The sequence below is a fragment of the Triticum aestivum genome, chromosome 4A (assembly GCF_018294505.1).
Source record: "Triticum aestivum cultivar Chinese Spring chromosome 4A, IWGSC CS RefSeq v2.1, whole genome shotgun sequence".
In the NCBI taxonomy this organism is placed as follows: Eukaryota; Viridiplantae; Streptophyta; class Magnoliopsida; order Poales; family Poaceae; genus Triticum; species Triticum aestivum.
In genome coordinates, this window is record NC_057803.1 from 29,152,173 (window position 1) to 29,224,261 (window position 72,089).

Genomic DNA, 72,089 nt, shown 5'->3' on the forward strand with positions numbered 1-72,089 from the left:
GAGGGGGGGCAGCTGACGCTAGCTTGGGGCGTAAATCCGAAACCAGAACGCGAGAGATTGCTCGAACGAGACTAAACACCCCCTCCCCGAATGCACGCAAGCTTCGAACTCAAATCCAACTTAAATCCAAACCAAAGAAACTTGCTGACAAGGAAGAAGCAAAAAAGCAAAAAGGCAGAAGAAAAACAAAAAAGCCGCGTCCGGCGCCTAGTCTAGTCTTCGACGTCTTCTCACCAGCGCGGAGCTAAGTGCTGCCACTGGGCGTGGGCGGGAGCCCCAGGGCCTGAGGCCGGCGCTCCTGAGACTCCGGGGCGTGTACAACCCCACTCATTATTACGTGAGAGTGTCACGGGGCGGCGAGCTTCACAGGCACTGGGCCTTCTTCACAGGTACTGGCCTTGCTTCATATCGCCAGACGAGGGCCCCGCCTTGCGCCTCACTCTGCCGCCATTGACGGCGACCGGAAACCAAGGACGACGCCAATGGGGTAGAGCGGTCGCCAGCGGTTCCCCCGACGACCACGGGTCCTCCGCCGGGGGCAGGCCATGGGGCACCTCCCCGGCAGAGGGCCTACCTCCGGAGAACATCTTGACCCGACCGCCGCGAGGGGGAGCCCGGATCTCGGCCCCTTTCCTGCAGCCCCCTGCACCCTCCTCCCGAGGGATAAGAGGCTGCAGCGTTGGGGCAGCCATCCGCTGCGGCGACCTGTACCTCCTGCGACCCATGGTTAGCGTAAGCTTGCTCCTGAGGGATGAGTGGTACCCGATAGTTGCTGCTGTCGGCGCGATTGTCGATGCTCTCTTGGGGTTCCTGAAAGAGCTCGGCTTCCGGCGCCTCCTCGTCCCAGCCGGGCCCGAGGAACGAGCCGTGACCTTCTTCCAGCTCGCGCCCTTGATCCACCATGCGGGGTACGTAGGCCTCCGGGGCGACCACCTCGTGGACCTCGCTGTAGCGCCCCGCATGCCACGCAGTCTGGCTTGGGGCGTCGCCTTGTATGTGATGACGCGGTGGTCCACCGAGGCCAAAGGCCGTGCGCGCATCCCTTCATTGGCCTGGGGAAGGGCCGACGCGATCTGCCGCCCGGTGCCGGCGGAGGTGTTGGCGCTGGACCGGCCCTGGGGCCCGCCTGAAATCGCGTCGGGCGCGCATAATGCCGTCGTGCGACCTGTCCTGGATCTAGGGCAGCAGCTGGATGCAGAACGGGGGCACTCCCGAGACGGCGGTGTCCAGGAGCTCGGCCACTCGCTCCAACAACACGTCGCGGCCGCCTTCCAGCAAGCGGCACCGTAGTAGCTCTCGGGCCACCGTGAGCGCGGCCCTGGAGTTCGCCTGCTCCCGTCGGGTGTATGGCGCCATGGCAGCGGCGTGGTTCGAGGCCCTTGCTGCGGCCCGCACCTGCCGTGGCGTGAGGGCAGGCGGCGTCTGGCCGCGTCGCCCGCGCCCCACAGCGCCCTGCAGAGCACGAGCTGCCTGAGGCGCAAGGTTGAGGTCCCCCTGATACGGCGACACGGCATGGGCGGGCCACGCTGCCCAGCGGTTGGCAGCCGGGTTGCTTGACATCTGGGTGGAGAAGCGGCGGAACGCGACGCGGAGGAAGGAGGACTCCGGCGCACCCCTACCTGGCGCGCCAAATGTCGGGTTTCGGGTTCCGGCAGACCCTTGAGGTTCGAACACTGGGGTGCGCGCGGAGATCTCTCCCCTACCGATCTACGTCCGATCCTCTCGTGCGAACTAAGATGAAAATGATGAACAACACAAGAGACACGATGTTTATACTGGTTCGGGCCACCGTTGTGGTGTAATACCCTACTCCAGTGTGTGGTGTGGTGGATTGCCTCTGGGGCTGATGATGGACAGTACAAGGGAAGAACAGCCTCGCGAGAGGTGTTCTTGAGCTGGTGCGATGAACTGCTAGGGTGAGTTCAGTCGCCTCTCTCTCTCTCTCTGCTGGGGTTCTACCAGATCTCTCCGGGGGTCTCCCCTACTCTGTGGTGGCTAGCTCTATTTATAGAGGCCCTGGGCCTCTCCCCAAATAATGAGCGGGAAGGGCGCCAACAATTGGCCATTTCAAAGGGGAACATCTAGTACAAGTTATCCTGACCAAAGGTGGTCTTCGGCTGCCAAAAGCACTGGCGATGACGCCGTCTTGGGCTCCACGGTGACCTCCGTCCTGCCGTCCGGCTGGTCTTGGTCTCGTTGCACCGGAATGGTAACCTTTGCCTGATGCCTTGGCCTGTGCTTGCCCCCTTTGCACCAAAGGGGAAACAAGGACACTGCGCAGGCCGGCGCCCGCCTGGCCCCGCCTGGTCTCGATCGTCATGGCTTGCGTCACGGGTTCCTCGCGAGGTACCCCTGCCTTGATCTCTCCGCCTCCTCGCGAGCCTGCCTGATGAGGCTGCCTCTGAGGAAGCTTCCTGTCGTCCGCCCCACGAGGCTTGGCCCCTCGCGAGGGTCTTTGAGCTTGAGCTGATGAAGATGGGCCGCGCTGGGCCCCCGCTTGAGCCACGCCGCAGGCCGCAGGCAGGCAAGTCTGGGGACCCCCGTTCCCAGAACGCCGACAGCGGCAGGACCGGAAGGGGGACGTGGGCAGGAGTTCTTCGTCCCCACTTCTCCCCTGGCGGCATCTGCTTCACCCCGAGTGGCGTGTCCGGTGGTGACATCGCCTCACTCAGCCTATGGGACCAGGCCGGGAGGGGGCGTGGGCAGGCGGCCTTCACCCCTTCCTCTCCCTTGGCGCCAGCGGTTGGTGTGGTTCCGATGGCGTCTCTGGGGTCCGGCCACCGATCGATACCCGCGGGAGGCTTCCACGGCTCTAGGAGGTTGTTCGGCTGTTCCAGTTCAATCGAGCTCTATTGGGGGTTGGGCAGGAGGCCCCACCTCAAACGGGCCCACGCGGGAGGAGATCATTGCGTTTGGAGGGATCTCGGATCCTGTTTCTGAAGGACGATGGATGAGCAGTCGTCTTCAGGAGCAGCCGGATGTTGATGACATGCAGCTGAGGTCCGCTATGCGGGCGGCCAAGCTTCGTGACGTTGAGGTCACTACTGGTATGTCAGTCAATATGTCTAATTCGATTTTACATTTTTCCAATGATGAGATTGTTCACAATGAAAATCAATTAGGGGTCTCACTAGGTAGTAATGGTAATGAAATCACTAGATCAGTTAATGATATCCTCGATCTAGAAGCGGAGCGCGCTTTGGAAATGATTCGTAATCTAGCTGCTGTTAAACCCATGAATGATTCTGACATAGATGTGTTGGGAGTCAGGGTTCTTGATAGTTTTTTGTGCGGATCTTGCTCCTACACTTCCTGAGACAGAGGAAGATGAGGATTTTAGTTCCCCTAGGGACTCGATCCATGTTGATGTTCTAGAGGTTAGGTCCACGGAGGCCGGTTGTGAGGATCGGCTGACATACCAAAATAAGCCTAAGCGGAAGTGGAAACAGAAGGTTTATCCAGTTTCGGCTGTACGTAGAAGTTCTAGGATCCGTACCTCTAAAAAATTTCATGATGAAATATGAGAGGATTTTTTTTTGAAATAATAGAGGTCTTAAAGACTTGGCTAAAAGGAGGTTTCTAGCCGATGCGTCTACTGAACACAAGCTGAACTTTATCGCCCTTTCCAAAACTGGAAGGGACAACTTCACCCCCCATTCCTTAGCACTCTTTCTGGGGGTGTCGACTTCGACTGGCATTGTCTACCTCCAAGAGGAAGGTCCGATGGGATCTTATTTGGAGTTAAGTGTGATTCGTTGGAAGTTCGGAGTGTGGTCATGGGGGACTTTGCGGTAAAATTTCGGGTGAGATCAAAGGCCGATGGGTTTAATTGGGCATTGGTGGCGGTGTATGGTGTCGCGCAGCCAGAACTCAAACCTGATTTCTTGGTTGATCTCGTCCGTATTTGTGGTAGTGAGCAGCTCCCAATTCTCGTTGGGGGCGATTTTAACATTATTCGAAGAAGGGAGGAAAATAATAATGAGAATTTTGACGGCAGATGGTTGTTTATGTTCAATACCATAGTCGAAAGCTTGGATCTTAGAGAGATTGAGCTTTCTAATAGGAAATTCACTTGGGCTAATTCGTTACCAAACCCGACTTTTGAGAAGTTGGACCGTGTCCTCGCCAGTGTCGAATGGGAGCAGAAGTTTCCCCTGGTAACAGTCCAAGCGTTATCGTGCGCAGTCTCGGATCACACTCCGTTGCTAATTGATTCTGGTGAGGCCACCCATGTGGGAATAAAAATTACTTTTCTTTCGAATTATCGTGGTTTGAAAGAGAAGGGTTCCTAGATCTGATAGCAAGGGAATGGGCTAAAGATTTAGGAGGGACGTCGCCTGTTGAAAGATGACAGAATAAGATTAGGCATCTACGAAGATTCCTTCGTGGATGGGCAAAGCATACGCATGGAATATAAAGGCTGAGAAGGAAAGGCTCCTTCTACTTATTCAATCCCTCGATATAAAAGCTGAATCCACTATTTTAGATACCAGAGAGCTAGAAACTAAAATGGAGGCGAAGGTGAGACTGAAAGAACTCCTTCGAGAGGAGGAATTGAAGTGGGCATTGCGAGCTAAAGTTCGCAAAATCACCCAAGGGGATGACAGCACTCAATTCTTTCATATGATTGCAAATGGCAAGCACCGAAAGAAGAGGATATTTCAGCTTGAGCAAGACGAGGGGACGATTCTAGGACAAGAGAACCTTAAAATTTATATAACTAATTACTATAAGCAGTTGTTTGGACCTCCGGAGGATAATTTTGTATCCTTAGATGACTCTAGGGTTGAGGATGTCCCTCAACTTGCGGCGGATGAGAATGATATTTTGACCGCCCCATTTACGGAGAAAGAGGTGTTTGAGGCCATTGCACAAATAAAAACAATAAGGCTCCAGGGCCGGTGAAGGAAATATGCCCTAGAGGCAATAATAAAGTTATTATTTATTTCCTTATTTCATGATAAATGTTTATTATTCATGCTAGAATTGTATTAACCGGAAACATAATACATGTGTGAATACATAGACAAACAGAGTGTCACTAGTATGCCTCTACTTGACTAGCTCGTTAATCAAAGATGGTTATGTTTCCTAACCATGAACAATGAGTTGTTATTTGATTAACAAGGTCACATCATTAGTAGAATGATCTGATTGACATGACCCATTCCATTAGCTTAGCACCCGATTGTTTAGTATGTTGCTATTGCTTTCTTCATAACTTATACATGTTCCTATGACTATGAGATTATGCAACTCCCGTTTACCGGAGGAACACTTTGGGTACTACCAAACGTCACAACGTAACTGGGTGATTGTAAAGGAGTACTACAGGTGTCTCCAATGGTCGATGTTGGGTTGGCGTATTTCGAGATTAGGATTTGTCACTCCGATTGTCGGAGAGGTATCTCTGGGCCCTCTCGGTAATACACATCACATAAGCCTTGCAAGCATCACAACTAATATGTTAGTTGTGAGATGATGTATTACGGAACGAGTAAAGAGACTTGCCGGTAACGAGATTGAACTAGGTATTGGATACCGACGATCGAATCTCGGGCAAGTAACATACCGATGACAAAGGGAACAACGTATGTTGTTATGCGGTCTGACCGATAAAGATCTTTGTAGAATATGTAGGAGTCAATATGGGCATCCAGGTCCCGCTATTGGTTATTGACCGCAGACGTGTCTCGGTCATGTCTACATTGTTCTCGAACCCGTAGGGTCCGCACGCTTAAGGTTTCGATGACAGTTATATTATGAGTTTATGAGTTTTGATGGACCGAAGGAGTTCGGAGTCCCGGATGAGATCGAGGACATGACGAGGAGTCTCGAAATGGTCGAGACGTAAAGATTGATATATTGGACGACTATATTCGGAGTTCGGAAAGGTTCCGAGTCATTCGGGTATTTATCGGAGTACCGGAGAGTTACGGGAATTCGCCGGGGAGAAGTATTGGGCCTTATTGGGCCCTGCGGGAAAGAGAGAGGGGCTGCCTAGGGCAGGCCGCGCGCCCCCCCCCCCAAGGCCTAGTCCGAATTGGACTAGGGGGAGGGGCCGCACCCCCTCCTTCCTTCCCTTCTCTCTTCCCCTTCCTAGTCTCCTACTCCTACTACATGGAAGGATCCCTAGTTAGACTAGGAAAGGGGGAATCCTACTCCCGGTGGGAGTAGGACTCCCCTATGGCGCGCCTCCTCCCTAGGCCGGCCTCCTCCTCCCTCCCTCCTTTATATACGGGGGCGGGGGGGCACCTCTAGACACAAGTTGATCCACGTGATCTGTTCCTTAGCCGTGTGCGGTGCCCCCTGCCACCATATTCCTCGATAATATTGTAGTTCATCAAGATCGTCACCACGCCGTCGTGCTGACGGAACTCTTCCCCGACACTTTGCTGGATCGGAGTCCGGGGATCGTCATCGAGCTGAACGTGTGCTCGAACTCGGAGGTGCCGTAGTTTCGGTGCTTGATCGGTTGAATCATGAAGACGTACGACTACTTCCTCTACGTCGTGTTATCGCTTCCGCAGTCGGTCTGCGTTGGGTACGTAGACAATACTCTTCCCCTCGTTGCTATGCATCACATGATCTTGCGTGTGCGTAGGAAATTTTTTGAAATTACTACGAAACCCAACAGTGGCATCCGAGCCTAGGTTATTTATGTTGATGTTATATGCACGAGTAGAACACAAGTGAGTTGTGGACGATACAAGTCATACTGCCTACCAGCATGTCATACTTTGGTTCGGCGGTATTGTTGGACGAGACGACCCGGACCAACCTTACGCGTACGCTTACGCGAGACCGGTTCCCTCGACGTGCTTTGCACAGAGATGGCTTGCGGGCAACTGCCTCTCCAACTTTAGTTGAACCAAGTATGGCTACGCCCGGTCCTTGCGAAGGTTAAAACGGAGTCTATTTGACAAACTATCATTGTGGTTTTGATGCGTAGGTGAGATTGGTTCTTACTTAAGCCCGTAGCAGCCACGTAAAACATGCAACAACAAAGTAGAGGACGTCTAACTTGTTTTTGCAGGGCATGTTGTGATGTGATATGGTCAAGGCATGATGCTGAATTTTATTGTATGAGATGATCATGTTTTGTAACCGAGTTATCAGCAACTGGCAGGAGCCATATGGTTGTCGCTTTATTGTATGCAATGCAATCGCGATGTAATGCTTTACTTTATTACTAAACGGTAGTGATAGTCGTGGAAGCATAAGATTGGCGAGACGACAACGATGCTACGATGGAGATCAAGGTGTCGCGCCGGTGACGATGGTGATCATGACGGTGCTTCGGAGATGGAGATCACAGGCACAAGATGATGATGGCCATATCATATCACTTATATTGATTGCATGTGATGTTTATCTTTTTATGCATCTTATCTTGCTTTGATTGACGGTAGCATTATAAGATGATCTCTCACTAAATTATCAAGAAGTGTTCTCCCTGAGTATGCACCGTTGCCAAAGTTCGTCGTGCCCAGACACCACGTGATGATCGGGTGTGATAAGCTCTACGTCCATCTACAACGGGTGCAAGCCAGTTTTTGCACACGCAGAATACTCAGGTTAAACTTGACGAGCCTAGCATATGCAGATATGGCCTCGGAACACGGAGACCGAAAGGTCGAGCGTGAATCATATAGTAGATATGATCAACATAACGATGTTCACCACTGAAAACTACTCCATCTCACGTGATGATCGGTCATGGTTTAGTTGATTTGGATCACGTGATCACTTAGAGGATTAGAGGGATGTCTATCTAAGTGGGAGTTCTTAAGTAATATGATTAATTGAACTTTAATTTATCATGAACTTAGTCCTGGTAGTATTAGCATATCTATGTTGTAGATCAATAGCTCGCGTTGTTGCTTTCATATGCTTATTTTGATATGTTCCTAGAGAAAATTGTGTTGAAAGATGTTAGTAGCAATGATGCGGATTGGATCCGTGATCTGAGGTTTATCCTCATTGCTGCACAGAAGAATTATGTCCTTGATGCACCGCTAGGTGACGGACCTATTGCAGGAGCAGATGCAGACGTTATAAACGTTTGGCTAGCTCAATATGATGACTACTTGATAGTTTAAGTGCACCATGCTTAACGGCTTAGAATCGGGACTTCAAAGACGTTTTTGAACGTCATGGAGCATATGAGATGTTCCAGGAGTTGAAGTTAATATTTCAAGCAAATACCCGAGTTGAGAGATATGAAGTCTCCAACAAGTTTTATAGCTAAAAGATGGAGGAGAATCGCTCAACTAGTGAGCATGTGCCCAGATTGTCTGAGTACTACAATCGCTTGAATCAAGTGGGAGTTAATCTTCCAGATAAGATAGTGATTGACAGAATTCTCTAGTCACCATCACCAAGTTAGTAGAACTTCGTGATGAACTATAATATGCAAAGGGATAATGAAAACAACTCCCAAGCTCTTCGTGATGCTGAAATCAACGAAGGTAGAAATCAAGAAAAACATCAAGTGTTGATGGTTGACAAGATCACTAGTTTCAAGAAAAGGGCAGAGGGAAGAAGGGGAACTTCAAGAAGAACAGCAAGCAAGTTGCTGCTCAAGTGAAGAAGCCCAAGTCTGGTCCTAAGCCTGAGACTAAGTGCTTCTACTGCAAAGGGACTGGTCACTGGAAGCGGATCTACCCCAAGTGATTGGCGGAAAAGAAGGATGGCAAAGTGAACATAAGTATATTTGATATACATGTTATTGATGTGTACTTTACTAGTGTTTATAGCAACCCCTCAGTATTTGATACTAGTTCAGTTGCTAAGATTAGTAACTCGAAACGGGAGTTGCAGAATAAACAGAGACTAGTTAAGGGTGAAGTGATGATGTATGTTGGAAGTGGTTCCAAGATTGATATGATCATCGTCGCACACTCCCTATACTTTCGGGATTAGTGTTGAACCTGAATAAGTGTTATTTGGTGTTGGCGTTGAGCATGGATATGATTTGATCATGTTTATTGTAATACGGTTATTCATTTAAGTAAGAGAATAAATTGTTGTTCTGTTTACATGAATGAAACCTTATATGGTTACACACCCAATGAAAATAGTTCGTTGGATCTCGATCATAGTGATACACATAATCATAATATTGAAACCAAAAGATGCAAAGTTAATAATGATAAGTGCAACTTGTTTGTAGCACTGCCGTTTAGGTCATATTGGTGTAAAGCGCATGAAGAAACTCCATACTGATGGGTTTTTGGAATCACTTGATTATGAATCAATTGATGCTTGCGAACCATGCCTCATGGGCAAGATGACTAAAACTCTGTTCTTCGGAACAATGAAGCGAGCAATAGATTTGTTGAAAATCATACATACTGATGTATGTGGTCCGATGAATATTGAGGCTCGCGACAGGTATCATTATTTTCTGATCTTCACAGATGATTTGAGCAGATATGAGTATATCTACTTGATGAAACATAAGTCTGAAACATTTGAAAAGTTCAAAGAATTTCAGAGTGAAGTGAAAAATCATCGTAACAAGAAAATAAAGTTTCTACGATCTGATCGTAGAGAAGAATATTTGAGTTACGAGTTTCGCCTTCAGTTAAAAACAATGTGAAATAGTTTCACTACTCATGCCACCTAGAACACCACAATGTAATGGTGTGTCCGAACGTCATAACCGTACTTTATTAGATATGGTGCGATCTATGATGTGTCTTACCGATCTACCACTATCGTTTTGGGGTTATGCATTAGAGACAGCTGCATTCACGTTAAATAGGGCACCATCTAAATCCGTTGAGACGACACCGTGTGAACTATGGTTTGGCAAGAAACCTAAGCTGTCGTTTCTTAAATTTGGGGTTGTGATGCTTATATGAAAAAGTTTCATCCTGATAAGCTCAAACTCAAATCGGAGAAGTGCGTCTTCATAGGATATCCAAAGAAAACTATTGGATACACCTTCTATCACAGATCCGAAGGCAAGACTTTTGTTGCTAAATTCGGAAACTTTCTGGAGAAGGAGTTTCTCTCGAAAGAAGTGAGTGGGAGGAAAGTAGAACTTGACGAGGTAACTGTACCTGCTCCCTTATTGGAAAGTAGTACATCACAGAAAATTGTTTCTGTGACACCTACACCAGTTAGTGAGGAAGCTAATGATGATGATCATGAAACTTCAGAACAAGATACTACTGAACCTCGTAGGTCAACCAGAGTAAGATCCGCGCCAGAGTGGTACGATAATCCTTTTCTGGAAGTCATGCTACTAGATCATGATGAACCTACGAACTATGAAGAAGCGATGGTGAGCCCAGATTCCGCAAAGTGGCTTGAAGCCATGAAATCTGAGATGGGATCCATGTATGAGAACAAAGTTTGGACTTTGGTTGACTTGCCCGATGATCGGCAAGCAATTGAGAATAAATGGATCTTCAAGAGGAAGACGGACGCTGATAGTGGTGTTACTATCTACAAAGCTAGAATTGTCGCAAAAGGTTTTTCGACAAGTTCAAGGTGTTGACTACGATGAGAGCTTCTCACTCGTATCTATGCTTGAGTCTGTCTAAATCATGTTAGTAATTGCCGCATTTTATGAAATCTGGCAAATGGATAAACAAAACTGCATTCCTTAATGGATTTATTAAAGAAAGAGTTGTATATGATGCAACAGAAGGTTTTGTCAATCCGAAAGGTACTAACAAAATGTGCAAACTCCAGCGATCCATCTATGGACTGGTGCAAGAATCTCGGAGTTGGAATATACGCTTTGATGAGTTGATCAAAGCATATAGTTTTATACAGACTTGCGGTGAAGCCTGTATTTACAAGAAAGTGAGTGGGAGCACTACAGCATTTCTGATAAGTATATGTGAATGACATATTGTTGATCGGAAATAATGTAGAATTATTCTGTAAAGCATAAAGGAGCGTTTGAAAGGAGTTTTTCAAAGAAATACTTCGGTAAAGCTGCTTACATATTGAGCTTCAAGATCTATAGAGATAGATCAAGACGCTTGATAAGTTTTTTCCAATGAGTACATACCTTGACAAGATTTTGAAGTAGTTCAAAATGGAGCAATCAAAGAAAGAGTTCTTGCCTGTATTACAAGGTGTGAAGTTGAGTAAGACTCAAAGCCCGACCACGGCAGAAGATAGAAAAAGAATGAAAGTCATTCCCTATGCCTTGGCCATAGGTTCTATAAAGTATGTCATGCTGTATACCAGATCTATTGTATACCCTGCACTGATTTGGCAAGGGAGTACAATAGTGATCTAGGAGTAGATCACTGGACAGCGGTCAGAATTATCCTTAGTGAAATAAGGATATGTTTCTCGATTATGGACGTGACAAAAAGGTTCGTCATAAAAGGTTACGTCGATGCAAGTTTTGACACTGATCTGGATGACTCTAAGTCTCAATCTAGATACATATTGAAAGTGGGAGCAATTAGCTAGAGTAGCTCCGTGCAGAGCATTGTAGACATAGAAAATTGCAAAATACATAACGGATCTGAATATGACAGACCCGTTGACTAAGATTCTCTCACAAGCAAAACATGATCACACCTTAGTACTCCTTGGGTGTTAATCACATAGCGATGTGAACTAGATTACTGAATCTAGTAAACCCTTTGGGTGTTGGTCACATGGCGATGTGAACTATGGGTGTTAATCACATGATAATGTGAACTATCGATGTTAATCACATGGTGATGTGATCTAGATTATTGACTCTAGTGCAAGTGGGAGACTGAAGGAAATATGCCCTAGAGGCAATAATAAAGTTATTATTTATTTCCTTATTTCATGATAAATGTTTATTATTCATGCTAGAATTGTATTAACCGGAAACATAATACATGTGTGAATACATAGACAAACAGAGTGTCACTAGTATGCCTCTACTTGACTAGCTCGTTAATCAAAGATGGTTATGTTTCCAAACCATGAACAATGAGTTGTTATTTGATTAACAAGGTCACATCATTAGTAGAATGATCTGATTGACATGACCCATTCCATTAGCTTAGCACCCGATCGTTTAGTATGTTACTATTGCTTTCTTCATAACTTATACATGTTCCTATGACTATGAGATTATGCAACTCCCGTTTACCGGAGGAACACTTTGGGTACTACCAAACGTCACAACGTAACTGGGTGATTATAAAGGAGTACTACAGGTGTCTCCAATGGTCGATGTTGGGTTGGCGTATTTCGAGATTAGGATTTGTCACTCCGATTGTCGGAGAGGTATCTCTGGGCCCTCTCGGTAATACACATCACATAAGCCTTGCAAGCATCACAACTAATATGTTAGTTGTGAGATGATGTATTACGGAACGAGTAAAGAGACTTGCCGGTAACGAGATTGAACTAGGTATTGGATACCGACGATCGAATCTCGGGCAAGTAACATACCGATGACAAAGGGAACAACGTATGTTGTTATGCGGTCTGACCGATAAAGATCTTCGTAGAATATGTAGGAGTCAATATGGGCATCTAGGTCCCGCTATTGGTTATTGACCGCAGACGTGCTCGGTCATGTCTACATTGTTCTCGAACCCGTAGGGTCCGCACGCTTAAGGTTTCGATGACAGTTATATTATGAGTTTATGAGTTTTGACGGACCGAAGGAGTTCGGAGTCCGGGATGAGATGGGGGACATGACGAGGAGTCTCGAAATGGTCGAGAGGTAAAGATCGATATATTGGACAACTATATTCGGAGTTCGGAAAGGTTCCGAGTCATTCGGGTATTTATCGGAGTACCGGAGAGTTACGGGAATTCGCCGGGGAGAAGTATTGGGCCTTATTGAGCCCTGCGGGAAAGAGAGAGGGGCTGCCTAGGGCAGGCCGCGCGCCCCCCCAAGGCCTAGTCCGAATTGGACTAGGGGGAGGGGCCGCACCCCCTCCTTCCTTCCCTTCTCTCTTCCCCTTCCTAGTCTCCTACTCCTACTACATGGAAGGATCCCTAGTTAGACTAGGAAAGGGGGAATCCTACTCCCGGTGGGAGTAGGACTCCCCTATGGCGCGCCTCCTCCCTAGGCCGGCCTCCTCCTCCCTCCCTCCTTTATATACGGGGGCGGGGGGGCACCTCTAGACACAAGTTGATCCACGTGATCTGTTCCTTAGCCGTGTGCGGTGCCCCCTGCCACCATATTCCTTGATAATACTGTAGCGGAGTTTAGGCGAAGCCCTGCTGCTGTAGTTCATCAAGATCGTCACCACGCCGTCGTGCTGACGGAACTCTTCCCCGACACTTTGCTGGATCGGAGTCCGGGGATCGTCATCGAGCTGAACGTGTGCTCGAACTCGGAGGTGCCGTAGTTTTGGTGCTTGATCGGTTGAATCGTGAAGACGTACGACTACTTCCTCTACGTCGTGTCATCGCTTCCGCAGTTGGTCTGCGTTGGGTACGTAGACAATACTCTCCCCCTCGTTGCTATGCATCACATGATCTTGCGTGTGCGTAGGAAATTTTTTGAAATTACTACGAAACCCAACAGCCGGATGGTTTTTCAGCAGAGTTTTATAAAAAGTGCTGGCATATTATCAAAGGAGATTTGCTCCCAATGTTCCATGACTTATTCTCTGGACAGCTTCAGTTGTTTCAATTAAATTTTGGAACGATAACTTTACTTCCTAAGAAAACAGAGGTTGTTCGTATCGACAAGTTCATGCCTATCTGTCTTCTTAATGTAAGTTTCAAAATTTCACCAAGGTCGGGACGAACAGGCTTGCGCAAATTGTGCACTCTGTGGTGCACCTGTCCCAAACTACTTTCATGCCGGACAGAAACATCCTAGAAGGGGTTGTGGTCCTGCATGAAACTCTCCATGAAATCCACACGAAAAAACTAGACGGAGTTGTTTTCAAAGTGGACTTTGAGAAAGCGTACGATAAGGTCAAATGGCCTTTCCTTCAACAGGCTTTGCGTATGAAAGGTTTTGATAAGGCCTGGAGAAGTCAGGTAGACTCTTCCACCCAAAAAGGGAGTGTTGGGATTAAAGTGAATGATGACATAGGTCACTACTTCCAAACACACGAAGGACTGAGGCAAGGAGATCCGATGTCACCTATTCTTTTCAACATAGTGGTCGATATGTTGGCAATTCTTATAGGAAGGGCTAAGGAGGCGGGCCAGGTAGGAGGCCTTGTCCCACACTTAGTTGACGGAGGTTTATCCATCCTGCAGTACGCTGATGATACTATCATCTTTTATGAAGCATGACTTGGCAAAAGCGCAAAACATGAAGCTGGTGTTATGCTTATTCGAACTATTGACCGGGTTAAAGATTAACTTTCACAAGAGCGAATTGTTCTGTTTTGGAAGAGCTAATGATGACCAAGATGCGTACAAACAATTGTTCGGGTGTGAGTTGGGGGCTTTACCTTTCACGTATTTAGGTATACCAATTCACCATCGTAAGCTGACCAACAGAGAATGGAAGTGTATTGAGGATCGATTTGAGAAGAAACTGAGCTACTGGAAAGGCAAGCTAATGTCATACGGAAGCCGACTAATTCTTATTAACTCGGTCCTCATGAGTATGCCCATGTTTCTCCTTTCCTTTTTTGAGATTCTTGTGGGAGTCCGGAAGAGTCTAGACTTCTATCGATCTCGTTTCTTCTGGCAGAGTGATGAGCTAAAACGAAAATACAGACTTGCTAAATGGGATATAATTTGTAGGCCGAAAGACTAAAGGGGTCTAGGCATTGAAAACCTGAAGGTGAAGAACATATGTCTTCTTAGCAAGTGGCTATTTAAGCTTTCTATCGGGACGGAGGCCACTTGGGCTCAGATCTTACGTAACAAGTATCTCCACTCTAGAACCTTGTCCCAGGTGACAGTGAGGCCGACTGACTCGCCTTTTTGGAAAGGGTTGATGAGAGTTAAATCACTCTTTTTCAATAGAACAAGATTCATAGTTGGAAATATTACCGCTACGAGATTCTAGGAGGATACATGGCTAGGGGAGACGCCCCTAGCACTCCAACATCCATCTCTGTATAGCATTGTTCAGCATAGAGATGCTTACGTTGCAACAATGTTGTAGTCCACTCCGCTCAACATTCAATTTAGGAGGACGCTAGTAGGGAGCCGTTGGGGAGCCTGGCTTAATCTTGTGAGAAGATTGATGGATGTCCGGTTGTCTCAATAGCCCAATAAGTTGTGCTAGAAACTAACTAAGAATGGAGAGTTTTCGGTTAAATCCATGTACTTGGATGTTATCAACTCTAGCGCGATTCCCCGATCGAAACATGTTTGGAAAGTCAAAATTTCTTTAAAAATCAAAGTGTTTATGTGGTTTGTACATAAATAAATTATCTTAACCAAGAACAATTTGGCAAAACACAATTGGACAGGTTATACGAGGTGTAGCTTTTGTGACCAACATGAATCAATCAAACACCTCTTTCTCGATTGACCTCTGGCAAAAATTATGTGGCGGACGGTTCACATAGCATTTAACATTACTCCGAATTCCATCACCATGTTATTTGGGGCGTGACTTGATGGGATAGATTTGGACACGGCGCGACACATTCGTGTAGGAGTTTGTGCTTTATTATGGGCAATCTGGAATTGCAGAAATAATTTGGTCTTTAACAGAACAATAAATATTCATTTTTTCAGGTTATCTTTAGAGCCAATGCGTTGATCCGTATGTGGTCACTACTCATTCTGACGGAGGCCAGAGAGCGTTTGGTTACTGAATCTACCCGATGGGAGATGGTAGCACGGGATATTTTCAACCGGTTTGGATGGCGGTCATGTAATAGAATAAACATTTAGTGTTCCTATCTTTTTTTTGCCAGCCGGTTGTGGCTTTTTTAATATTGTTTTGCTCTCCATGAGCCTTCTTTTGGTTTTTGTTCGAGACTTGAAAACTTGTGTCGGATCTTTTGCTTATTAATAATCATAGCCGTATGCATGGTTTTGATGTAAAGGCTGGGGCGAACCCTTCTTTTTGAAAAAAGAGCTTTCGCATGAAGCTGTTGTCGTGGCAGCATTTTCACCTGCCATGGCAGCTGTTTCGTTGCTCGCTTCCATCTGCACGCACCATGTAGTCCACGATGAAGTCACAATGATTTTCGTCGATCATGTTCTAGTCCCAAATCCACGTGCAACCTTCCTCAAAGACCACGTCGAGATGAGCACGCACTTTGCCACTGGGTCTAGAGGTCGTGTATTCCCATCGGGCTCGTCCTTGAGAATAACTACCGGTGTGCTGTGTGCCTTGAGGTTCTTCAGGTTTGGCCTCGTGACCATTGCGTGAGCCCTTCAGCCATACACTCACAAAAAGTGTACATCCGGTTTCTAGTTGTACGTACCATGCCTTGAAGAGAGTTCTTCCTTCCACGTTCTAGGCATACAACCTGATGAGGATGAAGACGACAACCTTCCCCCAAATTCAGTCAGCATGCTCATTGCGCTGAGAATGATTCGTGCCATGCCGAGCACCATCTGGTTTTGCCGCTCTCGCTCCCTCGTTCTGTTGTGGTAAGTAGGGTGCGTTGAGGTGGTGTTGAACATTGTTGTCCGCACGGTACGCGGCGAACTCCGAGGAGGTGAACCCGTCATCATAATCCAGTTGGAAGGTGCGTTGGCTGCCACCTCCACAGGGCCGGTCCTGAGATTTTGGAGGCCCAGGGTGAAACTAAAACTCGGGACCCTTAATATAGACATCATCGTCCATCATTTTAGCCTCATCCTTAATTCCTTCCACTTGTTCATGTTATTAATATGCTTGGCACCATTTTCATGCTTTTAAGCTTCTCACTAATATGCCTCCAATGTCCTAATCCATCATGTGCCAAGGAACTCTGACTCCTCCTAGTGCTAGACTTGAAGATCTTACAAGAGAAGAAGAAAAACTTTGTCGACATCTTTTGAATAAACTAGCCACTTCATATCATGTTGCTCTCGATTGCTTAATTATCTATGACAATGAGCCATAGGAAAAATGTCTGCCTGCTTCCTCTACGTATGCTATTCCTTTTTTTCCTCTCTCATAGGCCCTTTCTCAATTAAGATGTCCCTTATTTTATTATCAAGATTATCCTAATTTCTTGGATCATAAAAATCAGGAGTATGAACAAGATGTTCATCAACACTGGCAGATTGTGCATGTGCATCCAATGAATTGGCAACATACCTACATACCTACTGGCAGATTACTTTATTTTCTTCTTGTTGATCATATTCCGAATTCCCAATAGTTTGCTCCTCTTCCTCTATGGCAACATCGACCACTCATCATCTTGGTTCATCGAAGCAGCGGAAGCACCATTATTACTCTTAAGAAATTTGTGCATGTCACCATTTTGTGATTGTACCAATTAATCACTGACCTTTTCCGTTTTCCTTTTATCGCTACCCGATGTATACGTCGAACGACGTGATAACACACAATAATGAAAACAAAACAAAATTGTTGTATCAGTTGTTGAACGGTATTGGCTATGCATCAAGGAACGGCAATACGATATACATGACCGCTTGATAAGCGTCACTCCGTGTTCCTAATTACATATGGGGCCGCTGGAATTGAAATCAGCTATGAACTAGATTAGACTTGTTCCTAACTGCGTATACAGACTTATACATGGGGACCCTAGGAACTGAAATCAAAGGCGAACTAGATTGGACGCGTTCCTTGCCTATACGGAATTACAGATGGAGGCCCTAGGAACTGAAATTAGGGGCGAATTAAGAAGGAAATCACCAATCAGGAGGGAGGCGGCGGCACCGGCAGTACCAGTAGGAACGTCGGGCGTCGGCGGCCTAGGGCTGAACCCGTCCTCGACGAACGGGCAGGAACTGCCGTCGTAGAGCGGGTAGCTCTCGTCGCACACCCGCCTCCCGTCGTTGACGTTGCACGGCGGCTGCACGGCTCCTCTTGCGGCGTCCCCCATTGCTGCTTCTTGCATGGAGAAATTGGCAGGCCAGCGGGTTCTCTCCGCTTCCACTTTCTCCATTAATGGCGCTTGGGAAGCGGTAGCATCCCACTGTGATGCGGCCTTTTCTTTGCTATAAGGCTCCCACCTCCACCTTGCACCAACATCGAATCATTAGCTCCGTCTCCAGCAACTCGTGTGGCCGAAGCCACCGCCGATCGCGGGGGCGGCACATCGTCGGCGGCTAAGGGGAGGCGGAGGAATGGCTGGATGGAGCGGAGGGCGAAGTGGTAGAGGAGGAGGGCGGGCGCCAATGAGAAGAGGAGGAGGAGGTGGCGGCCGGAGGAGCTCATCTTCCTCTCCATTGCTGCGAGCGTCTGCGATGCGAGGGGGAAGTGCTTGGGTTGGTTCTTTCGTTCATAAGTACGAGCGACTGAGATTGGCCCCTTGATTATAGTATTTGATTTGATTATACATACATTGTGCAGCATGGTGGGGGATTAGTGGTGGCAAGTGGAAGCGTGTCCGCCTGCATGTGTTGCATAAATATGCACGTAGTAGTAGTACGTGCTAGCTACTGCTGCTCCATGTAGCTTCCTGCTAGTAGTTGTTGGAATGCATAATAGCTTCTAGGTTTATCTTATTATTAAAGAGACTAATATACTATAGTAATATGATGTGAAAAAATATGCAATGATGAATCCAATGGTATTGATTTGGTGATGTGTATATTAATATATTTTTCTACAAACTTGTTGTAACTGTATAAATTTGAGTCCATCTGTTTTTATTTACTTTGCATATTTTATAGAAAACTTGTAAACTACGAGCAAGTTTATAGAAGAGTTAACGAGTCCTAAGCAAAGAGCAACATAGACTTGTACCAGAGCTTGGGTCATCTTCCCTCAAAAGACTAACCTGGTAGGAGGGGATACTCCCACCCTTTCTAAATCGATGTGGAACTAAATCCAACAATATATATTTGTGCTATATAAATCTTCATATTGTTCTATATAAACTTGGTCAAACTTTGACTCAAGACAACAAATCTAATACTTCCTCCAAACCATATTAATCCACGTTGTACAAATTGTACTAAAGCAGCGTCAGTTAATATGCATCGGTGGGAGTACGTAAAGTAAAAAGATACAGTATAATTCTTGAAAGTGTCCTTCGGCTTTGAGGTCAAATAAGCTCGGTGAACAGTAAAATAAAAAAAATCTATTTTTCTGACAAAAGTTTCAAGTGCTTGCAAAATTTTGTCATGAAATCACATTCATGTAAGGTGTGGCAAAAAATAATATGTTTTTAAAAGTAGCATTTTCAAAGTATCGATTTTTTTACCACGCCTTCTAGACATGTGATGCCATGCAATTTTTTTACACCCCCTTGAATTTTTTGTCAATGCTTGTCCAAATAATTTCAGATTTTTTGATTTTTTTTATTTAACTGTTCGAGCTCAGACCGAGAAACTCTGCGTCAGCGTATAATTCTAACTAGTTAATTCCCACAAAAAAATCTGTCTAGTTAATCCGACGGGTTATTGTCTATCTGACCACTGACGACAATCAGTGTGTGTTTGGTTCAGGTCATGGGGTGGAATGTAACGGGTCCATTACGTTCCTAGGCCTGATTCCTGTGTTCGGTAGCAGCAAAGAATTGGAACCTACCCATTCCCTCGAACGGAATATTCGCGTGAGATGCGGAATGCGCTCGTACCTCCGATTTGGAGGAACAACGCGGAACGCCTCGCATCTCCTGCCTCCCCCACGACTCCCTCGTCTCCGAACCCAATCCCAGCGCCACCACTCCCTGTCGTTCTGCGCCCTTTCTTCTCCCCTTCTCCGGTGTCGCGTCTCCTCGTCTCTCACTCTCCGGCGACGCCTCTCTCTATCGCCTACCAGAGCTCCGCCGGCCCTCCGACCTCCTTGCCCAAGCTCCGCGCCGGATCGCTAGCTGCAAGCGGCGACAACAATGATTGATTTCATTCGTAGCTATCACAACAAGATTTGGGAACCGTTTAGGGATGGATGCCTTGTATTATCCCTAATCACAACACCTTGGTACCTTTTCCTAATCACGGCAAGCTCGATTTTCAACATGTAGATGGATGACTTGTATTCTGACAGTTTTTGGACATGTAGATACGTGTATTTTTACAGATTTTTGACATGTAGATACTTGTATTTTGACAGATTCTTAACATGTGTATGACTGAATAACTAGCATTTATTTGACAATTTTTTATTACATGTATCCTGTTTGTATTTGATGCCAAAGTCAATAATTTGAGTGGTGTAATCAACAAATTCATTCTATTCTATCTCAGAAACTAAACACCGAAATGTAACCATTTCATTCTTGTGAATTGCCCCTATCAAACACAAGGACGAAATCAACCCATTCTAGTGAAATGGAACCATGACATTTCATTCCACTTCGTTCTTGAACCAAACACACCCTGAATAATTCAAATCGAGGGTTGGAGAGAGGGGGCACCTTCTCCCGAAAGGAAGCCACTCTCGAATCTCCATTTTCCTTTCCCTCCATCGTCGTGCGCTCCTCAACTCAAACACCACAAAGCCCCCTTCAATCCCCTCTTCCTGTTTCTCCCTCTCCCCGCCGCCTCCCGAAACCCCCGGCCCCCGCGCCGCCGCCCCAATCGCTTTGCCCCGCGATCGATGGCGACCGGCTCCGGCGCCGGGCGGGCGTCGGTGCGGCCCGTCGACAGGCCCCGCGGCACCAGCACCGCGCGCTCCAAGTCGGTCGCCCCGCGCCGCCCGCCCTCCCCGGCCCGCGCGCGCCCTGCCGCCGACCACGACCCCACCGCCGGTAAGCCTCGGCTCCCTCCCCCGCGGATGCATCGGCGTAAGCGCGCGCGCGTGGCTAGGGGCTTCACTGTTCCTTTTGCCGGTTTCTGAGGGATGTTTTCGTTGCGACATCGAACTGTCTTTATTTACTTAGAGCTGAAATGGGACGGGGATGATATTTGCAACGGAGTGACGCGCATCGCAGCATCAGCGGCTCGCTATTTTGCCAATAAACCGCTGTTGCCTGAATATATGTGCTTATTCCCGTCAGGTTTTCAGCCAGTATTCTACGGTAACAATATGATAAATACAGTGATGGCGCCGCAGCATTAGCATTATCGTTTGCAAATTTTAAGGGGTTTTTGGGTACTAACTATGTTTCGAGAACTCATAAAGGATGTGTTTCTCAGACTTGTGCAGAGTAAGAGTTGCGCTAAGGATCCGGCCGAAGAACGCGGATGAATTAGCTCAGGGCGCCGACTTTGATACTTGTGTTGAGTTGCAGGCCGAGGTTTAGCCCATTCTCCATCCTATTTTTCTCTCCGCGCTTCATTATTAGCAATCATCATCACATTGGGCAAAGCTTTTCATATCGTTTGCTGGTCTTGTTGTCTGCAGTGTAAGAAACTGAAGCTCAAGAAAAATAACTGGGCTTCTGAGTCCTACCAGTTTGATGAGATATTTGGTGAAAATTCTTCACAAAAGCGTATATATGAGGTCGTCGCAAAGCCTGTAGTTGAGGCAAGTCATGTATTTCAATATCTTCTTTAACATGCATCATATAATTAATCATGAGCAACATAATATTGCAGTTGTTTATATTTGTTAATGTTTAAGTACCTGCACTAACTTTGTATAATTTGGAGCACTGATAGTAAGTTTTCAGGCTCCTTTTTTTGAAATAAAAAAGATATACATAAATCTCTTAGATACCCTATGATAGTTATTACTCCCTCTGATCCAAAATAAGTGTCGTGGTTTTAGTTCAAATTTGAACTAAAACTTATTTTGGATCGGAGGGAGTACTAGTTTTTTGTGGCTCAATGCAGATTAGTTGCTCCTTCAGTCTGGTTTGGCTTACCTTTGATGCTAAGAATTATTTTGCTAATGTTACAACGATTTGATATGTCGCTTTGTATTAGTTGCTTCTGAGTTAAAATACATGTTTTTGCTGCCAAATTAGAATTTTGTTTCTGCAGCCATGTTTTGAACTTATTACATCTCTTCATTCCATCTTTCATTGAATGTTGATGGAATCTATTTCGCCAACTGTACTAGTATTTCACAACAATTGATTGCTAGATAGTAGCTGACTTCCCAAAAAAAAACCTTGTCACTTAACAATCTACTTTTACTAATCATTTCACTCAGACGTTATTAGACATGAAGTCATCTATCTATCTTGACCTGAGAAAATATAGAATCGTAAACCTTTGCAGAGTGTATTAGAAGGATATAACGGGACAGTGATGGCTTACGGTCAAACAGGTACCGGCAAGACATACACAGTTGGTCAGCTTGGAAAAGAAGATCCTTCTGAACGTGGTATAATGGTCAGGGCGTTGGAGCATATCCTTTCTAGCATGTCTTTGGAGACTGATAGCATGGCTGTATCATATCTCCAGGTTCAATTTACGCTTACCAACCTTACTTCTCTTGTACATATTTCACCATTTCATATCAGTGGATAATTTATTTTTGCATTGATAGATAAATAGTTTTCAATTTCTAGACCATGTAAACCTTGTATGATTATTACCACACATACATTGAGTTGCATGTTTAGTTAATTGGGTTTGAATTGATTACTGATAGCATGAGTTTTGCAAACTGACCTTTTGACTTTAAAGACATCCTACAGGTAGGTGTGGCTCTTGGATCAAGAATGACCATTTATGTGATTACTATGACACATAGTCAATTTTAATAAATAATGGAATGGCATGAGTTTTGCAAGCTGACCATATGAGTTTAAAGGCATATGCGTAATAATATATTACATGAAATAGGGTATGTATAACAACATGATTTTGGCTATTTTCACTAGTTTAGCTCCTGTCTCCACCTATCAATAAGGCAAGACAAACACAAAGTATCGTGCTACAATGAATTACATGACATGAATGAGATGAACCGTTGTATACTGTGTTTTTGTACCTGATGTAGATTGTTGATAGTTGTATATCCTTGACTCCACTACAAATCTGACGTCAGATTTCTGACCATGGCAAATCGAACATTTTTTATGGCAACTTGTGTTTGTCGAGGATGGGAAGCATGGCAAATCCAATTCAGTTATTTTTTTGCCAGGAAATTGCCGTGCTCATAAATTAAATTTGCCATAAAAAACGTTCGCTTTGCTATGCTTAAAAATCTGACGTCTGATTTTTAGCATTACTGATATCCTTTTATATGATGTGTGACAGAAAGTAGGCGAACTAGTAGCAGATGTTTTGAATCCTTGATCCAGTAGCGCTTTCATTATTTTTATTTATGTTGTCATACTTATGCCTTTGTTCACTTGATTTATAGCTATACTTGGAATCTGTTCAAGATTTACTGGCCCCAGAGAAGACTAATATTCCAATAGTTGAGGATTCAAAAACCGGTGAAGTTTCATTGCCAGGTGCTGCGATAGTTGAAATCAAAGATCTTGAACATGTTTTTCAACTTCTGCAAATTGGTGAGACGAATCGTCATGCTGCTGATACGAAGATGAACACTGAGTCATCTCGCAGTCACGCTATTCTAATTGTATGTTGGTAAATCGCTGTATCATTAGTGCAAGATCTTTTTTAAGTTCTATAACTAAATGATTTTTTATGCAAATTTGTTGTTGTTTTCAGATTCATCTACAGAGAAGTTTAAAAATGAAAGAAGAAAATACTGTCTCTATCCCTAGTGACGCAGAACATACTCTTCCCGGTGATTTACCACTTGTTCTGAAAAGCAAACTATTGATTGTGGACCTTGCTGGATCAGAACGAATTGATAAATCTGGTAAAACTCACTTTTCGATCTTTATTTTTTTTATTATTAAATAGTGCAAACATCTTTATACTTCCATTGCACTCATTGTTATGATTCATCTCTCAGGAAGTGAAGGGCACATGATTGAAGAAGCCAAGTTCATTAATCTTTCGTTATCTTCTCTGGGAAAGTGCATTAATGCACTAGCAGAAAATAGTTCTCATATACCAACAAGAGATTCAAAGCTTACAAGGATGCTTCGTGATTCATTTGGAGGTGCCAATCTCTGTTATTTTCTTACTCTTTCATGACATTTTTCTTCATACTTAACAATGTTTGCTAAATCTCTGGACTGTGCACTTACATGTCTCAAGCTCAAATACCTACAACATGCCTTGTGTACTAACTAGCCGAACAAAACAAGTAGCAGATAATTATATCACATTTCTACAATTAGATACCTGGAATTGGTGCCATACCTGACCTTTATATCGAACAATGAATAGCGCGGAAAACAATGTGGATAAACATGTTAATGTAACATATCTGCTAATCAAATCATGTTAGATGTAGTTCAATGTCTTTATCTTCCTTCGGGGAGACGCAAAAGCTTTGATAGAAGGGGGAGTTATAGTATAAGCCTATGATCTAGGCCAACCCTCCCAGGCTCCCACACACTACAACCCAACAATTACACAGCATCTCACTCAGCCAGCACTCCGGCAGTAGCAACTGAACATTGGCAGTACCTGCAACTGCCTAGTCTCTAGCTCGAGCCTTGATTGTTTCCAAGTAGTTCAACGTCTTCATAAGCAGCGTCACAACTTAGAACATACCAGGCCATAATTGTCAGAATAGAAAACGAGCAGTTCAGAGTAGAGGGTTTTCCAAGGCATGAGAAGTTAATAATGTTAAATAAGTTCTTGTGAATTTGGTATTTTCTGAAACAATATCATATGGAGACTGTACTACAAGGTATGAACGGCTGGTTCATAGTTAATTAGTAGAATAATAAAATTGTGCTGGAAGCAATTGCCACAGTTTAGAATATTTTTAGGGGGTCACATTGTTACTTTCTTCTTGCCATACTATTAAGCATGCAATTTACCTGCTCGATCCTACAATTGTTTGCAGGAACTGCTAGGACTTCCCTTGTTGTGACAATAGGTCCATCTGCAAGGCATTACTCAGAAACTTCAAGCACAGTTTTGTTCGGCCAAAGAGTAAGTTCAGTTTCGCTCATATTCGCCTTTCTAACATGACATCTGCCTTTCTTTTCTAGGGAAGTTAATCTTTGATAGTTTAGGTTAGGTCAGCGTTGTCCTCCTCACTAGACATATTGTGGTTTTCTAATATTTAAATTTCAGTTAGTCACAGAGCATTATGTTTAGCCGCATACTTGGCTTACATAACACGCTTTCTTGCACATTGAGCTGGCCATCCCAATTGCTTCAATCATATAAATTGCTATAGTGAAATTAGGCGTTGTTAAATTTGGTCACAGTCTATGTTTTAAAGGCGTCCGTAAGGCGACGCCTAGGCGACGCCTAGGCGTCGAGGCGCCCCCCCAGCGCTTTGCGCTTTAGGCGCCTAGGCGTCCGCTTTAGGCGCCTAGGCGTCGCCTAGGCGTCGAAGCGCCCCCCCAGCGCCTTAAAGCAAGGCGTCGCCTTAAAAACATAGGTCACAGTGCACAGGTGCGTCATATTAGAGCCTTAGTTCATGAGATGGACTAATCCACTTCTTGTTCTTTGTTCTCTCCTCTTCAAAAACCTCCCTGGACTATTTAAGACTGGAATTTGGCGCTTGTTCAGAGAGATTGTTGTATTGCTTCATCTTGTTTCCTTTTGCTTGCACTTGTAAACTGTACAAAGTACTTCATTTGTGATTTTCAGGCTATGAAAATAGTGAACACAATAAGGTTAAAGGAGGAAGTTGATTATGAAACCCTATATAAGAAAGTTGAAGACGAGGTTGATCATCTCACATCGGACATGGAGAGGCAGCAAAAGCTCAGACAGAGGGAGAAAATGCAGTTGGAGAAAAGGTTGAAAGTGTCGGAGGCATTCTTGCATGACTTAAAAATGACCTCTACCATGCAAATAGAGGTATACTATGTTCTTTTCATTATATATATTCTTTATCTTTACTGTTTTTTTACACAGCAATTATCTACCTGAAATCCAGTGCAGGTTACTTTGATTATTATACAGCCATCTTATTTTCCTTTTCCTAAATAAACTATGACCCACTACTTCCTACAGCATATGAATTCACAATAGGGCTCTGCGTTGTTGTAGTTTCTTCCAAAAAAAAAACAGCTCTGCATTTATCTGTGCTTTCTGGAAAATGGTTGGCTGTGAACATTCAAGAACAGCCTCTTTCAGTTCAAAAGCAACTTGTTTTAGAGAGCTAAATGTAACAAGTGATTTTCTTACCCAGAATCTGGAGAAGGAAAAACATCAATTTGAATATGCAATCAAAAGATTGATGCAGGAGCTAGAAGAGAAAGAAGGCCAAAATAATGTTTTATCTGAGAAAATTGTTCATTTAGAAACATCACTAAACGAAAAGAAGGTAGCTCTTCTGTGCCACCTTGTTTCATACTATGATCGTGTACTAACATTGCGATGCAAAATTCCTTTCCAATAAGTTTGCTGATCTAACGCAAAATTTGTTGATAGTAGCAACAACAGCTTGAGAGCTTTTCAACGACGCAAATTCTTTCTGAGACGACAAAAGCCCATGAGAAGAAAGTGGGAGAATTACTGAGGCAGCTTGAGGAAGAAAAATCTCGTTCTGCTAGTATGAAGGGCCACTTTAACGTTCTAGAACAGCAACTGAGTGATGCTCAGAGTTCTGCCCAGGTATATTTTCAGAATTTAGAAATTCAGCCATGACAAGTTTTTGCTTGGATACAGTGTGCTATAATTCTCTTCCCGTCAGGGGCGGACCCAGGACAAAAACGTCAGGGTCTCCACATGTACATCAGTCCTCATCTCTTATAACTAATAATAAATATGTTTATTGATTAACTAATGTTTTACCAAATGACTAACAAGATTAGACTAGTCTTGAAAAGTTTGTTGAGCTCCCAGTACAAGACTTGTGTTTCCTGCATGAATTGAAGTGTGTTAGGAGATCTGCTGCCTTTTTCAGATCCAGCTAAGTTCAAGTTATCTTGCAATATCAATTTAAAGCTCATGCTTTTTGTTATTTAAAATGGCATACTAGACCGCGTAATTGACCCCATAGACTCTCTTGATGTGCATGCTTGGAATAACAACCACAAGAAACAATACTCCCTGCCGTGAGTCAAAGTGGTCCTTGCATGGACATTAAAATATTTTTTAAAATGGTTCAATCTTTGTAGCGACCAGACCTCAAACAGTCTGATCTCTGTGCTCCGGTGTCATCCCTGGATCAGTAATGCTGACACCACACAGTACTCGGAGGATTTATAATAGAGTAGCAATCACACACTTATTACATTGAAATGTCTCCATAGAGAACTTATTACAATAAATATGCCTTAAGGCCATCTAATAACGATACAGCGGAAGGCTTGGAAGATAAGTGAGTCCATCAACTCCAACGGCATCACTGAGTATAGAACCACGACTTAAAAACTCCTTAATCGTCGTCTGAAAAGTCTGCAACATTAACGTTGCAGCCCGAAACGGGTCAGCACATGGAATATGCTGGCAATGTAACACATAGAGAGTAATGGAATGAAACAGCTATACTATATGCATATTTGGCTGGTGGAAAGCTCTATGGTTACAGTTTTGCGTAAAGCCAATTTTTCCCTACTACAAAGGAATAAATTTAATTACTATCATGGTGGTTGTTAAACATTGAGAATGGTTGACAGCATTCTCAATCCCAATTAAGCATCATCATTAAACAAAACCCAACAAAATTAACTTAGAGTAACATGTTGAGATTCACATGATAATCCAGGTACTAGATACTCAAGATGTCCATAAGCGGGGACACGGCTAACCATGATTAGTTTATTACACTCTGCAGAGGTTTGCGCACTTTTCCCCACAAGACTCGATCGCCTCCGTTTGGTTTCTCGCACTACATGGTGTTTGAGAAGACGGATGACTGAGACATAGTCTTTCAGAAGCGCTAGCTCCTTACGATCGGGTAGACCGTACCACCTACATCCCCTACATCTGCTAGTCTACCACTGTAAGAGTTCGCACGACTTAGTCAACTATGCTAGAGCCCATAATAGCTTGTGGCTGCACACAGAAATTTCTAGTATGAATAGTCTCATGATCCCTTTGAGCCTGGGTGGCGGTCCAAAAGAAAATAGGCAAGTCCTGGAATACCCAGGTGCCTCAATCCACCCAGATGTGTGTTTAAGTTGCCACCTTAGATAAACCATTAATTAACAAACTCACATCTGTCATGGATATCACTCACCCAATCCATGTCTACTAGCATAGCATGACATAATAAGCAAACGTAGAAGTAACTCCCAAAGGTTTGATAATAAACAGGTAATAGGTACTACCTCATCTACTTCCCATCCCACAATTTAATTAGATCCTAATCATGCAATGTGTGAGGATTGATCTAATGCAATAAAACTGGGTAGTAGGAAAGGTATGATCAAAGTGTTACTTGCCTTGCTGATGATCCGCGAAACCTAGCGATTCGAAGTAACAAGCGGCGCACTCCGGGTACTCTATCGTAAACAAACAAACAAGCATATAATAAGTACTCATCTAATGCATAGGTAAAACTCAAATAAGAGATCTAACCAGAAGGTTCAACTTAAGAACTCCGGTTTGCAAAAAGAATCAAATCGAACGAAGCAACGAAAGTCAAACGGCGAAAGAAAACAACTTCGTTGTACTAATCTGAATCTAGGGCAAATTTTACAGTAGCAAAAACTTGTTTAAGTTGGTTAAACAGATAGAAGGTTTCGAGACGAAACTCTAGGCGCTTGAATCGCCTGATTTCGATAAACGAGCGAAAAGTTATACTAAAAAGAAAATCGGATCAGGAATCGCGATCAGAAAAATCATGGATTTAATCCGAGAAAAAGAAAAACAACGAACGTTCGCTAGAACGAACGAACGGACGAACGCTCGCTATTTAAATAAACCGGAAAAACTGATCTATTAAAAAAAACGAATCTAAAAAAATCGACAGAAAAACCGGACGGTTTTTCTAAAGAAAAAATTAATAAAAAACGGTGCGGAAAACGAGGTGGCGGCGGACCTCGGGCGGCGTGCGGCGGCGGCGGCGTCCGGCGGCGGCGGCGGGGCGGCGGCGGTGGCTTGGGGCGGCTGGGGCTGGCTAGGGTTTTTGGCTGGGCCTCCCCCGGCTATATATAGCCTAACGGGCCGGGAGTCCTAGTCGGACACGGCCCTAGGTTGGTTCGTTTTTTTTAAATAATTACGCGCAGAAGAAAAATAAAAAGAAATACTTAACGGACTCCAAAAATTCCGAAATAAATTTTCACGGGCTTCTAAAATCAAGCCGCACAAGGTGAACATTTATTTGGGCCTAAATGCAATTTTAAAGAAACGCACATTTTTCCTAAGTTCAAATAAAATAACGAAAAACTCCGAAATAAAATCTTATTTGATTTTATTATTAAATCCTCAATATTTCTTTATTTTGGGAAAGTCATTTTATTCCCTCTCATATTTTTGTAATAGAAATAATTGATGATAAAATAAATGAAATCAAATGATCCTATTCTCAAAATTTGAGAAAACTCAAATATGAAAATAATGAATTCCCCAACTCTCTCCGTGGGTCCTTGAGTTGCGTAGAAATTCTAAGATCAAAACCAATCACAAATAAAATATGATATGCAATGATGATCTAATGTATAACATTCCAAATTGAAAATTTGGGATGTTACAATCTTATATGCATTTATTCTCTCTGATACTTTGTCCGGTGGCTATGCTACAACATATCCTTGCAGCAAGTCAAACCATTATTTTAAAATAGTATAAATGTACAGTAAGGCAAAGACTTGGTGTGCAGCAAGTGAAAGCATTAATTTTCTAGAGAATTTTTTAATAAAGTAATCCCATGATTCTTCCAGTTCCAGGAAAATACGGCCCGTGAGTTGAAAAGAGACCTATCCAAAGTCACTGAAATATTTACCAATCAAGTACACTCACTAGAAGGAAAAATCAGTCAACTCATGTCAGAGAAGGTATGGGAAACCCAGGATAGTTCTTCTCTATGTAACATTTTTCGTTTCTTCAAAAAATATGTTTGTTCAGTTTTTTCAAAATTACAAAATATCTCTAAAAAAGTATTTATTTTCCCACAATTTCTTGTAGGAATTGATGTATAAAGAATTGAAATCTGCACAAGCAAAGGTGCAAGATGAAGCAAGGCATAGGCAGAGCCTTGAGGCTGAAGTTGTAAGGTTGAAACGATCTAAGACTGATAATTGTGCTGAAGAGGTACCATTCTTTTATTATAACTCAGAGGTCCTCATTCTTGTTTTATAATCACACTTATGTACATTTCTCTTTGACAGTCTAAAACATTATGTGGTATGGTTAGATCAGGATCTGGATTAGGTAGTGAGGCATTTATGTCTAAATCAGGGAATTTTAAAGAGACCCTAGCAAGTCAGAGAGGTACCATTTCAAAGATATTTGAAGAAGGTATTTTTACATGGAAGAATACCAGTGCAGCTGTTTTTCTTTCTTGGGATACCATCTCTTGATTTTGATTTTGTTCCAATTGGCATTCAGTTGGTCTTCCAAATGTCCTGGCTCTGCTGAAGTCTGAAGAGCTAGAGGTTCAGATTCATGCTGTCAAAGTGGTTGCTAATCTTGCTGCTGAAGGTCTGACGGTTACCATTCTCTATGTATAAAAAACTGTTGCTGTATGCATTTGCACAGTTTTCTAGTTTAGAATTTTGTTATTTATTGAAGTAGCATGGGCTACCCTCCCCCTACCTTTTACAAGAAAGGCTATCATAATCTGAATCTCATATTTATCTCGCTTTTAATATTTTGTTTTTTCCTCAAGAAATCATGAAAAGATTTTTTTTCCATGTCCTTCAATTTGAGCTGCAGATATTAACCAGGAAAAAATCGTCGAGGAAGGAGGGTTGGATGCACTTCTGTCACTCCTGGAAACATCAGAAAATACCACAATTCATCGAGCCACTGCTGGTGCCATTGCTAACTTGGCAATGAATGGTACTTAATCTATTCCCATTGCGTATAATTCTTTTTTCCCAAACAGATTATTAATTAGATTGCTGGCTCACTGCTCTTCTGATATTAGTACCATGGCAAATGGTTGTTAATACCTGTCTGTTTAACTGTTTGTTGGAGTGTCACTCCCACCACCCCACCCGTACCAATAAACAGATGTGCTCACAAATTTATTCCAAACTTCTTAGTCTTGTTTTGTAGCCAGCTAAACTACCTCGTAGTTTCTAGCTCTTGCGTTATGTAATGTTATGTATTTGAATTTTATCTCCATTACGGAGAATGTTCCAATCAAAATTAATACATCGTCGCTTATAGAGCCTGAAGTGACCGTAACTTATTTCATTACCATTCTAATCTTTGTTTTTGCAGTTTCAAACCAGGCACTTATAATGAACAAAGGAGGAGCTCAACTATTAGCAAATATTGCATCCAAAACTGATGATCCTCAAACTATGCGGATGGTAGCTGGTGCAATTGCCAACTTATGTGGAAATGGTACTGATTCATATAGTTACGATATCCAGTATGTTTTGAATAGTATTCAGTTTATCTAAATTTATTCTATTGAACCTGGAATCTAACATGAGATGAACTTGAGCCATCACAATTTTTATTCGCAATAAACGTCTCCCAAATTGATCGACCGTAAACAAATACCAGAGTAACATTCCTGGCCATGTCTAACAAATGAAAACATGTGACTTATTCTATGTGTGTTTTTTTCCCAGAAAAGTGGCACGCAATGTTGAAACAAGATGGTGGAATAAAAGCGCTCCTGGGAATGTTTCAAACTGGACATACCGATGTCATAGCTCAGATAGCACGAGGACTAGCGAACTTTGCAAAATGTGAATCCCGAGTAATAAGCCAAGGTTTGTGATCTGTTCATATTGAGCTCAGTATGGTTGCATTAATTATTAGCTTTATAAGTGTAGAACTATACCAACAAAAGGAAAATCAAAGCAAAGAAAATTGTTAGCACTCACATACTAATATGTTATGACCTAACAATTATATCCATTCATAGTTCACAACCTTCTGATGTCACATCTGCTTCATTGGATATTATGGAAAAACACCTGTGCCGTCTTGCCGTCTTCTCTGAAGATATATGCAGACTTGAACATATCAAACTCGTGTACTAGAACACTTGTTGTTTGTGAAGATTCAATCAATGATATTGTGGTATGCTACTCAAAATAGGTCACAAGAAAGGGAGATCCCTTCTCATTGAAGATGGCATCCTTAGTTGGATCATGGCCAATTCAACCATGTTTCCTCCTTCAACGCGAAGACATATCGAGCTAGCATTCTGCCATCTAGCTCAAAATGGTACGTAGCACTGGGGCTCACCTTTTACCTTTGTGCTTTGTATTAGCTGGGTCCTTAATGGAGATTGTCGATGTTGTACGCCATGTGATATCAAGTGTCTGCACTCACTTTTGCAGTGGAAAACTCCCGTGATATCATCATAACTGGAGGGATTAAGGAGCTCCTTCGCATATCAAGAGAGTCTTCAAGAGACGACGCCCGTACCCTGGCGAAAAAAGCACTAAATTCGAACCCAGCTTTCTTGAAGGAGATACAATGATTCTCATTTTCATATTTACACTTGACACATGATGTACCAGTCATACTTAGCTTGAGTAGCTGGATACTATTACTAGGGTCTAGGTATTGAAATCTATAGAAAACATTTGATCAAGCTATTATTCTAAGTGGTAAATGCATTTTTTTTATTCAGCGATCTATTCTTGTGGCTTGATGGACCTCTTGCATCAACTCCGATGCAGCTAGAAAACACACAAGCATTGTTTCAGGAGCAACTTTTATCATTGTTACCTGGTTTCATCAGATCCAATGACTAGGGTGGTTAGGTGTGCTTGGTTCGAGGGGGGGGGGGGGGGCTAGGGTGGTTATGACTATCCACAAGCACTGAATAGAGATAGCCTTTATTTCTGTTTGGTTGGGTGGCTAAGGTTAGCCCAATTTTTGTCTGTTTTGAAGGATGAAACATGATTGGGATAGCCATTGGAGTGTTTGGTTTGAGGGGTGAGATTACCTCCTTAATTTGGAATTTTTCAGTATAAGGCGATCAAATATGGTATGTACAATAATAACTAAACATCATACCACATCAATCCAAACTCATCAATCAATGGTATAAAGTAAACTTGAACTTCATTACATATCCATGACTTTTCCTCAAATGCGTGGAGCTTGATTTTGGAGGAATATTTGAATAATCTGGTTGATCCCGAACCAAATGGGTGGCATTCGTCTGAAGAACAACTATTCCAGTCCTAGGAAGGGATGGCACACCACCTTAAGGGCACTCTAGTGATAAAAACATGACTAAAATGTCATCGGTGTTAACATTCTACAGAAATGAGAAAGTATGAGATTGTCTCGGCGCCGAGAGAAAGATGAGATTCAGCAAGTAATTCAGCGTCTTCTTTGTTTTATAAGAATGTCGGCTTTGAAGAAGAAGAAAAATGAAATATAAACAATTGGGCTGGTTGTAATCTATCAACTTGAATTCGTCTTCTTGCTCCAGCATTCGAAAGAGTTTTGAGATTAGGGACAAAGATGCATTGGGACTTTTGGAGAGTCGAGTTTAATTTTCTCCAAAAAAGGTAAAGAATATCCACGTCCTATCTTTGGTCCAACCCTAAAAGTAGCTTCAATTTTCCCCAGAAATCTTTTGCTCTAGCCAGACTATTCAGGTTGTTCCAGGGCAGATATTTCTATGCTTTGGTCATCAGGATGAGTGCCAATTTTCTGCATCGGTTTTGATGGACCCGGGTGTTGATCTAAGGGTGTGTTCAGTTGAGCCGTGGATTCTGAAAAATCTGTTGTGGGCCATGAGAAAACTGTTGTGAGCTGAGAACTATGAAATTTTTGAAAATTGTTTGGTTGGAACGACTGTGAAACTCTAGATTCAGTAGAAATTATGTAATGCCTCTGGAGGCTCAAAGAATGTTTATATTGCTAATTGATCGTAAAGCAATGATTTGTACATTGGTTGGTAATTCAATGATCATTTTGGAAGGAAAAATTATGACAATATAAACAATTAATTCAACAATTCATATGTATAGATCATATCAATTGAGAGCCATATGCCGTAATCTTTCCTACTTATAAAGGTTGGAGTTGGTGGTGAGTTCACATGTGGGACCACTAACCTTCAACGATGAAACAAATGCACTCAGACCAACAACCTTCATCAATACAAAGTGAGGTATAATGACCAAGAAACAGAGGAATTTACTCCTACAAGGGGGCTCCGGCAAGGAGACCCCTTGTCACCTTATTTATTTCTTATGTGTGTAGAGGGTTTATCTAGTGCTTTGGCTCATAAAGAGGAGGTTTGTGGCATTGAAGGTGTTTGGGTGTGCAGAAAATTCACCATCAGTCTCTCATTTACTATTTGCTAATGATTCCCTAATTCTTATGAGAGCGGATATGAATAATACAACCTCATTGAGACAGGTATTGGATGAATATTGTGCAAGTTTTGGACAATTGGTGAGTGAGTGGAAGTGTAGTATCTTCTTTAGCCAAATGTGAATGTGGATATCAAAGCTCGGGTCTGTGCAGAACTGAACATATTGACAGAAGCTATCTCTGACACATATCTTGGTCTTCCATCTATGGTGGGTTTGGACCGGAGTGATAGTTTCTCTCATCTCGTTGAAAGAGTTGTGAATAGACTTAAAGGTTGGAAGGAAAAGTTGTTGTCCTTAGGAGGAAATGAAATTCTTTTGAAAGCAATTATCCAATCTATCCCAGTTTATGCCATGGTTGTTTTTAAAATTCCAAAGAAAATATCTAAAGAAATCACAGATGCAATGGCGGCCTTTTGTTTGGGGGGGGGGGGGTACAGAGGAAGAGAAGAAAATGCACTGGCTAGCTTGGTGGAGGATGTGCCTTCCAAAAGATAAAGGAGGTATGGAGTTTCAGGGCCACCATGCTTTTAATTTAGCCATGCTAGCGAAACAAAGTTGGCGAATGATAACGCATCTGGACACTCTTTGTGCTACTGTCTTAAGAGCAAAATACTTTCCTGATGGAAATATTTTAAAGGCAGGACCAAAAAAGGGATCATCTTTTACGTGGTAGAGTATCATCGATGGTCTGCAAACGTTCAGGAGAGGCCACATTTGGAGAGTTGGTTCCGGTGAGAAAATAAATATCTGGGAGCACCACTGGGTACCTTCGAGTCCAATAAGGATGATCCAGACAAGGAAAGGGAACGTGTTACTAAGAACAGTGAATGAGTTGATTAATCCCAATACAGGAGCCTGGGATGTGGAACTTATCAGGATTATTTTCCTTCCAATTGATGCAGAAATAATTTTGAGAATTCTTCTATCAGTGCATCTAAACGAGGATTTTGTAGCATGGCATAAGACCAAATCGCACTCATTTTCTATTCGGTCAGCCTACTACTCAGTATGGGAACACCAGTTTGGTTCAAAAATTATTAGTAGTGAAGGGACCTCAAATGTTAATCCTGTTTGGTCGGCTATGTGAAAGTTGGAAGTCCCTAGTAAGATAAAATTATTCATCTGGCGAGCTCTTAAAGGTGTTATTCCTGGTATGGCAGTTCTCACTTCTAGGCATATTAAAGTCTCAGCAGAATGTCCTATTTGTCGTTCTGGCCTGAAGATATTCGCCATTTATTTTTACTTGTACACGCGCTCGACAAGTTTGGAAGGCACTTGGCCTTAATACAGTTATTGATCAAGCTTTGGCAGTGGATCTTTCGGGATCTGTAGTTTTGAAAGAAATCCTACGATGGCCACACAGGAAGTCGCCGGTGTTAGGACAGCTAGGCTTGCAAGAAACAGTGGTTGTGGCCTCATGGTGCATATGGAGGAAAAGGAGAGAAGCAAGGAAAGGCGAGAACATCAAACAACCTCTTAGCTCAGCTTTCGCTATCCAAGCACTAACATCAGACTATGCAGAGAAGTCTCCTCAGGAGCAGGCGAGAAGAGTTGGCTGGGCGAAACCACTTATTGATACTTACAAGGTAAACACTGATGCATCTTTCTTTGAAGATGGTACAAGATCAATGGCTGCTGTTGTGCGTAATAGTCGTGGGGAAGCAGTTGCCGGTGCTGCAGAGATTTTCAGTTATGCCTCAGGTGTTGCGTCTGCAGAAGCAATGTCACTTTACCTTGGTCTTCAACTAGTACGTGATATTGGATGCTCAAAAATCATCGTGGAGTCAAACTGTTTAGGGCTCGTTATCGTTTGCAATGGAGGTTCAGAGATATTGGCAATCGTATACTACTATTTTATATGATGCTTTCCAACTTGCACATGAGATATCGTTGATTCAGTTCTGTCATTGCCCCAGGGAAGCAAATAAGTTGGCACATGTTTTAGCGAGACATGCTTATGACTCAATAGAAATGATTTGATGGGATGATGTTCCGCCTAATTTTCTATTACCTCATGTACTAAATGATGTAACACTCTCAAGTTTGCAATAAAGTGCCAAGAGACTTCCTTTCAACACTTAACAAATGCAGAAATGCAACTCCAACTCAAAATAATGCTCTTGTTTTTAGTTTCTTCCTAAACAATCTCTCCCATTTCTATATCATAGAATTATGGGAGTGAACAAATTGCAATTCCAAAACGAAGATAGCCATTGTCCTATGTTTCAACATTCGAAATGTTGTGTCTTCCAATGATCGCTTAAGATTCTCCAACGCCCGCCGTATGATTTTTCATATTTTTTTTGTTCTTTTTAATTGTAAACTGAGTGTAAAGGCAGCATGAGACAATATTTTGATGACTTCCTAAGCCAGTGATTGAACTCCTCACGGGCATTGTGCTAGTATTATAAAAGACTTGGACCACACAAGCATATGATGTAGCAAACCTATCTTTTGCAAAAAAAGAAAGCATCGACTATCATTGCACCTATTGAAATATTTTTCATTCAACTTGCTATCACGAATGAAACTACGCAAGCCATGCAAGGAATGATGATACCATTTTCTGTTGAAATAACCTAGCATCTTCAAAGAGGATGGTGGAAGTGCTGCCGGCTGAGCTACAAGGCGGCAATGTTTCAACAAGGCATTGGGCGCTATGTTTTAACAGAGCAGCAACACGAGAGAAGAGCCGCACGCATAATGACTAACAGGCAAGGGGATTTCTCTGTGCGCTTTGACCAAACAATTCAAGGGGGAGAGGGCATCCAACGGCTGAAGGAAGACAGATCGAACAGCTCTGGAGGTGCTCAGCTACATCCTCCCAGACTCGTTTGGTTGGCTAAAGTTGGTTGAAAAAGAACAACCAAACGAACCCTAAGGTAATCTACCGCACGACACACACCCAAACTACCAGAATTAATTCAACCAAAGAAATAACTAAGGAAACTGAAGCAGGGCAAACAAATTCAGAAATAAACACTAGAACCAAAGCCAGCTTAACATGGAACCACAACTCTTCTAATTACTTTTGGTGATCATTGAATTGTTTGATGCTACAACACGCTTGAATGCTTGATGGTGTAATGTTACAACTGATGAAGAGACATTTCCTCGACTAATATTGGCCAAAGGCACCGGCGATGAGGAGCGGGTGCACGACACCGAAGATGCTATTTCCAGCTTCTAAGCGAGTCCGCTGCCAGGTTCACTCTGGGAACTTCATTTCATACTGCTGAGTGGACTGACATAACAAAGAACAACAAACTAGTAAATTAGCAAACTAAATGCGCAAGGGAAAATCTCAAGTCAACAGGAAAGTGTGGCATTTACCATAAATGTTGCAGTAATCATCTTTCCCGCAAACCATCGCCCTTGAAGTGCTTTCTGTGCACCCATGGCGGCCGTTATGCTATCGAACCGCAGGTACACAAAGCCTGCGGTATTTCTGCAAATCAATGGCATTACCAAAGGTTAGGCCATAAGAATTTCTGTTACTACATAACAGGACTTCTCAAGGAAGATATGGTTTGAACTTTGGGATCATAAGTCACACAACCAACAGAAGTGTAGTTTTCTGCAAGAGATAAGGCCATATAACAAATAACAAAAGCAGAAAGCTTCTCGGTTTAAAGCAAATGTACTATGATCCAAAAATGTAATATTAGTGAGCAAGCAAACAAGAAAAATAATGAAGTGAGCAGGCAATGTTTCAGTCTTGTCTAAGATAATCTACAAGAGAACTAGAGGATGTTTCAATAAAGCAGCGTGGCAATAGTGAAACAGCCAAAAAGGATTCTGACAGCATGGCTCAACACAATTGTTTGAATAAATTAATAAGAATCAGTTACTTACTTGTCTACAAAAATGTGTCTTACTTGCCCAAACTTAGAGCATTCTTCTCGAACATCATCTCTAATATCTAAATCAAAATCAGGATCCGTCTGCAACAAAAAGTGAGAATGTTATCATATAGTTTTTGTTGAACCAAAGGGAGATCAAAGCTCCTCCAGGCTATATAACAAGAAAATATTGACCGTTGGCGGCAATAAGAATAACAATAATTCAGTAGTTAAATACCTCCACAGCTGGATCAAACATATTCTTGAGCAATAGGCATTCACTAGGTGGAGCCGTGTCAATGGACTGGGTAATAACCGGAATAGATGCCCCTGGAATTAAACCAAGACCAGGCACTGTAGACTGTAACACAGGACCGGTTGCAGGAGCACCAAGAACTGACACAGGTGGTAATGCCACGGCAGAAGCACCCAACCCAGAAGTCAAACTGTAGATTGGCAGATTAAAAAGAAAGGTGATGTTAGATGAGAGCATTATGTAGAGATATGCAGATACCAAGATATTAAAAAAAAGGCGTTTATGTTAAACTCATGATGTGCAACTGTTTTTTGAACTTGGAAAAGAAATCTTAAAAGCATCATGGCACAGGTTTCTTGCCAAGCTAACTTGTTAATATTTGCAAGAGCCTGAACATCACAAGAATATAAAGGTATTTTAGCAAGTTTTTCCTTCATGCGTTAAGCATTCATCATTCACACTTGATAACAACAAAATATTATTTTTACCCCAGTTCCTCATTTCTCAAGTGATCACTATTCGCAGTTAAATGTTAGAACTGTAGTGCAACAGAATATTTTAATCAAAAGTACACCAAAGAATTGGAGGAGGTCCATGGAGAATGACCTTCACAAACTATATATATGGTAACAAGTGTTGTTGTAGTGGTGGATGAATCCTGACGATGATATAGTAGAGGTCAATAACGAAAGATTTGGATACGAACTATTGGCACTCTTACAAGTAATATAATGGACATTCTATACTACTCAACCATCAACTGCAGGCTATGCAGCCTCTATCATAAGCTTCGTAGATTAAGGAGAATTTGTATCCAATCATATACATTAAGCATCTACATTGTATGTGTCACTTCAAATGTTAGAAGTTCAGAACTATCTTGAGGTTATGACATAATCTAGGATGGGTGGGATGATGTGAAAAGCTCAAACTAATACGAACAAATATTTGAGTTTGCATGTATAGAAATAGCATACCAGGGAAAACTAAAATATATATTTGATCTATAAAATAGCAAAAGAGACATGAATGCCAGATAAGATTGTAACATAGTCATGGAAAGAATATATCCTGTCAAGGACAATATAAAGACAAAAAATGTCATCAACTTGACAGAAATATACCTGGTGGTGGCGCCACTACGGTCCAGTTTCTGCATAAGAAGAGCTCTCGAGCTAGCATTCAGTGCCTGCATGCATGCGACAAGTCAAACAATGATATTAAACTATCTAGATAACATTTGACAACAGTCATGCGTTGCCCTGCTCTTGAGCTGGTGTAAATGGCACTTATTTTGGATCAGAGGGAGTAACTTTTAACTGATTTCTCAGAAAACATATGACAACAGAAAGGTGCTTTGGCATATTTTAAAAAGCAAACAGGAATGTGTGCAATGGCTATTATGCATCAACTTCAAAATAATATGTAAAGATAGGACATACAGACTGCAGCAATGCAATTCATCATGTCACCCATTTTAGATACTAGAAATCTGAGAACCGAGGCAGCGGCATGGTTGAATAAAACAAATTTGCTGCTAAAAAGTATGAAGGCGTGGATACTAAACATACGCAATGGTTAAGTACTTTAATACCATGATACAAAAACCCTTTACAAGGAATATGATACATCATGTCCCAAGAAACCCAACTTAAAAAACAGAAAACATGTACAAAAATTCCCAGTAACACCTACCAAGCCTCCACCTTCGTCATCATCCAAATCGCCTGCGGTTGCCCCACTGGCTTGCACTCCCGGTTGCTCCGTCACAGCTGAAACCTGGTCATGATATTTGATTGGCATATTGGCATGTGGTGTAACAAAGTTAAAAGTTAAAACAACCAAGAGGGAGGCAGGTAACCCGTAAGAACTCACCTTGATTACTTTTCCAGCAATATCAAGTTGACCATTTAAACTCTGAGCAGCTTTTGCATCTTCCAGACGTGCAAACTAAGTAATGAGATGGAGCAGAGTGAGAAACTGAGAATTACGCACAAACAGAAAAATGAACTGCTTTCATAACAAAATACATGCCTGCACAAAACCAAAACCTTTACATAATCCGGTAAGTGGGTCTACAGGCAGCTGGACAAGCTCAACCAATCCAAATGGTTCGAAGACCTGGAAAAAAGAACCCTTAAATAATGGCACAAATACCACATAACAAGGATATATAAGCAGCAGTAACATGCATGACCCTATAAAACGAAATCAACAACCACTAGTTAAGGAGTTTTCAGTTATGTAAACTTTAGAAATAATAATTTTGTTTTCACGCGCAACAGGGTTATCATAGACCTGCACATATAAACTATATGCTTGATTATTACCAGTCTCAATTGCTCCTCTGTAATATTGGAGTGAAGATTTCCAACATACAACTTCCTTGCCCCACCTGATGCGGCTACACTTGACGAAGCATTAGACTGAACTAGATTCTTTTCAGCCTCTGATGGCTTAACGTCCACTGGTTGACCAAGAAGCGGTTGACCTCTAAGAGCAATCGCCATTGGAACCGACATAGCATCATAAAATTCAATATACCTGACAATGCAAGAACATTCAAATTAGATTATCAGCTGTCAACAAGGCCATCTTTATTTCTAGGGCCAATATCATGTGCTCCAAACAATATGCTGCAAGACGTTATCCCTAAAATATTGGCTGTTCACACGAATTCTATTGAAAATGCACAAAAATAGCAATGTGAAACAGTCATGTATTATGTTAAACACTGCATAGTCAAAATTATGTGTTCTATCTTCTGTCCATCATCACAACAAAATAAAATAAAATTGGGAACAGCAAGGGTGCAATGGTAACAAAAGAATTGCAAGACAATGCACAGCAAATATGATGCACATTAAATACTCACCCGACTCCTTTAGAACGTCGTGAGTTTCGATCCATTATTAAGCGGACATCCCGGACCTAGAAAAATAACATGACAAAGTTTTAAAAAAAAGATCGATAATGCACTAAATAGCAAATAGATGAATATCAACAGAAAACATCTTATCACTGGTTAGTGTAAGGTCAAGGTGAAGGAACAATCCAAAAGCATTCATCAGTTAGGTTTCGGTTCATCTAATTAGAAAATAATATTCCTCTTTAACAGAACCAGCTTATTATCTGTTTAATTCAAGAGAAAGTTTAGCGAACTGACATTGTGTATAGTGTACATATCACAAATGTTCCACTCTCCAAAATAAAGAATAAAACAAGATAAACAGGGTGATTACTAGTATAACAAAAAGGGTGCAAAAATTGGAGGCTTGCCTTCCCGGCCCTTGAGTTAAAGAACAAAACAAGATAAACAGGGTGATTACTACTAGAACAAAAAGGGTGTAAAAGCAGATGCTTGCCTTCCCGGCCCTTGAGAAGAACTCATACACATCTCTTTCATCCGCCTTCAATGATAGCTGTCATTATGCTTATAAACATTAGCTTCGAGACAAAAATTCTCAAAATTGCATATACCAACAGGCTGAATATGTTAGCTTGTTAAATGAACGCAACCTGGAAGGCAAATACAGTTCTTTGATCTCTTTCTGGATCTGCTTCAGGTTCGGCACCATCTTCTTTCCTACGTCTGCAAACAGGAAAAAAATATTCATAAGAATGGATATATAGGAAAACAGAAACAATGATTACGAATCAGATATCATCAGCTCAAATAATTTACAGCTATACATCATACTAACATTCTCCCCATTTATCAATACAAATACAGTCAAGAGTCAAGAAGCACTGCAGTCAGTGTCACGAAAGGGAAAAAACAGACACCCAGCAAATCAACATCCTATCGGGGCGGAAGAAAAGGGTAAGCCCTGCATTGTAAGACATGCGATTGTTTAGGTAACTTGACTTTAATATCTCCTGCAAAGAGGGAGCAGAAATTAAAAGGCTTATTTGTGCAAGGGGACAAACATTGAGTCCTCTTTACAATAAGAGGCAATGCTTCAGTGAAAAATCCCAACACACCCCTTCATCGGAATTCTGCAACAGGAGAAATATAGTTCAGCCTTGTGTTCTGGATGCAGGAAATCTGTAATCACAGATGTCGTCATTGCTCTCAGAAACACGCTACCGAGCAAAACCGCAAAATGATATCATCACGTATAGATTTCCAGATTCATTATCCTATTATATGCTGTGCCAACTTCATATAGGAACTCAAAATAAATCACCTTATATCCAAGGTCGGGCTCAATATCAAGACCAACTGAAGACTGCACTAGCACATTGAATCTGCAGGTTCCAATACTAATATTTAATAATCGTATTACTTTGAAGAAACCAAGGCATATGACATAAGAAATTTTAAGAAACACAACTGAACACTGGCTGCGGTCTGGTAGAGGAAAAGTACTAAGTGAAAATTTGATGCTATAGGTGCACAAATATGCAGCAAACACATCATCCCTTCCAATCCTAAGGTCGGTATATGCGCGAGCCAGAACACACAAACCCAGATGTACCATGTCACTATTAGAAAGCAATTGCGATAAAGTTCAGAGTCATGAAGTGGCACCTGACGTCACGGTCACGGTAGTCGCGCTCACGGAAGCGCTCTCGCTCTCGCTCGTCGTCGCCGCGGCGACGCTCCGACCGGCTGCGGCTCCTCCGCTCCCTCTCCCTCTCCTCGCGGTCGCGGTCGCGGCTTCTCCGCTCCCTGTCCTTCTCCCTCTCCCGCTCGCTCTCCCTGCCCAGCCTCTCCTTCTCCCTCTCGTCCCGGTCCCGGTCGCGGTCGCGGCGCTCCCGGCTGCTGCGGTGGCGCTCCCGGCTCTCAAGGTCGCGGTGCTCGGAGCGAGAGCGCTTGGACCGGCGCTCGCCGTCGTCGCGGTCCTCTCCGTCGCCGGCGCTGCTCCGGCGGCGGGAGCCGCGGTCCTTCCCGTCGGATCCGTTGGCCGGAGGCGCGGCGGAGGCATCGACCGTCTTCTCGAGGTACTCGTACTCGTCGAAGTCCATGGCGATGACGAGGTGGAAACCCTAGATTCGTGGAGAGAGAAAAAGAGAAGAGGCGCCGCGGCTTAAACCCCAGCCCTCGGCTTTTCTATCGGGAAGGACGGAAAGAATTTTCGCGACGCTGACTGCTGGACCACAGCCCGTGTCTTGTCGGTTCTGGTGGTTTTTTTTTTTTTTTTGAGACACTTCTGGTGGTAGAATTGAGCACGGGAAATCTCCTTGTTGGACTCTCAAGCTTATGGCCGGGGCTGGACTGCCTAATACTTTGGGCCTCCAGAGCAACGGCGCAAAAGAAAGCTTTTCGTCCAAATCACTAATTTCGAAGCAGCAAGAACTTACGCTGAAGATTGAAAACCTTCTTGAACAGGAGGAAATCTATTGGGCTCAAAGAGGTCATACGAATTGGCTGCGACGCGGCGACCGTAACACAAAATTTTATCATCAGTACGCTTCATCCCGTAGGCGCCGTAATTTAATTAAGAGATTGAAAAATAATAATGATGAATGGGTTGAGGGGAATGATAACCTCAAGCCCCTCATTTTCGATTACTTTCGGAGCCTCTTTGATTCTGATGCAGGAATGATAGATGAGGATTTGCTGTCCACTGTTAAACCAGTGGTTACGCCGCATATGAATGCTTTATTAATTGCACCATATACACAGGAGGAAGTAAACAAAGCCTTATTCCAAATTGGCGATATGAAGGCTCCTGGACCGGACGGCCTTCATGCTATTTTCTTCAAACGCTTCTGGCACATTGTTGGAGAGGAGCTTACTAGAGAAGTACTTGATGCTATCAACAATAAGAAGATCCCAGATGATGCTACCAATGTTGTGCTAATCCCAAAGGTGGACAGCCCTGAGGTAATAACTCAATTCAGACCCATTAGTTTATGCAACGTGGTATACAAGATAATCTCAAAGATGCTGGCCAATAGACTGAAAAAAATCCTTCCTGACGTGATTTCCCCGACACAAAGTGCTTTTGTACCAGGCAGGTTAATAACTGATAATGTGTTGGTCGCTTATGAATGCTTTCATTCCATTAAAAAGCGAACACATGGCTCAAATGGTGTTTGTGCTGTTAAGTTGGACATGCTAAAAGCATACGACAGAGTAGAATGGGATTTTCTTCGGCAGATGATGATAAGGTTGGGTTTTCATTCGCAATGGGTTGAACTTATTATGGAGTGTGTCTCCTCCGTAAGCTACCAAATCAGATTTAATGACATGGAAACAGAGGAGTTTTTACCAGCCAGAGGCCTTCGACAGGGCGATCCTTTGTCCCCATACCTCTTTTTGATATGTTCTGAAGGCCTATCAAGTCTGCTAGCTCATGAGGAAGAAATTGGTGGAATTGAAGGTATAAAAGTTTCAAGGAATGCCCCTTCTATTTCTCATCTTTTATTTGCAGATGATTCTTTGATACTGATGAGAGCAACTAATCAGAATGCAAACACGCTGAAAAGGATTCTCGACATGTACTGTGTTAGTTCAGGGCAGCGTGTAAGTACCCCAAAATCCAGTATATTTTTTAGTCCTAATACCAGAGTAAATGATAGGGAGAGTGTTTGCGGAATGCTGGACATATTAACTGAAGCTCTGTCAGATAAGTATCTGAGTTTACCAACTATGGTTGGGGTTGACCGTAGTGACTGTTTTCAGCACCTAGTTAACAGAGTGTGCCAGAGACTGAAGGGATGGAAAGAAAAGACTTTATCAATGCAAGGTAAAGAGATTCTCCTGAAGTCTGTGGTGCAGGCAATTCCATCCTATGTTATGTCCGTGTTTAAGTTACCGAAAGGGATATGTAAATCAATCACTGATGAAATATCGGGTTTCTGGTGGGGTGATGGAGAGGAAAAAAGGAAAATGCATTGGTTTGCATGGTGGAAAATGTGTGTCACGAAGAAGAAGGGAGGCATGGGGTTTAGAGACCTTCACAGTTTTAACCTTGCTATGTTAGCAAAACAGTGTTGGCGACTTCTCCAAAATCCTGACTCTTTGTGTGCACGTGTTCTGAGTGCAAAATATTATCCTAATGGCGATATCCTCAAAGCTGGTCCAAAGAAAGGATCATCTTTTACTTGGCAAAGTATTGTTGCTGGGATACAAACTTTCAAAAGGGGTTGCATCTGGCGAGTGGGCACTGGTTCCCAGATTAACATTTGGGAGGACCCTTGGATCCCTTCTAGCGAAACCAGGAAACTTATTACCCCTAGAGGAGGAATTATGTTAACAAAGGTGGAAGATATAATCGACCCCCACACGGGACAGTGGGATGAGGCACTATTGCATAGTGTGTTCTCACCAGTGGATGTGCACAGAATACTTCAAATCCCCCTCCATGTTGAAACTATGGAAGATTTTGTGGCGTGGCATTATACGAGATCTGGAACTTTCTCAGTTTGTTCGGCATACCATGTGGAGTTCGATCATCAGTTCGGACGTCATTACGCAAGCTTGAATAGCCTAGGGAGTGCTCAGTTGAATGCAGTTTGGAAAGAATTATGGCAACTTCGCCTTCCAGGGAAGATCAAACATTTTGGCTGGAAAGTATTAAAGGGGGTATTACCATGTTATGGTGTTCTCGCATGCAGACATGTACCCTTGATCCCGCAATGCCCGCTGTGCAAAATTGGTCTAGAGGATATCCAGCACTGTCTATTTACGTGTATCCATGCATCTGAAGTGTGGACTGCTCTAGGACTATCGGAGGTGATTGAACAAGCCGCTCGGCAAGACCGATCCGGCTCTATCACCCTAGATATATTGATTCGGTTGCGCACAGTGACACATACCATACCAACAGCCGAATTTATTTTGGTGGCCATGTGGTTCATTTGGTGGCAAAGAAGGCAACGTACAAAAGGGGAGACAGTACAGACACCGAATCAAACAGCTATTTCTATTCAAGTACTTGCCGCAAATTTTGTTCGTGCTCATTCACCAAACCAGCCTATACGTAGGATTGATCATGTATGGAAGAAGCCAAGTGCGGGAGTTGTAAAAATCAATGTCGATGCATCATTTCATGAGGATAAGTTCACAGGAGCTTGCGGAGCTGTTGCACGAGATGACCATGGCAAATTTCTGGGGGCAACAACTCATGTCCTACCACATGTGTCTAGTGCAGGTTCAGCTGAATTATTTGCTATTCGATGTGGTCTGTACCTAGCAGCGAAACTGGGTTGTATGAAGCTTATCATCGAGTCTGATAGTTTGACTGCGCTGGAGGCCATATCTGATCCTAATGCCTACATGGGAGTGGATGTTCCAATCATAGCAGAATGCTCCCTCATGTCAATGGATTATGCTTCTATCAGTTTTGATTATTGTACTAGAGAGGCAAACTTGATAGCGGATGGTTTAGCAAAGCACTGTTTCAGTATTAGTAAATTAGAAGAGTGGGAGACCATCGTCCCTGACTTTATTCTCCACCATTATGTAAACGATCTTGCTGTTATTTGAGGAATAAAGTTATTACGCTCAAAAAAAATTAAGGAGTACTCGCTGCAAAGAACACTTCACTTTCTCAGGTCGCGACAAGTGACGCACATGCAGCATGCCATTTGTCGCAACCTGGAAGTTTTCCCTTTTTTCGTAGATCCGTTTATTCAAAACGTTTTATCTCTTAAACCGTGCGTCCAAATCTCAAACCGTTTTCACCATTGGATTCCTCGCGTCGAGATCTTCAAAACTAGATCTCATGTTGATAGGTTTTGATGAACTTTTTTTCATGAAAAAAATCGGACGAAAAAACGAACCGGGAGCACGGTTTTTTTCCCTTTCCGAAAGAGGCACGCTCGTGCCTCTCGCGAAATCACAACTGCGCCTCTCGTGGAAGCAAAACCGTAACTCTCGTGGAAGGAAAAAAAAACAAAAAACGCGTTTTTTTCGTTTTCGAGAGGCACGACTGTGACTCTCGCGAAAGCACAACCGTGCCTCTCGCGGAAGCAAAACTGTGACTCTCGTGAAAGAAAAAAACAGAAAATGCATATTTTTTCCCTTTCCGAGAGGCACGGCCGTGACTTTCGCGTAAGCACAACCATGCCTCTCGCGGAAGAAAAAAACAGAAAACATGTTTTGTTTTTCCCTTTCTGAGAGGCACGGCCGTGACTCTCGCAAAAGCACAACCGTGCCTCTCGCGGAAGAAAAACCGTGACTCTCGCAAAAGAAAAAAAAACAGAAAACGCGTTTTTTTCGTTTTCGAAAGGCACGACCGTGACTCTCGATAAAGCACAACCGTGCCTCTCGCGGAAGAAAAACCGTGACTTTTGCGAAAGGAAAAAACGCGTTTTTTCGCGCAAAATTTTTTTTTAATCGAAAAGCTAAGAAAGACCGGGGGAAAACCAAAATGAGAAAACCGTTTAAAAAGCCGAAAACACGTGTGAAAAAATAAAAAAAAATCCGAAGGGAGCGTCCAGAGCGCGACACGTGGCGAATGGCTGAGAGCGCGCCAAGTGGCGCTGATCGTTGCGAGGCTCCCGAAGGAGCGCTCGTTAACTAGTTGCTCCCGCTTTTCTTTTAGCCAAAAAAGGAAGAATTCGGGAGCAACTAGTTAACGAGCCCTCCTTCGGGAGCCTCGCAACGACCAGCACCACTTGGCGCTCTCAGCCATTCGCCACGTGTCACGTTCTAGGCGCTTCCTTTGGATTTTATTTTTTTTATTTTTTCGCACGCGTTTTCGACTTTTAAACAGTTTTTTCTAGGTTTTTTTCGACATTTTGGTTTTCCACCGGTCTTCCTTACCTTTTCAATAAAAAAAGTGAAAAAACGCGTTTTCTTTTTTTCTTTCACGAGAGTCACGGTTTTGCTTCCGCGAGAGACATGGTTTTGCTTTCGCGAGAATCACGGTCGTGCCTCTCAAAAACGAAAAAAATGTGTTTTCTGTTTTTTTTTCTTTCGTGAGAGTTACGGTTTTGCTTCCGCGAGAGGCACGGGTGTGCTTTCACGAGAGTCACGGTTGTGCCTCTCGGAAACTTGAAAAAAACATGTATTCTATTTTTTTTTTGCGAGAGCCACGGTTTTGCTTCCGCGGAAGGCACGGTTGTGCTTTTGCCAATCACGGCCGTGCCTCCCGGAAAGGAAAAAAACGTGTTTTCTATTTTTTTTTTCTTTTGTGAGTCACGGTTTTGCTTCTACAAGAGGCACGGTTGTGCTTTCACGAGAGTCACCGCCGTGCCTCCTCGGAAACGAAAAAAACACGTTTTCTCTTTTTTTTTCTTTCGCGAGAGTCACGGTTTTGCTTCCGCAAGAGGCACGGTTATGATTTCATGAGAGGCACGGGCGTGCCTCTTTTGGAAAGAGAAAAAACCGATGCTCCCGGTTAGGTTTTTTCGTTTGGTTTTTTTGTGAAAAAAGTTCGTCAAAAACTATCAACATGGGATCTAGTTTTGAAGATCTTGACGCGAGAAATCCAACGGTGAAAGCGGTTTGAGATTTGGACGCACGGTTTGAGAGATAAAACGTTTTGAATAAATGGATCTACAAAAAAGGAAAAACTCACAGGTTGCGACAAGTGGTGCGCTGCATGTGCGCCACTTGTCGCAACCAGGGGAATTGGAGTGATCTTTGCCACGAGTACTCCTCAATTAGTGATTTTGGAAGAATTCTCTTCTATTACTATAGTACAAAATTCTTCAATTTTTGAATTTGAACTAGCATCCCCTGTGTTGTAGAAGCAATTGATAACCATTGCTTTTTTGTTTCAAGGGATGAATCTCCATTGTTTATCAAGACCAAACTCAAGTGATTCAAAAGTTGATGGTTCTTGGATTCACGGCGTAGGGCCGCATGTCAGTACTCTGCCAAACTAGATCTTTCTGGACTTCTCGCGGGTCACATTGTACACCTACATGGTTGTACCCTAGCAATCTATCGAGTTAAAAAAACTGTTTAAGCTAATATCAAGGAATGCATCATCAGACGTTTTTTTACAAATCAAGACACTCAAATATAGATGGAGAGCCCCCTTAGTGGGTGCCATTATAAATGGATCTGGAGAGCGAAACTGCCTCTCAAGATCAAAATCTTTCTTTGGCAAGTATCACAAGATGTTGTACTCACTAGACAAGTGATGCATAGGAGAAAATGGCCAGGCAATCCCAGTTGCTCTTTTTGCAAGGATGTTGAGATCTCTCAGCATCTGTTCTTTACTTACACCGTTGCTAAGTGTGTTTGGCGCTCCATTGGGGTAACGTTGGGGACTAATAGTTGCCCCAACAATTACTGGCAGTTCTTCGCTTTGTGTTATACTTTTCTCCCTGGTGGTGACAAGTTCTATACGGTGGGCCTTGCGGCTGCTTGTTGGGCAATTTGGCTTGCTCGTAACCGTGCAACTTTTGAGAAGAAGCTGATCAAAACACCTTTTGAGATAGTTTTCTCCATGTGTTCGTTCTTACTCTACTGGACAGGGCTGCAGCAGGGGGAGACGCTGAGGAGCTGCGCGCGGGAGCTGATGCTGTCAGGGCTTACATGATGTAGCTGATGAAGATGTGAGACGCTGTCAGGCGGCCGATCATCGGCGAATGATGGACGGGGGGAGATGAAGAGCTACGCTGCGCCTGGTTACATTCTGCTTTAGGGCTATGCTAGCCGTTGGTCTCAGCCCCTTGTATTTGGTGCTTCCCACCTGGTCGGGGGTGTAATAGTCTTGCTTAGTCTCTTTTGAACTTGTAGTGTTGCTCAGGTTTTCGCCCCATAGCATTCGTCACAATGTCGGGCAAATGCGGTGGGTTTCCTGAAGGAAATATGCCCTAGAGGCAATAATAAAGTTATTATTTATTTCCTTATATCATGATAAATGTTTATTATTCATGCTAGAATTGTATTAACCGGAAACATAATACATGTGTGAATACATAGACAAACAGAGTGTCACTAGTATGCCTCTACTTGACTAGCTCGTTGATCAAAGATGGTTATGTTTCCTAACCATAGACATGATTTGTCATTTGATTAATGGGATCACATCATTAGGAGAATGATGTGATTGACTTGACTCATTCCGTTAGCATAGCACTTGATCGTTTAGTTTGTTGCTATTGCTTTCTTCATGACTTATACATGTTCCTATGGCTATGAGATTATGCAACTCCCATTTACCGGAGGAACACTTTGTGTGCTATCAAACGTCACAACGTAACTGGGTGATTATAAAGGTGCTCTACAGGTGTCTCCGAAGGTACTTGTTGGGTTGGCGTATTTTGAGATTAGGATTTGTCACTCCGATTGTCGAAGAGGTATCTCTGGGCCCTCTCAATAATGCACATCACTTAAGCCTTGCAAGCATTGCAACTAATGAGTTAGTTGCAGGATGATGTATTACGGAACGAGTAAAGATACTTTCCAGTAACGAGATTGAACTAGGTATTGAGATACCGACGATCGAATCTCGGGCAAGTAACATACCGATGACAAAGGGAACAACGTATGTTGTTATGCGGTCTGACCGATAAAGATCTTCATAGAATACGTGGGAGCCAATATGAGCATCTAGGTTCCGCTATTGGTTATTGACCGGAGACGTGTCTCGGTCATGTCTACATTGTTCTCGAACCAGTAGGGTCCGCACGCTTAAGGTTTCGATGACAGTTATATTATGAGTTTATGAGTTTTGATGTACCGAAGGAGTTCGGAGTCCCGGATGAGATCGGAGACATGACGAGGAGTCTCGAAATGGTCGAGACGTAAAGATTGATATATTGGACGACTATATTCGGACATCGGAAAGGTTCCGAGTGATTCGGGTATTTTTCGGAGTACCGGAGAGTTGCGGGAATTCGCCGGGGAGTATATGGGCCTTATTGGGCCATACGGGAATAGAGGAGAGAGGCCAAAAGGAAGGAGGCGCGTGCCCCCCCTCTGGTCCAAATTGGACAAGGGGTGCAACCCACTTTTCCTTGTTCCTCTCCCCCTCTTTCCTTCTCTCCTACTCCAACAAGGGAAGGAGGAGTCCTACTCCCGGTGGGAGTAGGACTCCCCCCTTGGCGCGCCCTCCTCCTAGGCCGGCCACCTCCCTCCCTTGCTCCTTTATATACGGGGGCAGGGGCACCCCACAGACACAACAGTTGATCATTGATCTCTTAGCCGTGTGCGGTGCCCCCTTCCACCATTGTCCTCGATAATATTGTAGCGGTGCTTAGGCGAAGCCCTGCGACAGTAGAACATCAAGATCGTCACCACGCCGTCGTGCTGACGGAACTCTTCCCCGACATTCTGCTGGATCAGAGTCCGGGGATCGTCATCGAGCTGAACATGTGCTAGAACTCGGAGGTGCCGTAGTTTTGGTGCTTGATCGGTCGGGCCGTGAAGACGTACGACTACAACAACCGCATTGTGCTAACACTTCCGCTTTCGGTCTACGAGGGTACGTGGACAACACTCTCCCCTCTCGTTGCTATGCATCACCATGATCTTGCGTGTGCGTAGGAAATTTTTGAAATTACTACGTTCCCCAACATTTCCTGGTAGTACTTGAACTCGCTTTATCTTCTTTCCTCCCTCCCTGGATGATTTCAGAACGGATGTATTTCCGTTCATTTGCAATGGAAAGGGGTAAAGCCCGGTTAAAAAAAACACTCAAATATAGCAACAAAGTCTAAAAGCAGCAAACCGACAACCATTTTTTAAAATCGAACATTTTGATCATAAGAACCCATGTGCATAGCACGTACCTTCTACTAGTTTGGTCCAGTTGGTAACACGAAGTTGTAAGAACCCATTTTGTCACTTGGACATGGTTTTCAACTTGTAAGCGTTTGGTTTGGCTTCGACTTTGACTGGCAATGACGCATAGCGAACAATGTTTTATGTGGCCGCCATTTCGGGCTTAGTTGTTAAAGTTCTTCTTTGATGTAGCCTCTTGCATCCTTCTTAAACTATATTTCATTTTCTTCTCCCTTGGTGTAGGCTATGTAAATCTCCAACTCAAGCTCTCCACCTTCTTACAAAAGCGAGCAACCATGTAGACAACCATGCGCCTACGTTATTTTAGCCCCTAACGCCGAGTTCATGATGAGTCCCTTTAATGATCTGGTAAGAAGAGATTCTCGCCCTTTTCCCCATAGGTGACTTTGAGTTATCGAACCCACAAGAGGAAGCGTACCTTTAAGACAAGGGTTTCTAACAAGCTTCGCAAGAGAGTTAAATTACAGTTTTTAACTATATCAAAATCAAGTTGCACATTTAAACACTTATGTATGTGGACTTATTCTTACAACCATATATTTGCGAACATGATTATCATGATATTCGTTGGTGCTCTGAAAGTCGGCATTAGGATGTGCTTGCTATTCTCGAAGTGGGGGATGTGTCCAAATTACGTCTTGACTGGTACACATCCTGCACCAAGAGTCAATTGTCCAACTGAAGGCCCCATCCGTTGTGCGAGGTTGCCTTGGTAATTAAGATAAATCATACAAAAGCATTGAGCATTTAATGATTACACCTCTTGTATCTCCGGAGATGGGATACACACCACCATACTAAATCTTTCAGTCACTGGTGTTCAGAATGGTGTTTCACGATCTCTCTGCCCTTAGCCTCTCCGTGGCTCGATCTCTGTGATCCTGGGTACCTACAAGGACAAAGAACACGAATGAGACAAGAGACATCTAGGAAGCAATTTTATTTCACACATACGAGACATCAAAATACTTCCATCGATCCCTCCTACAAATACATAGGGTTGCAAGGCCATGCCTCAACCCATGACCTTACCGGACTACTCACACATAGCGATCATATCACAAGAAGAAACAATTGAAGAACACATTAGGAAGATTGATTGATTGATAATATGTCTTACAATAGTTGTTGGATGCGATACACGATTACGAAGTATGGCTAATTTGGATAAGTGCTATGGTGATGGTGGTGGAGATGGCTATGGTGATGAAGATGAGAAATGGCGGGCTGGGGATGATATGGATGAGGAAGATGGAGGTCCCGGCGATGTTCTGTTCGTTATTTGGCGTTGGCCCCTTCACGATATTTGTAGGTTGGATTAGGGGGCGCCGATGGCAACTCATACCATCTTGCACTTTGTTGACTTCATACGCCTTCCACTTTGGCTCCCCTTGTCTCCTCTTTACTCCTTTCCAAATATGTGCTTGATTTTGTTCATGTTTAGCCCTATTTCATGTGAAAACAAGATAAATATAGGATTGTGGAACATTTGCATTCATTAGTCATTAATATCAATATCAGAGCGGATATCTCGAGTTTTATAAAATAAGCTCATTTAAACTCAAGTGTGATGAGCGTAAAAATAACACTCATCAGTTCACAAGAATGATACCATTTTCACCATACTCCTATGTGCTAGTAGTACCCCTTTTTTGCCACACCGCCTTGTTGAACCACCCTCCCAGCATCCGCCATGCCCGAATGCCTTGTGGCATATGACTATATGAGTTAGGCTATATACTAGGATTTGTAATTATCAATATGCTAGGTGGTTTGAGTCGGCCGTGTATAACTCGGGTTTGCTTCACCATTGATGCAATAGGAATGTTTGTAGTCATGCATAAAAAACAATTGAGTTCACTGAACATCATCAACAAATCTTGATGTTGTATTGATGCGATTGTTGCCCTCGCATGATTGACTACGCCTTAGATTAAAAAAAAAATCCTATGAGACTATTTTTCACTATATCTAGTTAGACCATGTCCATAATGTGCCACGTGCCACGAAGAATCTTTTCATCTCCGCTTCAGTTGAAGGCAGTCGAGTTCACCATAAACAAGGCTAGCAAGTTTGCATCATCCAAGCTGAAAGCGCATATGCCACTAATTATATTTTGGTGTGATGACAGTATGATTAGTGAAACTAATATTGGTTGCTCAACTTTATCTTATGATATTGGTTCTGTAAAGATTATTATGGAGGTGATTGCCCCCACCCCCATTTAAAAAGGTCAAGGGCGTGGGTTTTTGGCAGCTTGAAGGTTTCATTTTGGTTCGATTTGAGTCATAGGAAAAACCACACTATTAAGAGGGGTCACCGTCGCGGTCCCGCTCCCTGTCACTGTCACGGTTCTCAGAGCGAGGGCGCTTGGACCTGCGCTCTCCGTCGTCGCGTTCTTCTCCGTCGCCAACGCTGCTCCGGAGGCGGAAGCTACGGTCCTTCCGGTCGGCCGGAAACACGGCAGAGGCCTTGACCGTCTCCTCGAGGTACTTGTACTCATCGAAATCCATGGCGATGATGAAGTGGAAACCCTATATTTGTGGAGGGAGAGAAAAAAAGGGCCGGGGCACCACGGCTAATCCCCAGCCCTCAGTTTTTTTGTCATGAAGATTAACGGATTTTCGCAGTGCTGACTGCTAGACCCCAGCCCGTGTTTTGTCGGTTCTGGTGGTAAAATTGAACACGGGAAATCTCCTTGTTGGGTTATGAAACTTACGACTTAGGCTGGACTATGTAATACACGGGCTCGGTGAAAACTTTAGGCCTCTAGAGCAACAACCCGAAAGAAAGATTTCCTTTTAGCCAAAAAGGGAAGGATTTTCTCTATTACTATAGTATATCAATTTTTGAATTCGGACTAGCATACACTGTGTTGTAGAAGCAAATTGATAGCCGTTGATTTGTTCCAAAGGATGAATCTCCGCTTTTAACAAGACAAAACTCAAGTGATCTAAAAGCTAATGTTTCCTGGATTCGTGTCACGCCAATACTTTAGCAACCTAGAACCTTTTGGACTTGTCGCAGGTCACACCGCACACAAGCATGGTTGTACCCTAGCAATCTATGGTGCTGAAAAATATTTCCATTTAAGTCACTATTAAGAAGTGTAATAATAGACGTATTTCTAGATTAAAAAACTCAAACATAGCAACAAAGTCCATAAAAGCAGCAACCTGGCTACCATTTTTTTAACTCAAATAGTATGATCATAAGAACCCACATGCATAGCAGGCACCTTCTACTAGTTTGGTTCAATTTGTAACATGAAGTTGTAAGAACCCGTTTTGTTGCTTGGACATGGTTTTCAGCTCATAACTGCTTGGCTATGACTTTGACCAGCAGAGCGAACGGTGTTTTTATGTGGCCGCCATTTTGGGCTTGTTTGTTGAAGTTCTTCTTCATATAGCCTCTTGCATCCTCCTCAAACTGTATCTGGTTTTCCCCTCCCTTATTGTAGCCTATGTAAATCTTCAACCAAAGTCCCAAACTCTTCACCTTCTTATAGAAGTAAGCAACGATGTAAACAACCACGCGCCTTCTTTATTTTGGCACATAACACCGAGTTCTCTAGAATGATACCCTTTTCACAATACTCCTAGCCTATTCCCGTCGTGGTTCATGGACTTTGTGTAACGCCCTCGATACGGCTATATCTCCCACGTGTCGAAGCACGACTTAGAGGCATAACCGCATTGAAAGCAATGTCGCAAGTGAGGTAATCTTCACAACAACCCATGTAATACAATAAGGGAAAGAGATACATAGTTGGCTTACAATCGCCACTTCACACAATACATGAATAAAGCATTACATCATCCAGATACAATCAAGGTCCGACTATGGAACCAAAATAAAAGAAGACTACCCCAAAAGCTACACAGATTCCCGATCGACCCCAACTGGGCTCCACTACTGATCAACTGAAACGAAACAACACAATGAACGAGATCTTCATCAAGCTCCTCCTTGAGCTCGGTTGCGTCACCTGCACGGTATCCTTGGCACTTGCAAACTGGTTTTGGAAGTATCTGTGAGTCACGGGGACTCAGCAATCTCACACCCTCGCGATCAAGACTATTTAAGCTTATAGGAAGGGTAAAAGGTATGAGGTGGAGCTGCAGCAAGCGACTAGCATATATGGTGGCTAACTTACGCAAAAGAGAGTGAGAAGAGAAGGCAAGGCACGTTCGAGAAACTATGATCAAGAAGTGATCCTACAGCAACCTACGTCAAGCATAACTCCAACACCGTGTTCACTTCCCGGACACCACCGGAAAGAGACCATCACTGTTACACACGCGGTTGATGTATTTTAATTAAGATAAACTTCAGGTTTTCTACAACCGGACATTAACAAATTCCCATCTGCCCATAACCGCGGGAACAACTTTCGAAAGTTCAAATCCCTGCAGGGGTGTCCCAACTTAGCCCATCACAAGCTCTCACGGTCAACGAAGGATATTCCTTCTCCCAAGACAACCCGATCAGACTTGGAATCCCGGTTACAAGACATCCTCGACAATGGTAAAACAAGTCCAGCAAGACCACCCACTGTGCCGACAAATCCCGATAGGAGCTGCACATATCTCGTTCTCAGGGCACACCGGATAAGCTAAGCATATGGGAGCCAACGTAACCCAAGTTGCCAAGGGACGGCCCCGCACGATGCTCTGGGTTGGACCAACACTTAGAGAAGCACCGGCCCGGGGGTTTAAAATAAAGATGACCCTTGGGCTGGCCTAACCCAAGGGAAAAAGAGGCTAGGTGGTGAATGGTAAAACCAAGGTTGGACCTTGCTGGAGGAGTTTTATTCAAAGTGAACTGTCAAGGGGTTCCCATTATAACCCAACCGTGTAAGGAACGCAAAATCTAGGAACATAACACCGATATGACGGAAACTAGGGCAGCAAGACTGGAAGAAAACACCAGGCATAAGGCCGAGCCTTCCACCCTTTACCAAGTATATAGATGCATTAATTAAATAGGAGATATTATGATATCCCAACAAAATAACCATGTTCCAAACATGGAACAAGCTCCAATCTTCACCTTCAACTAACAACGCTATAAGAGGGGCTGAGCAAAGCGGTAACATAGCCAAACAACGGTTTGCTAGGACAAGGTGGTTAGAGGCTTGGCTTAACAATATGGGAGGCATGGTAAGCAAGTGGTAGGTATCACAGCATAAGCATAGCAAAAGAGCGAGCAACCAGCAAGCAAAGATAGAAGTGATTTCGAGGGTATGGTCATCTTGCCTGAAATCCCGCAAGGAAGAAGAACGAGTCCATGAAGAAGACAAACGGTCGAAGTCGAACGGATCCTCACAAACGCGACGTTATCGGAACTAACCCGAAGAAGCAACACCAGAAAGAAGCAAACAACATAGTAAACAACCAAGCATAACATGGCATGATGCCCAACCAAGTATGATGCATGTCCGATTTAAATATGCATTGCATGGCAAAGTGCACAAGCAAAGCTACAAGTTAAATGGAGTTCAATATGCAACGAGTTGCATATTAACGGAACACCACATCAATTATTTAGTTCTCTCTCGTTTAGGTACTCAACAATATTAAATGTTGTTTAACATGGCAAGAGGTGAAGCATAACAAAACTATACCATCTAAACCATTTAAATGGGGCCGGATATAACCAACAACAAAACCGGTAAATCCCCATATGCATTAGCAATTTATTGCAACAACAATTTTAAACATTTAAATGTTATTATCATGATGCGAATGACCTATGCAAGTTTATGCAAGTTCTAAGGCAATGTTGACATGAGCATTATGAAGCATTTATCGCCATGGCGGAAGGAAAAAGGGGTGCCACGGCGGCGAAATGGAAATGTTACCATAGCAACATTCCGGTTCCGGCAATTCGATTGAGATACCGATGCAAAGGTGAAGTGTGCGGATGCGTGCAAAAGATGGTGGGGCACTCCCGGATACCGGGTGTCCCATGAGTTGACGATGGTGACAAGGCAAAAGAGGGGCAACATGCACCGACAATTCGAGCACGAAGCAAGCACGAGCATCTCATACATCACACATGCATTCGTTCACGGGCGGTCGTCTCAGGGTTATACCTTCGAAGCGTGCAAGCGGGACGGTTCGGGTTCGAGTTTGGTGCAAGTAGAGGAAGTAGGCGTTCTCGCGACGGTAGTCGTACACGACGCGTTGTGGAAGTACTAGTACTCGCGGACTTCAGCGGCGGTAGTCGTTCAGGGTCTTGGCGGTTCGTCGTGTAGTCGTACATGTTCGACATGGTACACGGTTCGAAGTCGTGCGTGTCCCGTAGATGTTCAGGGTCACCGTGAGGAACTTGTCGAATCCAGGGTCTCAGTCATCGGTAGTGGTACATGTTTCGAAGGTGAACTTGAAGAACTCGAATCCCTTCGGGGTTGTCGTGGTACTTGGGGTCTTCGGACCCACCGGTCTCATTCTTGCGACAATAGTTGAACTTGAAGTTATTGGTCCATGGGTCTTCGGCGTCGGTAGTCGTACACATATCATAGAGGAACTTGGACTTGTGAAGAGGTACTTGACGGTAGTGGTACTTGATGCGTTCGAGGGTCGTTCATGTCATGGTACTTGGCAAAATCCTCGGAGAAGGTGCTTGACGGTCCGGGTACGGTTCTTGGTGTCTCATCCTTGCTAATCCAAAACAAACGCGAGACGGAAGGCCTCTGGTGGGCAGCAGCAAGGCAGGGACGGGAGGATCCGACCCAACGCGACCGGATCTGGCGATCTCCGGTGACGAACATAGCAGGGCGGCGACGTGAGGCTTGACAGCATGGACTTGAAGCGAGGAGGAGGCCACGACAGGAGGTCGGCAACATGGTGGAGCGAGGTAGGGGCTCCGATCCACTGCTGTTGTTGACACCGGCACTGCAGACAAGGCAGGGAGACGGCGCGGCGCTCGCCGGAGATAGAGTTGGCGGTGGAGGGCGGTCCTGGTGCGGGCACCATGGCCGGAGGCGGGGAGGTACTTGGGCGGTGGGAGGAGCAGCTCCGGCAGGACGAGGGACTCGGCGACACGGACTTGGGGCGCCGGCGACGGGCGACGTCTGCGGGCGCAGAGGACGACGGCTGCAGGCGCGGGTGCTCGAGGAGCTCCTCTCCTCGAGCGCTCGGCAACGGGGACTCCTGAAACTGCTGCTGGTGGCGCTCGGCGGCGGCAGAATTGGAGGCGGGGCGGCGAGCGATGGAGGGTTGACGGGAGGAGGAAAAGGGATCGGGCACGGGGCTCTCATGGCGTGTGGAGTGAGTGGCGGCGCGAGGGAAAGGAGAGAGGCGCACTGGCGAAGAAGACCGAGAGGGAGGAGGGACGCGGATTGGGAGGAGCGGGCGATGCACTCCTCTCTGTCTCTCCTGGCGGCGTGAGGAAGGAACGAGGGGAGAGGATGAGGGGATCGGGAGATGGGGCTTAGATTAGATGGGTTAGATGGGCCTAGGGTTAGAAGGGGGGTTTGGGCTTGTTGGCTGGATGGGCCTGCTGGGCCGCGGGGATGGTGCGGCTTGGATGGGCTGAGGCTTGCACTCTCTTTAGATACCTATCGCTATTTTAGCAAATAAACAGAGGGTTTGGAAAAATATAGATAGGGATAGGAGAAGAATTGGAGCACGGGGCAAATTTTCTTGGACTCGCAAAAATATACTTGGCCCAAGAAAATTAGAAATGGCCAGATCGGAATATATGAATTCAAACTCATTTGAATTTAATCAAATGGTTTGAACTAGGACTAGGGTTTTGAAGTGCCCAGAAATGTTGAGAATTTAGGTGGAGCTCGGGGAAGTGACGAAAGAAATAACAGGAAAAGTTTGGGGGCCAACCTTGAAGCGGAAAAAAGGCATGTGATTATTGCAAGTGTGTTCATGGGTGAATCGGAAAATGGAATATTTAATATAGCTCCCTAATATCGGGAGGATATGTTATAAAGAGAATCACCATGTGAATTCCCTCGGTTTAAATGGACCGAAGATCCATGCAATTTATTTAGTGAGTTTTATAATGGGTCGCATGATGACATGATGCAATGCACATGATGCAAAGATGAAAAGCAACGGACCAAACAAATCACACGACGAAACCCGGAAATCATGGAAGGCATCTGAAGCTCCGGTCTTGGGGCGTCACACTTTGTCGGTCACAACTCCAGTTATGTCCTAGCAGTATCCCTTTTTTTGCCACACCACCTTGTTGAGTCACCCATCTCATATATGTCATGCCCAAAGGGGCCGTGGCATATGAGTTAGCCTACATGCTAGGTGGTTTGAGTTGAATGTGTGCAACTCGGGTTTTCTTGATCGTCGATGCACTGGGGACGTCCTTAGTCATGCCTCGGAAAAGCAATTGAGTTCACTAAACGTCGTCAACAAATCTTATGTGATTATTGCCATCATATGATTGAATACGTCTTGGATTCAAAATAATTTTATCAGAGTAGTTCTCTCTCTATCTAGTTAAACCATGTACATGATGTGCCACATGACACGAGCAATCTTTTCATATCACAGTCGAGCTCGCCATAAACATGGCTATCAAACTTGTATCATCCAATATGTTATGATCGCTCGTCGTTCACAGGGTGTAGGAAACACTAGGTTAGTGATACAATGATCATGGTTACCTCTGATAGCACAACAACGCGGAGTATACACAACATATGGTCAAGGTCTCTCATGGTACTACCGTTTGTAGTCTTCCATATGTATACTTCTTTTTTATGTTCCCGTTGTCGCTTTTGGACATGGCTCTGGATTCGGCTACATCGCATTCGGCAGTGAGGTCCATGGATGCACGGGCAAGAAGACCGCATAAAGCCTTCTCTAGACTATGACAAGAAAGATTGGGATGAGATAACAAATTGAAGAAGAAGAAGAAGGGTGTTTGATACTGGTAAGAATATGTGGTACATTTAAGATTGGGTCTAAATAGATGGAGAAAAAGACATGGTCTCGGAGGATTAATTTCTCCTTAGATTTACGACACATGTTGCATGGTGTTCCACTGAGAAAATCCCACCGGCAATGCCACCGTCCATGATGCCTCTGAGAGCTTGATTGAAATACCGATAAAAGTCTTCATGGGAAAATTAGATATGCATTACAGTTTATGATACCACCTGGCGTGATTTAATAGTAATGCCACGCCTAAAGAGTGTTTCTTAGACCTCTCGTATGGAAGGTATCATATACTAGTGCACATAGTACTAATTTATGATACCATCTTCACAATGTATAGTATCACACACTATATATCATATTATCCCTTCATTTGTTCATTTGTAAATTGTCAATACAAAATTGTGACTATAATTTATTTCTCATTAATTCTTCTCATTTGATGTGCTATGATATGGCATCATAATATGATAGTAGAACTCTAATGCAAAAATACAAACAAAAGCAAAAATATGGAAGAGAACGGGAGTGGAGGTGTTGTGTGGCGCATACCATGTGCTACCTCTTGAGCACTGCATTGGATTTCCCCGAAGAGGAGAGGATGATGCAGCAAAGTAGCGTAAGTATTTCCCTCAGTTTTTGACAACCAAGGTATCAATCCAGTAGGAGGCTACGCACGAGTCCCTTGTACCTACACAAAAACAATAGCTCAACGCAACCAACACACTTAGGGGTTGTCAATCCCTTCACGGTCACTTACGAAAGTGAGATCTGATAGAGATGATAAATAATATTTTTGGTATTTTGGTATAGAGATGCAAAGTGAAAAGTAAAAGCAAAGCAATAATAAAGTGATGGAGATTTATATGATGAGAAAGAGACCCCGGGGCCATAGGTTTCACTAGTGGCTTCTCTCAAGAGCATAAGTATTCTACGGTGGGTGAACAAATTACTGTTGAGCAATTGACAGAATTGAGCATAGTTATGAGAATATCTAGGTATGATCATGTATATAGGCATCACATCCGAGAAAGTAGACCGACTCCTGCCTGCATCTACTACTATTACTCCACTCATTGACCGCTATCCAGCATGCATCTAGAGTATTAAGTTAAAAACAAAGTAACGCCTTAAGCAAGATGACCTGATGTAGAGGGATAGTTTCATGCAATATGATAAAAACTCCATCTTGTTATCCTCGATGGCAACAATACAATACGTGCCTTGCTGCCCCTTCTGTCACTGGGAAAGGACACCGCAAGAACGAACCCAAAGCTAAGCACTTCTCCCATGGCAAGAACAACCAATCTAGTAGGCCAAACCAAACTGATAATTCGAAGAGACTTGCAAAGATAACCAATCATACATAAAAGAATTCAGAGAAGATTCAAATATTATTCATAGATAGACTTGATCATAAACCCACAATTCATCGGTCTCAACAAACACACCGCAAAAAGAAGATTACATCGAATAGATCTCCACGAGAGAGGGGGAGAACATTGTATTGAGATCCAAAAAGAGAGAAGAAGCCATCTAGCTACTAACTATGGACCCGTAGGTCTGAACTAAACTACTCACACTTCATCGGAGGGGCTTGGATGATGATGTAGAAGCCCTCCGTGATCGATGCCTGATACGTCTTGAACGTATCTATAATTTTTGATTGCTCCATGCTATATTATCTACTGTTTTGGGCAATATTGGGCTTTATTATCCACTTTTATATTACTTTTGGGACTAACCTATTAACCAGAGGCCTAGCCCAGATTTGCTGTTTTCTGCCTATTTCAGTGTTTCGAAGAAAAGGAATGTCAAACGGAGTCGAAACGGAACGAAATCAACTGGAGAAGTTATTTTTTGAAGGAAACCTACCGGATAGACTTGGACCCTACGTCAGAAGATGAAGGAGGTGCTCACGAGGGTAGGGGGCGCCCCCCTGCCTCGTGGCCCTCCCTTTGGTCCACCGACGTACTCCTTTCACCCATATATACCTACGTATCGTAAAACTTCCAGAGAGCACAATAGATCGGGAGTTCCGCCACCAGAAGCCTCCGTAGCCACCGAAAACCAATCTAGACCCGTTTTGGCACCCTGCCGGATGGGGCAATCCCTCTCCGGTGGCCATCTTCATCATCCCGGTGCTCTCCATGACGAGGAGGGAGTAGTTCTCCCTCGGGGCTGAGGGTATGTACCAGTAGCTATGTGTTTGATCTCTCTCTCGTGTTCTTGATTTGGCACGATCTTGATGTATCGCGAGCTTTGCTATTATAGTTGGATCCTATGTTTCTCCTCCCCCTCTTATCTATTGTAATGAATTGAGTTTCCCCTTTGAAGTAATCTTATCGGATTGAGTCTTTAAAGATTTGAGAACACTTGATGTATGTCTTGCCGTGCATATCTGTGGTGACAATAGGATACCACATGATTCACTTGATGTATGTTTTGGTGATCAAATTGCGGGTTCCACCCATGAACCTATGCATAGGGGTTGACACACGTTTTTGTCGTGATTCTCCGGTAGAACTTTGGGGCACTCTTTGAGGTCCTTTGTGTTGGTTGAATAGATGAATCTGAGATTGTGTGACGCATATCGTATAATCATACCCACGGATACTTGAGGTGACATTGGAGTATCTAGGTGACATTAGGGTTTTGATTGATTTGTGTCTTAAGGTGTTATTCTAGTACGAACTCCAGGGCTGTTTGTGACACTTATAGGAATAGCCCAACGGATTGATTGGAAAGAATAACTTTGAGGTGGTTTCGTACCCTACCATAATCTCTTCGTTCGTTCTCCGCTATTAGTGACTTTGGAGTGACTCTTTGTTGCATGTTGAGGGATGGTTATGTGATCCAATTATGTTATCATTGTTGAGGGAACTTACACTAGCGAAAGTATGAACCCTAGGCCTTGTTTCCTATCATTGCAATACTGTTTACACTCACTTTTATCATTAGTTACCTTGCTGTTTTTATAACTTCAGATTACAAATACCTTTATCTACTATCCATATACCACTTGTTTCACCATCTCTTCGCCGAACTAGTGCACCTATACAATTTACCATTGTATTGGGTGTGTTGGGGACACAAGAGACTCTTTGTTATTTGGTTGTAGGGTTGCTTGAGAGAGACCATCTTCATCCTACGCCTCCCACGGATTGATAAACCTTAGGTCATCCACTTGAGGGAAATTTGCTACTGTCCTACAAACCTCTGCACTTGGAGGCCCAACAACGTCTACAAGAAGAAGGTTGTGTAGTAGACATCAAGATCTTTTCTGGCGCCGTTGCCGGGGAGGTTAGCGCTTGAAGGTATATCTTTAGATCTTGCAATCGAGTCTTTTAGTTTCTTGTTTTATCACTAGTTTAGTTTATAAAAGAAAACTATAAAAAAATGGAATTGAGTTTTTCTCATACGCTTCACCTTTTTAATATCTTTCATGAGTATGATGGAAAGGAAAATTGTGCCAAAGTGTTAGAAGAAGAATGCATTAAAATGTTTAGCACTAAATCTTTGAATGATGAGCATGATTGCAATGTTGTTAGTACGAATTCCTTGAATATCCATGATGCTAATGATATGCAAAGCCACAAGCTTGGGGAAGCTATGGTTGATGAAGATGATATTTTTTGTCTGCCAAGGTTTTGATGAGAAAATTTATTATAATGAAAGCACGCCTCCTATTTATGATGATTATATTGATGAAAGTGGATTTGGAGAGGTCATGACTTTATTTAGTGATGAATCCACTATTTCAGAAGAGGTTCCAATTGATTATGAGAACAAAGTTGATATCTATGATGATTATTGTGATGACATGTATGCTATAAAGATTAATGATAACCATGAAACTTTTCATCATGATTTTAATTTTCAATTGGATTATGCCTCACATGATAATTATTTTGTTGAGTTTGCTCCCACTATTATTCATGAGAAGAATTTTGCTTGTGTGGAGAGTAATACATTTTCTATGCTTGTAGATCATGAAAAGAATGCTTTAGGTGCTGGTTATATTGTTGAATTCATCCATGATGCTACTGAAAATTATTATGAGGGAGGAATATATGCTTGTAGGAATTGCAATAATATCAATTTTCCTCTCTATGTGCTTAAAGTTTTGAAGTTATACTTGTTTTGCCTTCCTATGCAAGTTGATTCTTGTTCCCACAAGTTGTTTTCTCACAAAATCCCTATGCATAGGAAGAGGGTTAGACTTAAATGTGCTTGCCATATGCTTCATGATGCTTTCTTTATGTTTCAATTCTTATCCTTTATGTGAGCATCATTGAAATCATCATGCCTAGCTAGGGGCGTTAAACGATAGCGCTTGTTGGGAGGCAACCCAATTTGATTTTAGTTCCTTGATTTTTGATCCTGTTAGTTAATAAATAATTCATCTAGCCTCTGTTTATATGTTGTTTTATGCTTTTAATTAGTGTTTGTGCCAAGTAGAACCTTTGGGAAGACTTGGGGAAAGTCTTTGCGATCATGCTGTAAAAAACAGAAACTTTAGGGTTTCACGAGAATTGCTGCCATTTTTTATTGGAGAGTGATATTTAGTTAATTCTTTTTGCAGATGATTAATAGACAAATTACTCAGGTCCACCAATTTATTTGAGAATTTTATGAGTTCCATAAGTATATGTTTGATCCAGATTACTACAGACTGTTCTGTTTTTGACAGATTCTGTTTTTCGTGTGTTGTTTGCTTATTTTAATGAATCTATGGCTAGTAAAATAGTTTATAAACCATAGATAATTTGGAATACAGTAGGTTTAACACCAATATAAATAAATAATGAGTTCATTACAGTACCTTGAAGTGGTGTTTTGTTTTCTTTCGCTAACGGAGCTTACGAGTTTTCTGTTAAGTTTTGTGTTGTGAAGTTTTCAAGTTTTGGGTAAAGATTCGATGGACTATGGGATAAGGAGTGGCAAGAGCCTAAGCTTGGGGATTCCCAAGGAACCCCAAGGTAATATTCAAGGACAACCAAGAGCCTAAGCTTGGTGATGCCCCGGAAGGCATCCCCTCGTTCGTCTACTTCCATCGGTAACTTTACTTGGAGCTATATTTTTATTCACCACATGATATGTGTTTTGCTTGGAGCATCAATTTATTTTGTTAGGATTTGCTTGCTGTTATTTATAACAATGTTTTGCATCTTTTAGTCCAATAAAAGTGGCATTGATAGTCTTTACTATGCCTATGTTACAAGTCTTCATGTTGCTGTTTGAAAACAGAAAGTTTACCGCTGTTGCAATAATTCCCTAAAAAAGTCAGAATGTGATAAAATGTTGAAACCTTTTGCATATTAAGCTCTGATAAATTTACTAAAGTGGTAATTTTCTTTCATAAATTTTTGAGCTAGGGAAGTATGGATGTTGCTGAATTCTTTACAGACTGTCCTGTTTAGGCAGATTGCTGTTATGTTTGCATTGTTTGCATATGTTTGCTTCTTTAATGATTCTATTTGAGGATAGGACTATTTAATATGCAGAGGCATTTAGTATGCAATGTTGAATAATAATTTTAGTGATTTGCTACAGTAGAGTATGATAAGGTTTTTGCAATGGTTTATACTAACTTATCTCACGAGTCCTTGTTGAGTTTTGTGTGGATGAAGCTTTTGAGATTTAGGGAGACCGTGATATGAGAGGAATTAAGGAGACACAAAAGCTAAAGCTTGGGGATGCCCAAGGCATCCCGAGATAATATTCCAAGGAGTCTCAAGCGTCTAAGCTTGGGGATGCCCCAGTTGGCATCCCACCTTTCTTCTTCAACAACTATCGGTTAGTTTTGGTTGATCCTAAGTTTTTCCTTCTTCACATGATGTTTGCTATTCTTATATATCATTTTATTTTGTTTTTCTTGCTGTTTGAATAAAGTATCAAGATCTTAAATTATTAAATGTTAGAGAGTCTTCACATAGTTGCATAATTATTCAACTACTCATTGATCTTCACTTATATCCTTCGGAGTAGTTTGTCATTTGCTCTAGTGCTTCACTTATATCTTTTAGAGCATGGTGGTAGTTTTATTTTGAAGAAATAGATGAACTCTCATGCTTCACTTATATTATTTTGAGAGTCTTAAATAGCATGGTAATTTGCTTAAAATCCTAATATGCTAGGTATTCAAGAATAATAAAATTCTCTTATGAGTGTGTTGAATACTACGAGAAGTTTGATACTTGATAATTGTTTTGAGATATGGAGATGGTGATATTAGAGTCCTGCTAGTTGAGTGGTTATGAATTTGAGAAATACTTGTGTTGAAGTTTGTGATTCCCGTAGCATGCACGTATGGTGAACCGTTATGTGATGAAGTCGGAGCATGATTTATTTATTGATTGCCTTCCTTATGAGTGGCGATCGGGGACGAGCGATGGTCTTTTCCTACCAATCTATCCCCTAGGAGCATGCGCGTAGTACTTTGTTTCGATAACTAATAGATTTTTGCAATAAGTATGTGAGTTCTTTATGACTAATGTTGAGTCCATGGATTATACGCACTCTCACCCTTCCACCATTGCTAGCCTCTCTAGTACCACGCAACTTTCGCCGGTACCATACACCCACCATATACCTTCCTCAAAACAGCCACCATACCTACCTATTATGGCATTTCCATAACCATTCCGAGATATATTGCCATGCAACTTTCCACCTTTCCATTTATTATGACACGCTTCATCATTGTCATATTGCTTAGCATGATCATGTAGTTGACATCGTATTTGTGGCAAAGCCACCATTGATAATTCTTTCATACATGTCACTCATGAGTCATTGCACATCCCGGTACACCGCCGGAGGCATTCATATAGAGTCATATCTTGTTATAAGTATCGAGTTGTAATTCTCGAGTTGTAAGTAAATAAAAGTGTGATGATCATCATTATTCGAGCCTTGTCCCAGTGAGGAAAGGATAATGGAGACTATGATTCCCCCACAAGTCGGGATGAGACTCCGGACGAAAAAGAAAGAAAAGAGGCCAAAGAAGCCCAAATAAAAAAGAGAAAGAAAAGAGGCCATAAAAAAGAGAAAAGGCCCAAATAAAAAAATGAATGAGAGAAAAATAGAGAAGGGACAATGCTACTATCCTTTTACCACAATTGTACTTCAAATTAGCACCATGATCTTCATGATAGAGAGTCTCCTATGTTGTCACTTTCATATACTAGTGGGAATCTTTCATTATAGAACTTGGCTTGTATATTCCAATGATGGGCTTCCTCAAAATGCCCTAGGTCTTCGTGAGCAAGCAAGTTGGATGCACACCCACTTAGTTTCTTTTGAGCTTTCATAAATTTATAGCTCTAGTGCATCCGTTGCATGTCAATCCCTACTCACTCACATTGATATCTATTGATGGGCCTCTCCATAGCCTGTTGATACGCCTAGTTGATGTGAGACTATCTTCTCCTTTTTGTCTTCTCCACAACCACCATTCTATTCCACCTATAGTGCTATCTCCATGGCTCATGCTCATGTATTGCGTGAAGATTGAAAAAGTTTGAGAACATCAAAAGTATGAAACAATTGCTTAGCTTGTCATCGGGGTTGTGCATGATTTAAATATTTTGTGTGGTGAAGATGGAGCATAGCCAGACTATATGATTTTGTAGGGATAGCTTTCTTTAGCCATGTTATTTTGAGAAGACATGATTGCTTAGTTAGTATGCTTGAAGTATTATTATTTTTATGTCAATATGAACTTTTGTCTTGAATCTTTCGGATCTGAATATTCATATCACAAGTAAGAAGAATTACATTGAAATTATGCCAACTAGCATTCCACATCAAAAATTATCTTTTTATCATTTACCTACTCGAGGACGAGCAGGAATTAAGCTTGGGGATGCTTGATACGTCTCCAACGCATCTATAATTTTTGATTGCTCCATGCTATATTATCTACTGTTTTGGGCAATATTGGGCTTTATTATCCACTTTTATATTACTTTTGGGACTAACCAATTAACCGGAGGCCCAACCCAGATTTGCTGTTTTATGCCTATTTCAGTGTTTCGAAGAAAAGGAATATCAAACGGAGTCGAAACGGAACGAAATCAACTGGAGAAGTTATTTTTTGAAGGAAACCTACCGGATAGACTTGGACCCTACGTCAGAAGATGAAGGAGGTGCTCACGAGGGTAGGGGGATCCCCCCTGCCTCGTGGCCCCCCCTTCGGTCCACCGACGTACTCCTTTCACCCATATATACCTACGTATCGTAAAACTTCCAGAGAGCACAATAGATTGGGAGTTCCGCCGCCAGAAGCCTCTGTAGCCACCGAAAACCAATCTAGACCCATTCCGGCACCCTGCCGGAGGGGGAAATCCCTCTCCGGTGGCCATGTTCATCATCCCGGTGCTCTCCATGACGAGGAGGGAGTAGTTCTCCCTCGGGGCTGAGGGTATGTACCAGTAGCTATGTGTTTGATCTCTCTCATGTTCTTGATTTGGCACGATCTTGATGTATCGCGAGCTTTGCTATTATAGTTGGATCCTATGTTTCTCCTCCCCCTCTTCTCTCTTGTAATGAATTGAGTTTCCCCTTTGAAGTAATCTTATTGGATTGAGTCCTTAAAGATTTGAGAACACTTGATGTATGTCTTGCCGTGCGTATCTGTGGTGACAATGGGATACCACGTGATTCACTTGATGTATGTTTTGGTGATCAACTTGCGGGTTCCGCCCATGAACCTATGCATAGGGGTTGGCACACATTTTCGTCGTGATTCTCCGGTAGAACTTTGGGGCACTCTTTGAGGTCCTTTGTGTTGGTTGAATAGATGAATCTGAGATTGTGTGATGCATATCGTATAATCATACCCACGGATACTTGAGGTGACATTGGAGTATCTAGGTGACATTAGGGTTTTGATTGATTTGTGTCTTAAGGTGTTATTCTAGTACGAACTCTAGGGCTGTTTGTGACACTTATAGGAATAGCCCAACGGATTGATTGGAAAGAATAACTTTGAGGTGGTTTCGTACCCTACCATAATCTCTTCATTCGTTCTCCGCTATTAGTGACTTTGGAGTGACTCTTTGTTGCATGTTGAGGGATGGTTATGTGATCCAATTATGTTATCATTGTTGAGGGAACTTACACTAGCGAAAGTATGAACCCTAGGCCTTGTTTCCTATCATTGCAATACTGTTTACGCTCACTTTTATCATTAGTTACCTTGCTGTTTTTATAACTTCAGATTACAAATACCTTTATCTACTATCCATATACCACTTGTTTCACCATCTCTTTGCCGAACTAGTGCACCTATACAATTTACCATTGTATTGGGTGTGTTGGGGACACAAGAGACTCTTTGTTATTTGGTTGCAGGGTTGCTTGAGAGAGACCATCTTCATCCTACGCCTTCCACGGATTGATAAACCTTAGGTCATCCACTTGAGGGAAATTTGCTACTGTCCTACAAACCTCTGCACTTGGAGGCCCAACAACGTCTACAAGAAGAAGGTTGTGTAGTAGACATCAATGCCCCCTCTGGCGGAGCTCCGGAACAGGCCCCAAGATGGGATCTCGTGGATACAGAAAGTTGCGGTGGTGGAATTAGGTTTTTGGTTCCGCCTCTGATCGTTTGGGGGTACGTGGATATATATAGGAGGAAGAAATACGTCGGTGGAGCAAAAGGGGGCCCACGAGGGTGGAGGGCGCGCCTGGGGGGGGGGGCAGGCGCGCCCCCTACCTTGTGGCCTCCTGTTAATTGGCTTGACGTAGGGTCCAAGTCTCGTGAGTTGTATTCGGTGAGAAAATCATGTTCCCGAAGGTTTCATTCTGTTTGGACTCCGTTTGATATTCCTTTTATTCGAAACCCTAAAACAGGCAAAAAAAATAGCATTTCTGGGTTGGGCCTCTGGATAATAGGTTAGTCCCAAAAATAATATAAAATTGGATAATAAAGCCCAATAATGTCCAAAACAGTAGATAATATAGCATGGAGCAATCAAAAATTATAGATAAGTTGGAGACGTATCAAGCATCCCCGAGCTTAATTCCTTCTCGTCCTCGAGTAGGTAAATGATAAAAACGGAATTTTTGATGCGGAGTGCTACTTGGCATAATTTCAATGTAAATCTTCTTAATTGTGGTATGAATATTCATATTCAAAAGATTCAAGACAAAAGTTCATGTTGACATAAAAATAATAATACTTCAAGCATACTAACAAAGCAATTATGTCTTCTCAAAATAACATGGCCAAAGAAAGCTATCCCTACAAAATCATATAGTCTGGCTATGCTCTATCTTCACCACACAAAGTATTTACATCATGCACAACCCCGATGACAAGCCAAGCAATTGTTTCATACTTTTGACATTTTCAAAACTTTTTCGATCTTCACGCAATACATGAGCGTGAGCCATGGATATAGCACTATAGGTGGAATAGAATGGTGGTTGTGGAGAAGACAAAAAGGGGGGAAGACAGTCTCACATCAACTAGGCATATCTACGGGCTATGGAGATGCCCATCAATAGATATCAATGTGAGTGAGTAGGGATTGCCATGCAACGGATGCACTAGAGCTATAAGTATATGAAAGCTCAACAAAAGAAACTAAGTGGGTGTGCATCCAACTCGCTTGCTCACAAAGACCTAGGGCATTTTGAGGAAGCCCATCATTGGAATATACAAGCCAAGTTTTATAATGAAAGATTCCCACTAGTATATGAAAGTGACAGAATGAGAGACTCTCTATCATGAAGATCATGGTGCTACTTTGAAGCACAAGTGTGGTAAAAGGATAGTAACATTGTCCCTTCTCTCTTTTTCTCTCACTTTTTTGGGCCTTCTCTTTTTTATGGCCTCTTTTTTTCGTCCGGAGTCTCATCCCGACTTGTGGGGGAATCATAGTCTCCATCATCCTTTCCTCACTTGGGACAATGCTCTAAAAATGATGATCATCACACTTTTTATTTTTCTTACAACTCAACAATTACAACTCAATACTTAGAACAAAATATGACTCTATATGAATGCCTCCGGCGGTGTACCGGGATATGCAATGAATCAAGAGTGACATGTATGAA

The 72,089-nt window shown here is 43.0% G+C and overlaps 2 protein-coding genes across 4 annotated transcripts; one reads left to right on the forward strand and one right to left on the reverse strand.

Annotated features, from left to right (window-relative positions):
* Positions 1 to 20,460: 20,460 nt before the first annotated feature.
* On the forward strand, positions 20,461 to 32,633 carry LOC123084915 (kinesin-like protein KIN-UA). Of its 2 annotated transcripts, XM_044506448.1 has the most exons (20): positions 20,462 to 20,729; positions 21,118 to 21,218; positions 21,326 to 21,448; positions 22,147 to 22,332; positions 23,240 to 23,461; positions 23,554 to 23,707; positions 23,804 to 23,953; positions 24,812 to 24,900; positions 25,570 to 25,782; positions 26,117 to 26,251; positions 26,362 to 26,541; positions 29,757 to 29,870; positions 30,001 to 30,126; positions 30,204 to 30,333; positions 30,424 to 30,516; positions 30,751 to 30,876; positions 31,264 to 31,389; positions 31,623 to 31,766; positions 32,098 to 32,226; positions 32,343 to 32,633. In XM_044506448.1, exons 1-20 carry the CDS (start codon positions 20,579 to 20,581, stop codon positions 32,483 to 32,485), a joined length of 2,835 nt encoding a protein of 944 aa, XP_044362383.1. In that variant the 5' UTR covers positions 20,462 to 20,578; the 3' UTR covers positions 32,486 to 32,633. The 2 variants fall into 2 exon arrangements, with proteins under 2 accessions (XP_044362384.1, XP_044362383.1); XM_044506449.1 differs by lacking the exon at positions 26,117 to 26,251 and having other exon boundaries at positions 20,461 to 20,729.
* Positions 32,634 to 37,345: 4,712 nt separating this feature from the next.
* LOC123084916 (RNA-binding protein 39) lies at positions 37,346 to 43,522 on the reverse strand. Of its 2 annotated transcripts, XM_044506451.1 has the most exons (15): positions 42,635 to 42,695; positions 42,375 to 42,443; positions 42,149 to 42,274; positions 41,964 to 42,036; positions 41,810 to 41,866; positions 41,320 to 41,375; positions 40,775 to 40,988; positions 40,479 to 40,565; positions 40,320 to 40,394; positions 40,140 to 40,223; positions 39,569 to 39,633; positions 38,427 to 38,634; positions 38,202 to 38,290; positions 37,680 to 37,794; positions 37,346 to 37,590 (listed from the first exon to the last, which is right to left on the reverse strand). In XM_044506451.1, the coding sequence occupies exons 3-15, from the start codon at positions 42,157 to 42,159 to the stop codon at positions 37,555 to 37,557; spliced, it is 1,170 nt and encodes a 389-aa protein (XP_044362386.1). In that variant the 5' UTR covers positions 42,160 to 42,274; positions 42,375 to 42,443; positions 42,635 to 42,695; the 3' UTR covers positions 37,346 to 37,554. The 2 variants fall into 2 exon arrangements, with proteins under 2 accessions (XP_044362386.1, XP_044362385.1); XM_044506450.1 differs by lacking the exons at positions 42,149 to 42,274; positions 42,375 to 42,443; positions 42,635 to 42,695 and adding an exon at positions 42,979 to 43,522.
* Between the last annotated feature and the right edge of the window lie 28,567 nt (positions 43,523 to 72,089).

Bases quoted from the DNA above. Each gene is read 5' to 3' on its own strand.
- LOC123084915 (XM_044506448.1), top strand. From the start codon at position 20,579: ATGGCGACCGGCTCCGGCGCCGGGCGGGCGTCGGTGCGGCCCGTCGAC. The intron at 22,333-23,239 runs GTTCAATTTACG...CTTGATTTATAG, and splicing joins TGGCTGTATCATATCTCCAG to CTATACTTGGAATCTGTTCA. The intron at 23,954-24,811 runs GTGCCAATCTCT...AATTGTTTGCAG, and splicing joins GCTTCGTGATTCATTTGGAG to GAACTGCTAGGACTTCCCTT.
- LOC123084916 (XM_044506450.1), bottom strand. From the start codon at position 43,415: ATGGACTTCGACGAGTACGAGTACCTCGAGAAGACGGTCGATGCCTCC. The intron at 41,376-41,809 runs GCAAGCATCTGC...TTATTTTTCTAG, and splicing joins TCTTCTCAAGGGCCGGGAAG to GTCCGGGATGTCCGCTTAAT. The intron at 40,566-40,774 runs GTAATAATCAAG...TCTTTTTTCCAG, and splicing joins CAGAGGAGCAATTGAGACTG to GTCTTCGAACCATTTGGATT.